This window comes from Pelecanus crispus, chromosome 1, assembly GCF_030463565.1.
Source record: "Pelecanus crispus isolate bPelCri1 chromosome 1, bPelCri1.pri, whole genome shotgun sequence".
In the NCBI taxonomy this organism is placed as follows: domain Eukaryota; kingdom Metazoa; phylum Chordata; class Aves; order Pelecaniformes; family Pelecanidae; genus Pelecanus; species Pelecanus crispus.
This window is the reverse complement of record NC_134643.1, coordinates 225296760-225364788: the sequence shown is the minus strand read 5'-3', so window position 1 is coordinate 225364788 and position 68029 is coordinate 225296760. Positions and strand designations below refer to the sequence as shown.

The 68029-nt window shown below is 59.1% G+C and overlaps 3 protein-coding genes across 3 annotated transcripts; all 3 read right to left on the bottom strand.

The window, feature by feature from the left end:
- Nucleotides 1–2463: 2463 nt before the first annotated feature.
- Nucleotides 2464–10017, bottom strand: RELT (RELT TNF receptor). Its single transcript, XM_075727595.1, is given in 10 exon segments — nt 2464–2625; nt 2627–2687; nt 6097–6285; nt 6361–6442; nt 6521–6601; nt 6778–7011; nt 7290–7375; nt 7465–7637; nt 7714–7803; nt 9973–10017. Coding segments are annotated over 10 exon segments (1203 nt in total).
- Nucleotides 10018–15510: 5493 nt separating this feature from the next.
- Nucleotides 15511–54573, bottom strand: ARHGEF17 (Rho guanine nucleotide exchange factor 17). Its single transcript, XM_075725064.1, has 21 exons — nt 51613–54573; nt 28107–28184; nt 25487–25669; nt 24975–25091; nt 24564–24656; nt 23596–23772; nt 23276–23326; nt 22158–22267; nt 21946–22031; nt 21701–21819; nt 21022–21235; nt 20851–20924; nt 20522–20715; nt 20184–20434; nt 19302–19548; nt 19133–19219; nt 18961–19028; nt 18435–18583; nt 18169–18343; nt 17003–17245; nt 15511–15701 (listed from the first exon to the last, which is right to left on the bottom strand). Exons 1-21 carry the CDS (start codon nt 54571–54573, stop codon nt 15511–15513), a joined length of 5868 nt encoding a protein of 1955 aa, XP_075581179.1.
- A 4338-nt stretch (nt 54574–58911) lies between these two features.
- Nucleotides 58912–59904, bottom strand: P2RY6 (pyrimidinergic receptor P2Y6). The gene has a single exon (XM_009490356.2). The coding sequence runs from the start codon at nt 59902–59904 to the stop codon at nt 58912–58914; it is 993 nt and encodes a 330-aa protein (XP_009488631.1).
- Nucleotides 59905–68029: the final 8125 nt, after the last annotated feature.

Sequence of the window (68029 nt, the reverse complement as noted above, 5' to 3'; positions counted from 1 at the left end):
TCCTGTATTTTATGAATAATAATAACCCAGTCCAGCTTTTTGCAGTTTCAAGATGTAATTACCATGAAGTGTTATTTAAAGGGTTGGGTTTTGATTTTTTTTTTTTTTTAAATGATGGATATTTCAGGGTATCAGGTTTTCCCTCAGCTGCCACGGTCCGCTGAATACGGTCCTTCCCTGAGAGACCCCCCCCCGTTCTTTGCCATCCCCTCCCACTCCTCCTGCATCCCGGCGGATGCATCCCCGCAGGGGATTTGGGATAATGTGGTCCCCGGCCGGAGGGCATGAAATTGGGTGTTGCTTTCTTAGAGGAAGAAAAAAAAAAAAAAACTATTTGTGGGTTTATTTTCGATAGGAAAACCCAACCAGCCAACAATAGCAATAAGAGCTGCTGGATATCCATAAATCCAGGTTTTGGTTTGGTTTTTTTTTTTTTCAATTGTCAATATTTTCAGGCCCTCCGAGCATCCATCATCCCCGAAACGCGGCGACCCTCTGCCCATCTTCCCTTTGCTTCCCCACGGGTGCCGGGCTGTCTGCAGGATCAGGCTCCAGATATTTTCTGTGCTGTGTGCTAGCATTCCCAGAGGGAAAAAAAAGGAAAATAAAGCCTGTTAAGGAGCTTGGGAGGGAGGAGAGCTTGAAAAAGTTGTTTTTCCGGCATGCGGCACCGTGACACTTATAGATTCACTGCTAATCAGGTAAAATAACCTGTTAGGGGGACGTTTGCAAAGCAGGAATAGCAAAATCTGTGGTTCAGTGGCAACAATTCCTGGTTGGAAATGCTCAAGCATGCTGTTTGTAGGGAAAAAATCCTGATGCAACGCAGCCACCTGCAGCCTCGCCACATCTTCCTGCAAGGGATGGAGCTGGGCGAGCTGGGTTTTTCCCGGGGCGAAGGGGGTTCAGGATCAGGGTGCTGGGGGGGGAGCCATCAGGAAGCACAGCGAGGAAGGGAAAATGAGCCAGCGGGGTGCAGGATTGCACCCAAACCCTCCCCTCCCCATAGCACGGAGCAAACCCGTGCTGCACTCCTACCCCTTTTTCTATGGAATTAATTTTTTAATTCATTTCAACCGCCAGGCCAGCTCCTTTTTAAATATTATTGGACCTCTTAAACAAAAATAAATTTAAAAAAAAAAAAAAACAACCCCCAAAAAAGCAAGAAAAAGATTTAAAACCAAGAGTAACCATGTCTTCCAAGTCTAAGTCTCTAAGGTGTGTAGGGAACATGGCCTTGAACTGATGCCCTGGAAAGCCCCGCAGCCTCGGTTTGTCCATCTGAAGTGTAAATTTGGGGTTTGTTTTATTTTTTCTGTTTGTTTTCTGTTCTGGTTTTGGTTCTGAAGATCAGGTTGTGATCTCCCTGACAGATTTCAGCCAAGAGTTTGTAACTGTACGATATTTACTGTAAGATGTAGAACATTCGATAACTATTAAAATGTTTCCAAAAAAAAATAAATAAAAGAGCCCAAGAGGGTTTGGTGGTTGGTTTTTTGGTGCGGTGATGTGGTGAAGTGGTGAACAGGACCAGCCATAAACCCATTTCTAGGTTGGTGGTGGCGCTTGATGGCCTCCAACCCAACCTTGGGTGGGTTGTCCCACTGACCCCAACATGGCCAAGCCAACGTGATCCTATAGAAACAGCTCCTATGGAAGGTGGTGTGTGTGATCTTCGTGGTGAGCAGCACATCACCACCACGTTCTCCTGGGCTGGCTGAGACTTGAGCTAGAGGAGATGTAGATGCAGGAGGCCAGCTCAACTCATGCCCTGGTTGGGTTGTTGGCAAGGCAGGAGTTGTCCCATGATCCACACACTGGCATTACCTTGTGATGTTGAGTGCTGGCACCTGGTGATGGAGGGAAATCAAGAGCTCATGACATTCCTGCAGAGGCTTCAGTTCAACAGACGCAGAAGGTGACCATGAAATGGCATTCTGGCTGCGCGATGTCCTCCCTTGCATGGTGCCTCCAATGGAGCTGTGCTCTGGTGTCATGGCTCCTGGAGATGCTCTCCATCAGGCCACCACACCATAGCTTCCACCACCGGTGTCGCAGCTCCTGGAGATGCTCTCCATCAGGCCACCACGCCATGGCCACCACCACTGGTGTCGCGGCTCCTGGAGATGCTCTCCATCAGGCCACCACGCCATGGCCACCACCACTGGTGTCGCGGCTCCTGGAGATGCTCTCCATCAGGCCACCACGCCATGGCCACCACCACTGGTGTCGCGGCTCCTGGAGATGCTCTCCATCAGGCCACCACGCCATGGCCACCACCACTGGTGTCGCGGCTCCTGGAGATGCTCTCCATCAGGCCACCACGCCATGGCCACCACCACTGGTGTCGCGGCTCCTGGAGATGCTCTCCATCAGGCCACCACGCCATGGCCACCACCACTGGTGTCGCGGCTCCTGGAGATGCTCTCCATCAGGCCACCATGCCGTGGCCACCACCAGGTCTCAGGGACAGGGAATCCTTCTCCCCAGCTGGGCAAGATGTTGGATTTGCCGCGCTGCTGGTGGACACCTTGGTGGCAGGAGCAGAAGCCAAGCTGCCACCTCCAGCACTTCATGGCTCCAAGCAGGACTGGCTTTCACACGGTGCCCAACGTCCTCCGTCCCCCAGCACGGGGTCGTTGTGGGCGTCACCGTCCCCCCGAGGCAGCCCCCAGGCCAGGCGCCAGCTGTGGAGGACAAAGGATGGACCACGGCTCTGGGTGAGGCTGGATCGGGCCCTTGGCACCACCCAAGGTGGCCAGGAGCCACTCAGCGTCACTCCCTGGGCCAACATCCACGGTGGCTGTCACTACCCAGGGACATCCCACGTTGGAGGGGACAACTCCTCCTGCTAAGGGCAGCCGCCCACGTTGTCCCCACCCCCCCAGGTGTCCCCACCTGCCGCAGCTGGGTCCAGGCCCCCTCTAAGGGTGCTGAGGCCCTGCAGGATTTGGCCAAGGGCTCAGCAGGGTCAAGGTGTCCCCAAATGGCTGGGGACAGCCTGGAGTGATGGGAGCTGGAGGGGACCCGCTGGCCGGGGTGGCCCCTGAGGGTGCTGGGTGGCGGGGGGTGCAGTGGCCATCGCTGTCACGAGTTGGGCGGGCTCAGCTGGGCAGAGGTGCGGGCAGGGCAGGCAGCCGCCGGGGCTCAGCACCTGGGCACGGGGCGACCATGCCTGGGGCGCTGGGCACCCATGGGTGCTGCACCCAGCTCTGGGGGTGCGGGGAGTCAGCAGGGCCACGGCAGCGGGGTGCACGGGTGTGTGCACATGTGTGTGTGCACACACGCACATGCCTGCACACTGACAGAGCTCCGTGTGCAAGTGTGGGCGTGTTTGCACACGTGCGTGACTGCATACATGTGCATACATGTACATACGTGCATGCGTGTGCACGCAGCCGTGTTTGCACAGGCATTTACGCACACAGTTGTCCATGTGCATACATGTGTGTGAACGGCTGCACACGTGCACATGTATGTGTGGACGTGTGTGCACACTGACAGAGCTCCACGTGCAAGCAAGGGCGAGTCTCCACGTGTGCGTGACCGCGTACGTGTGTGTGCATGTACACAGGTGCATGCATGTATGCTGTGCGGGCAGAGGTGGCCTTGCATGTGCACTTATGCATGTGTTTGTGCGTATGTTGCATGTGCAGCGGTGTGTGAATAGGTGTCGTGTGTGCGTCTGTGTGTATGCATGCTGACAGAGCACCATGTGCAACTGTGGGTGTGTTGGCATGCGTGTGACTGCATATGCATGTATGTGCACGTGCACACACATATGTCTGCAGAGGTGGGTTTGCATGTGCACATGCACGTGTTCATCCCTGCATATGTTTGCATGTGCAGTGGTGTGTGAACAGATGTCCTGTGCACATCCGTGTGTGTGCGCACGCTTGTAGAGCTCTGTGTGCATGTTTGCATGCGTGTAGGACTGCATATGCATGCATGCATGTACATATGTGTATGCGTGCAAAGGTGGGTTTGCACGTTTATTTATGCATGTGTTTGTGCACACGTGTGCATGTGCAGCAGTATGTGAATGGGTGCATGTGTGCACATCTCTGTGTGCGTGTGCACGTGTGTATGCACACTTACAAAGCTCCAAGTGCAAGTGTGGGGGTGTTTGCATGTGTGTGTGACTGCATACAGGCATGTGCATGTACGTGCAGAGGTGAGTTTGCACATGCACTTATGCACATGTCCGTCTGTGCATATGTGTATGTGCATGTGTGCACACGCATGTGTATGCACACTTACAGAGCTCCATGTGCAAGCATGCATCTGTTTGCGTGTGTGTGACTAAATGTATGTGCATGTGTGCACATGTATGCACGCAGAGGTGGCTTTGCATGTGCGCATGTTCATCCACGTGTGTTTGTATGTGCAGCGGTGTGTGAAGAGGTGTCGTGCACATCCGTGTGCAAGTATGCACACGTACAGAGTTCCATGTGCATGTCTGCACGTGTGTAGGACTGCATACGCATGTGTGCATGTACATATGCGTACGCACCTATGCATGCAGAGGTGGGGTCGCATGATATGCATGTGTTCATCTGTGCATATGCACAGCGGTGTGTGAACAGGTGCACGTTACTGTGTGCATGTGCACATGTGCACACTCACAGAGCTCCACGTGCACGTGTGGGTGCGTTTGCCTGTGTGACTGCATATGTGTGTGCGCATGTGCATAAGTGCATGTGTTTTTGTACGTGTGCAGAGGTGGGCTTGCATGTGCATTTACGCATGTGTTCATGCATATGTGCGTATGCGTGTGCAGCAGGGTGTGAACAAGTGCACACATACACATCTATATGTGTGCGTGCATGTGTATACGCGCTTATAGAGTGCCAGGTGCGTGTTTGCATGCATGTGCATGTACATCCATGCATGTGCACGTACATACATACACATGCACGCACCTGCATATGTGTGCAGAGGTGGGTTTGCATGTGCACGTGTTCATCTGTGCGTGCGCATGTGTTCATCTGTGCGTATGCACGTGCAGCGATGCACGCACATCTATATGTGCGCACACGCGTGTTTGCATGCGTGCACCTCTACATTTCCACACACAGGCACTCGGGGCCGCCAGCATGGCCATGTGCAGCGGTGCCCGTGACAGGGCTGGGGGGAGCGCGTGTGCGAGGGCATGTGTGCCCGTGCAGCTGCCCATGAGTCATGCAGCAGCCCCCCCCCCCAGCCCTAGCCATGTCACCCCGTGCCAGGCTGTGCCAGGAGCCCACAGCACCCTGCGGCGGGTGACACCCGCGCCATCCTGCCTCTGTGCCCGCTCTGAGTGGCTACGGGGGGTAGGTAGGTGCACGCACGGATATAAATGCACGCACACGTATGCATCGGCTTTTGTGCATATATGGGCGGACGACTACACATGTAAATGTACGCAAATGTGTTCTCTAGGGGTGTACGGGCATTTGCATACGTGCTTTTAGCGTGCTATAGGGGTGTACATAGGCGCGGCTGTACGGGAGCGCGCAGACACAGAGGGGACGGGGCTGTATTAACGCGCTGGCTGCTGCAGAACACCCCAGGGGCCACCTGCACCCTGCCTCTGTCACACCCCTTTTTGCACCAGCACCCATCAGCACCCACTCCACAACCCCCTATAGCACCCAAAATGCTGGGGCCGGGGTGGGGGTGGGACTCCCCAAACCCCTTCAGGCTCAATTTTTTTTTTTTTTTTAAGCCTCCCAGCTGCTGGAAGAGGTTTGAGGGGGATGGGCTGCTCTAGCCTCACAAATCACCGACTGCCCTCATTAGGCTTCAGAGTTAACGCTCTCCAGCCTCCTGAAGCTCCTGTTTCTCCCCCCCTCCAGGGGCTCCCCAGCACCCTCCCTCTGCACCCCCTCACCTCGGGGGGGCCATCGGTGCTTTTCAACCACGGGGGCCGCATCCCGTTACCGGCGGGGAGGGGACCGCGGGGGGATTCGCCCCCCACCTCGCTCCTCATCTCGGGGATCCGGGACACCCGAAACCTGTCGGGAGGGGGGTGGAGGGGAGCATCACATCAGCCTCTCCCCACCTTGGAAGGGGGGACGGGGACACACCGGAGGCGAGGGGGGGGTCCCCACTTACCGGCCAACGGAGAGGATGGTCATCTCCCCAGGGCGACCCCCGGGTTTGGGGACCTTGGTGGCACCGAGCGATGGCAGCACCTCGGGCCACTTCTTCTGGCTGCAGCGGGTGCACGGGGCCGGACCCTGCACGGTGTGGAGGTGCTGCTGGTGCCGGCAGGCGGGGGGAAACTGAGGCAGGAGGTGCAGCCTGGGAAGGAGGGGGGAGATGCCATCAGCGTGGGGTTGGTCCCACCACGGGGGGGTCCTTGGTGAAGGGTCTTACTTATTCAGGGGGGTGCAGCCCGGTGGCATCGGCTGTCGGCCGTGATGCTCCTTCAGGAGCTCCTCCAGCGCCGCGGCGTTTTCTATGGGAGACCATGGAGGGTGGGGGGTCATGGGGGTCCCACCGGTGTCACCCCCCCATACCCAGGAACCCCCCCGACCTTTCTTCTCGGTGATCAACCGCACCAGCACGCCGATGGTGTCCTCGTTGGCGTCCTCCAGCTGGTAGACGGAGCTGGGACCTGGAGGCAGAAGTTGGGGACGGGGCTCGGGGACGGGGTATAACCCCCCCCAACCCTCCAAAGGACGAGCGGGATGCCCTGGGACAGCGAGGACCAGAAGCCACGGGGATGGGCTGAGCGAGGCCAGATGGCCGTGGCATCCCCGAAAAGTGCCCCGCGGCACAACCGGGGCTCACCGGTGCCGCCGGGCTGGGGGTCCTTGCTGGCGGTGCAGTGGTAACCCTTCTTCTTCAGCAGGTTGCAGACCAGGATGCCCAACAAGCCCATGGCGCAGAAAACCGGGACGATGGTCAGCACGGCCGCCTGCGCCGCCGCCGCCTCCTCCTCTTCCTCGCCCATCAGCGTCACCCACGTCCCGTTGGTCCCCGTTGGCCGGCCCGCTGTTTCGGGGCTGCGGGCTCGCCGCCGGCCTGGGGGGAGGCAGCAGATCAGCCCCGGAGCGGGGTTTTGTTGGGATGAAATCCTGTTTTCCCGGGAGGCCTGCTGCAGAGGCTTGGCCCCCAGGGAAGCAGAAGTCACTCGTGTCACAAGTGCAGACGTTCTCAGCTGCCACATCCCAGCAGGACATCACCCCCTGTCTCGAGGGGGATGCATCCTGCGGTGTCCCTGGCGCGGACGTTGGCACAAGAGGCACCGGCTCGTTCGGCACCCACAAAAGCGGGGTGACACCTCCAGCCCGGGCACCCACCTGGGCACCCCGGGGTGCTGCGGGGAGCGGCGGTGCAGGGCAGGCACCAGCCCCGGGGCTCCCTCTCCCCTTCCGGGCTGTAAAACCTGCGGGGTGGGAGGGGAGGGTCAGGATAGGGCCCAGGAGCGGCATCCGGGCTGGGGGTTTGTGGCACCCCTCCCCTGGCTGGGCTCACCCCGGCAGGCAGGCTCCGCAGTGGCTGTCGGTCACCGCTGTCCCTGGTGCCAGCAGGATCCTGTTCCTGGCCCGGCAGCGGGTGTGAGCGGAGCAGGATGCGTCCCCCGGTGAGAAGGTGCCGGGGGGACAAGCTCGGCACGTCCCCACTGGAGCCTGCGCTGAGCCGCACGCCTGCATGGAGGGAAAGGGAGGTGAGCGATGGCCGGATCCTGCACCTTCCCTCCAGGGTGGATGCGCTACGGCTTACCCCAGTGGGCTCCTCTCCGGGTGGGCATCCCGATGTCCCGTGCTCCTGGGATCCGCAGCTCCGGGCACCCACGCCGGCTCCGCTCAGCACCTGCGGGAGAAGCGGAGAGCGGTGCTCAGCGCTGGCTGCTCCGGCTCTGCCGCTGCCCCGAGGAGGGGGACAGTGGGGATGCGGCTCCAGTGCAGGCGATGTGGCAGAGGTGAACCCATCAGAAGCGACGTGTTGGATGCAGAACTGTCACATGGACCATGGCAGATGCAAGCCCACCACAAGCAACATGATGGGTGCAAATCCGTTGCATGCACCATGGCGAGATGCAAACCCATCGCCAGCAACACAATGGATGCAAACCCGTTACACGTGCCACGGCGGATGCAAACCCATCGCATGATGGACGCAAGCCCATCGCATGCACCGCAGCCAATGCAAACCTATTGCCAGCAACATGATGGGTGCAAACTCATCGCATGCACCGTGGCAGATGCCATCCTGTCACAAGTGATGCGATGGGCGCAAACCCGTTGCATGCACCACAGCAGATGCCAACCCATCACAAGTAACATGATGGATGCAAACCCGTTGCATGCACCACAGCAGATGCCAACTCATCACAAGTAACATGAGGGATCCAAACCCACTGCATGCATGGTGGTGGATGCCAACGTATCACAAGTGATGCGATGAGTGCAGTCCTATCATGTGCACTGTGGCCAGAGCAAACCCATCATGAGCAACGTGATGGATGCAAACCCATCGTGTGCACTGTGACAGATGCAAACTCACGGCATGCACCATGATGGATGCAAACCCATCATCAGCAACGTGATGGATGCAAACTCACTGCGTGCACCATGATGGATGCAAACCCATCGCCACTGCCATGATGGATGCAAACTCATTGCATGCACCGTGGCAGATGCCATCCTGTCACAAGTGATGTGATGGATGCAAACCCATTGCATGCACCACAGCAGATGCCAACCCATCACAAGTAACATGAGGGATCCAAACCCACTGCATGCATGGTGGCGGATGCCAACGTATCACAAGTGATGCGATGAGCGCAGTCCTATCATGTGCACTGCGGCCAGAGCAAACCCATCATGAGCGACGTGATGGATGCAAACCTATCCTGTGCACTGTGACAGATGCAAACTCACTGTGTGCACCATGATGGATGCAAACCCATCATCAGCAACGTGATGGATGCAAACTCATTGCGTGCACCATGATGGACGCAAACCCATCGCCACTGCCATGATGGATGCAAACTCATTGCATGCACCGTGGCAGATGCCATCCTGTCACAAGTGATGTGATGGGCGCAAACCCGTTGCATGCACCGCAGCAGATGCAAACCCATTGCATGCACCATGGCAGATGTAAACCCATTGCATGCACCACAGCAGATGCCAACCCATCACAAGTAACATGAGGGATCCAAACCCACTGCATGCATGGTGGCAGATGCCAATGTGTCTCAAGTGATGCAATGGATGCAAACCCGTTGCATGCACCATGGCAGATGCCAACACGTCTCAAGTGATGCGATGAGTGCAGTCCTGTCACACGCACTGCAGCCAGTGCAAACCCATCATCGGTGACATGATGGATGCAAACTCACTGCGTGCGCCACGGCGGATGCAATCCCATCGCCACTGCCATGATGGCTGCAAACCCATCGCCTGCACCGTGGCAGAGGCAAACTCACCACCAGCGTCACAACGGGTGCAAACCGATCGCGGGCGCTGCGGCGGGTGCCAAGCTGTCGCAAGCGACGCGATGGGCGCAATCCCATCGCACGCCCCGCGGCCGATGCAAACCCATCGCGACCCTCACTCGGGCCGGGCCGCCCCGAGGCAGCAGCCCTGGGGTACCCGCAGGGCCCATCCCAAGAGCATCGCCTGGACGTGGGACATGGGACAACACGGTGGCCCCAGGCGGGAGCAGCCACATTCCCTGTCAGCCCCTGGCCTGGAAGAAGTTTTGACAAAGGAGAGAAAAGGAGGAGGAAGAAATTTTTTGGGGGGGAAAAACCCCACCCTCGACCCAAATTAAGCATCGCCCCGGGGCTGAGGTGCTGCAAGTTTCTGTACGAGAAAGATTTTGGGGTGCCCTATTGTGGCTACGGGGTGGTGATGGGATGGGTGTGAGCATTGGAGGAGCCGAAAGTGATGCAGAGGGAAGGGATGGGAAGGGATGGGAAGGGATGGGAAGGGATGGGAAGGGATGGGAAGGGATGGACGAGGCCGTACTCACCCCCAGGACGGTGACGAGCCACCAGCGCATCCCGCTCCTCTTCATCGCCGGGGGAGACCTGCCCGAGGGAGAGCACCGGGGTCACCACCCAGGAAAAATCCCAGCGGAGAAGCGATTTGGGGGCCCTATCCCCCACCACGGGGATGCTCCAAGGCATCTGCCTAAATATCCCTGCAGCAGCGATCCTCCACCACCCCCCCAAAAGTTTTATTAGAGGTTTTAGGGGATGCCCGGCATCACCCCTTTCCCTTGCAGATCCCGACTCCATCCCGAATCAGAGAGGGATCAACCATGCAAGGAGCAGGTGAAGGAGCAGATGATGCTAAACACCATTAAATAAAGGTTTTTCCTGCTCCAGAGCAGGAAATCCATATATATCTGCCACAAGGAAATGAAGTCACTAAAAGAAAATAAATATATTTAAATTAAAAAAAAAATCAAGCAAAACAAAAGATGTTTCCCACAGGCTCACCCCCCCTCTTCAGGCTCAGCAATTAATTGTTAAAATTAAAATAAATGCTGGCAGCACAGGGGAAGGGAGGAAAAAATAAATAATAACTCAAACCCGGATCCAGCCTCCGCTGCCCGCATGGAAATTCCCCCGGTCGTCACGGTCCCGTGAGAGCAACGCCGGAGCTTCATTACAGCATTTGCCTGACGAGTTTCTCCTAATTAGTGGCCAGCATCATCGGTCTGAGGTGCAGCTAATTAAACCCGGGCAGGGAGATGCAGGGGGGTGAGCGGGGCAGAGCCGGGGAATTAATTATAGGATGTGCGCTGGGACGCGATGGCACGGCCCAAAACCGAGCAGCCTCCGGGCTCCAGTTCCTCCCAGTAGCTCCCAGTTTGGGAGCACCCTATCAGGGTGCCAGCGGGAAGCCAGCCAGCCCTTCTCCCCTCCTGGGGAGCTGCACCCCTAAACTGAGAGCCACCAAGCTTCACCTTTGCTAGCACCGGCCGTGCCAAGCTGGGACCCCTTGATTTTTTTTTGGGGGGGGGGGGCTGAGCCAGCGGCCACCATCGCCCCAGCCAGCCTGAGCCCCGCCACGTGCCACCTCCCCGCTAAGCGTTGCCCCATGGCGATGGCATCCCGTGGGGACACCTCCCGAATCGCCACCCTGGGACTTGGGATGTGCCCCCCCGGCTCACGTGGGGAGGGGGAAAGTGGTGCAAGCCCCCCGCTCCGGAAGCCAGCACGAATAAAACTCAAGTTGAAGCCTAACGGGAAGCATTTGAAGCCTTCGGGGCGGTGATATTTAAACCTTTAACAGCAGCACCTTAGGGACTCCCAGAGATTTTTGGGTGCTGCTCTGCCGGGGAAGGAGCCACGATGGCCTTGGAAGGGGATGGGACATGTCCCACCGTGGCCGGGGGACCACGAGCCGCGGCCAAGCGATCCCAGGTTGCCGGATCGCGGGTTGCCGGAGCATCCCGGCTCACCAGTTAAATCCACAAATGGATTTTAACCCCACCAGGAAGAGGGCTGGCCCCAGGGAAAGCAGATCCAAGGCCAAGCTTAAGCCAAGGATTAAAGACGTCCCTTAGATGACCAAGCGCTGCCATGGGGACGGAGGATGTGCAAGGACCAGGGGGTGCCAGCTCCTGGCTGTCACCGGAGCTTTCCCTACTCACGGCCACCCCAGGACTCAGCACCCATTTTTGGGGGCAGCTCGGGGACACCCCAAGTGAGGATGCGGGCATAAACCCGCAGCCGGTGATGGTGGGATGCCCTGGCACGGTGGAGAGAAACCCTGAAGCTCCTGGACGAAACTAAACCCAAGATCATCCCCAAGAACCAGAGGAAACCAAAAAATAACCCCACCAGTGCCAGAGCCGGCTGCTTTTTGGGGACACCCCAACCTCCACCAGCTCCGTACCCCACTTGGCCGGTGCATCGATGCAAACACACCGAGGAAAGCGACTTGGTTTCAGTACCCCCCTCCAAATCCCACCGGATCACTCAAGCCTTTTATTCCCGGCCCCCCCTTCGCACAGCCCGTAACCCAAGGCTGCCCGCCGGGATTCCAGCGAGGGCTTCCCCTCCCTGCGGGGGAATGGGGTTTCGGCCGATGGCTCCTGCAGATAAATTGGGAAAAAAAAATGGAGCGACTGTTCGGAAACACTTTGGGGAACGGCTCTCGGAGGCGGCTTGGGGTAGACGGAGCGAAACTCAGCGTTATGGCATCCTCCCTCCCACCCCCGGGCCCCGTCATAGCTGCGGGAACAACCCAAGCGTAGCAAAAAATTCCAATATTAAAGCCAAATGATCCCAGAGGCACGGCTGTCACGCGAAGCCCAAGCAGCGGCAGGCTCCCCCCCCACCATTTCGGGGTGCAGCCCCTCACCGCAGCATCCCGGCTGATGTAGGGATTTGGTTGGGGGCCCTGTGATTTTCCAGCTCCAGGAAAAAAAAAAAAAAAAAAACCAACCCCAAAACACCCCGACACAGCTCCTATCTCTTTTTTTTTTTTTTTCCAGGCAGCTGCTGCTGCTGAGTTTTTCTTAACCTACTTCCCCCCCCCCCCCCCTTTTTATTTTAACCTACATTCGCTCCGCAGCAGCCGGAGCCAGCACCGGGGCCCCCCCACTGCACCCCACTTCAGGCCAAGCTCCCCCCCATGCCCTGCTCAGCGCTAAGGCCAAGGCAATAAACCCCCCCCACCCTTTTTTTATTGCGAACGGGGGGCCTGGCACCCCAAAAAACACCAGCACCCCCCCAAGCGGCAGCAACCCCAAACCCAGCCCCCCCCCCCCCCCCCCCCAGAATAACCCTTTAAGGCGAAGCACCCCCCCCCCCCACTCGGAACGAGCCCCCCCGGGCGGGGGGGGGGCAGCCGGGCCCGGGGTCCCCCTTACCTGCCCCCCAATTCGGGGCCTCCGGGCCCCCCCCGCCCGGGGCCGCCCCGCCGAGCAGCGCCTGCTCCTTTATGAATGAACCCGCCGGCGCGCTCTTCCCGCACGCCCCGCCCCTTTCCTTGACGTCACACCGCGGGGCTCCACCCCCTCGCCGCGCTTCGCCCCGCCCCCGCGCTTCACCGGCTCCCCCCCCCCTCCTCCCGCGGGCAGCGCCCCCTGGCGGGCGCGGCGGCAGCTGCGGGGCCGCTCCCGGGAAGGGGCGCGGGGGGTGGGGGGGCGGGAATTTGGGGGTGCTGGGCTTTATCCCAACCGCGGAGGGGGGAAAAAACGGGAAAAATAAGATGGCGGCGAGGCTTTACCGGCCCCAGCAGGGCTTTTTTTTGTTTAAAAATAAGGATTTTTTTGCCCTGGCGCTCCGCGGGGGCACCCATGGGTGCTGCACCCCGCTTTCCTACCTGCCCTATAGCACACCCTATAGCACACCCTATAGCACACCCCTATAGCACACCCCTATAGCACGCCCCTATAGCACACCCCTGTAGCACACCCCTATAGCACGCCCCATAGCATGCTCCTATAGCACGCCCCTATAGCACACCCCTATAGCACACTCCTATAGCACGCCCCTATAACACGCTCCTATAGCACGCCCCTATAGCACGCCCCTATAGGACACCCCTATAGCACACCCCTATAGCACGCCCCTATAGCACGCCCCTACAGCACGGCCCTATAGCACACCCCTATAGCACGCCCCTACAGCATGCCCCTACAGTACGCCCCTACAGCACACCCCTATAGCACGCCCCTACAGCACCCCCCTACAGCATGCCCCTACAGCACTCCCCTATAGCACGCCCCTATAGCACACCCCTATAGCACACCCCTATAGCCACCCCACCTTGGCCTCGTCCCCTGCCCCAGGGGACATTTTCCCCACGCTGGGGACACGCCAGGCCTCGGCGCTCCCTCCGCACCCCCCCGGGGGCTGGCGGGGTGACGCGGTCCCCAGGACGGTGTCCCCCGTTCCGGCTGTTTGTCCGTCCGTCATCCCTGGGGACGCGCAGGGAATGGCGCACATCCCGGTGCTCCGTGACACCGGGGAGGGATCCCCCACGCCACCACCGACATCCCCCTCGGGGCTATCCGGGAGGGAATAGCTGCACCCCGGGAGTGGAATGGGTTTCTTCCTCCCACCGGGGTCTTCCTCGCAGCCGGCACCCACGTCCCCGGCGATGCCGACGGGTGCTGGGTCCCCGCCGGCCGCGCCCGTCCTCGCCCCGTCCCTGCCGCCCGCGCCATGCGAAGGACGAGACCACGCTGGCTTCGTTCGGACACGGGTGACCTTTAATGACAAAGAGCCCCCAAGCGACCAAAATTCCGCCTCCCTTCCCCAAAATAATCCTCATCGTCCCAATTCGAACGTTCCCCCAGCCCGGACAGACAGACGGATGGGGGAACGGCAGCACTGGGCTGCGTGGGGACCGGGACGCCCCGCTTTACCCCCGCCACTGTGGCTGTCACCTCTCCCACGGGGACAACGGGGTGTCTGGGTGTGCGAGCACCGGCCTCACCTGGATCCCGGGGTGAAATTAGGAAAATTGGAGGGGAAAAAAAGGGCAAATGGCAGGGGGGGGGTGTTGGTCCAGGAAAGTCTCGTTTTGAGGGTCCCAACTGCCGTCACCCCAATTTAGGGGCGGGGGACATCCCTGGTGTCTGCCAGGGGAATGTGAAGAAGATGGAATGCGAAGATGCTTGTTCTCATCCGGAAGACGCTTCCAACGGCGGCGGCTTCATCCAGCTCCCCAGGCTGTGAAATCCCATGGGAATCACAGAGTTTGGGGGGTGGGCATCCCCCAATTTTCCCCCCCTCCCCTCCATCAGCTCCCCCCCCCCCCCCGCCCCAGCATCCCTGCGGGGTCCAGCTCCAGCAGTGGGATCCAGCTCTGCCTCGGGGCGACGAACCGGGAAGGTTTTAATCCCACAATTCCGGAGCGGAGGGACCGGCAGCGATGTGACGATGCGCCTGGCCCTCCCCCAACCCCCCCCCCCTTCCCAAAAATAAATAAGGATGTTTATATATATATAATATATATATATTTAAAACAAACGAACAAACAAACAGAGCTATCTGGGTGCTGGCGATGGAGCGAGCGGGTTAGCGGGAGGCCCGGGGCGGGGGGGACACCGCGGGTGCATTGTCCCTGGGGTGGTCCCACGGCGTGGCCGGGGGTCCCAGGGGAAGGGGGGGTGACAGCACTGTGACCCCCCCTGCCCCGAAGCAGGCACACACAAAACCGGAGAGCAAGGCAAGGTTCCTGGCTGGACGGCATCCTCCGGCCGGTCCCCAGGGATGCTCGTTAACGCCTTCCTCCTTCGTTAGCGCCTTCCCAAGCGAATGCATCCCCCTCCCCATCTTCTCCGCGCCCCAAAAGCGGGGTGTCCCCTGTCCCCCCACCTCCCCCAGTCCGGTGCGGTGGCCGAGGGGACGGCGGGGGGACCGGGGCTCATCCCCCCCAACCCCGAGCACACAGAGAGCAGCCGGGTTGGAGATGAGAGGCGCTGGGGTGGGGGGTGGTGGGGACGGGGGTCAGGACCAACCCCCCCCCCCCCCATTCTGTATATTGGGGGGCCAGCTCCCCCCCTTCCTCGCCGGGATGGCCCCAGGGGGGCCGCGGCCGTTCACGCTCTCCAGAGGAGGAGGTGGTTGGTGCTGTCATCCCGGCCCACCGTCTCGCTGCTGCTGGTCAGGCGGAAATCTTCGTAGCCGTCCCCGCCGCTGATCACCAGCATCTTGGGTTTGGAGAGGGTGAGGGCGGGGGCGCGGGGGCGCGACGGGTCTCGTTTCTCTGCCTCACTCGGCTTCTCGGCCCCTGCCAAGCGTGGAACCCCAACGTGGTGTCAGATGGACCCCCGTGGCTCCCCCGTTCCCCACCAGCATCCCACCGGTGTCATGCCACCAGCGTCATCCCAGCATCCTCCCACCAGCATCCCGCCACCAGCATCCCACCAGCATCGCCCCAGCATCTTCCCACCAGCACCATCCCATCAGCATGATCCCGCCAGCACCATCCCATGAGCATGATCCCACCAGCATGATCCCACCAGCATCATCCCACCAGCACGATCCCACCAGCATCATCCCACCAGCATGATCCCACCAGCATCATCCCACCAGCGTCATCCCACCAGCGTCATCCCACCAGCATCATCCCACCAGCATCATCCCACCAGCGTCATCCCACCAGCATGATCCCAGCATCCTCCCACCAGCATCGTCCCACCAGCACCATCCCACCAGCATCATCCCACCAGCATCATCCCAACATCATCCCACCAGCATCATCCCAGCATCATCCCACCAGCATCATCCCAACATCATCCCACCAGCATCATCCCACCAGCATCATCACAGCATCCTCCCACCAGCATCATCCCACCAGCACCATCCCACCAGCATCATCCCAGCATCCTCCCACCAGCATCATCCCAGCATCATCCCACTAGCATCATCCCAACATCATCCCACCAGCATGATCCCACCAGCACCATCATCCCAGCATCCTCCCACCAGCATCACCCCGCCAGCACCATCCCACCAGGACCATCCCACCAGCATCATCCCACCAGCATCCCAACATCATCCCACCAGCACCATCCCACCAGCATCCTCCAAACATCACCACCACTTTCCCAGGTGCCACATCTTGGCCCCCAAAAACTCCTCCCATCCCCAAGTAGCCCCTCCCACCCCAAATTAGCCCCTCCCTCCGATAGTAACCCCTCCCACCCAAATTACCACCTCCCCCCCATACATCGCCACCTTCTCCCCATTGCATCCAGACCTCAGAGCTGGGCTGGGTGAGATGAGTGGAAAAGCTTTCCGGTGGCTTTTCCCCATCGGAATTAGGGTCTCCCAGGGAAATTTGGGGTCACTCGAGTGATCCCTCAAGCCCCAGGGGGGCAGTTTAGCACCCAATATCCCTCCCTCCCCCCCCCCAATTTTTCTCCTTGGATTTTAACAAGGCAAGGATGGAGAGGGGACTCTGATGACTACGTTTCAAGGCTATTCCCAGTTATCCGCCGGTTGGGAGAGCATTCCCAGCTCCATAAAAACCATCCACTCGCCCTGGAGCAGGTCAGGATTGGCACCCCTCCAAGTCATCCCACCTACCCGTCTCCCTCGGCAATGGGAAGAGGACGTCGAAGCCGTCGGGCAGCTCAATGGCAGTGAGGAAGCGGACGTGGCCGGTGTGACCCTGGGAGAGCCCCACCAACGCCGGCGCCGCCTTGGCCGAGACGGCGAGGGTCAGCACCACGCCGGCGCTGGTCCCAATCCACAGCAAGTCCTTGCACACCAGGAGAGCCGTGATCCGCAGGCAGGCTGCCTTGTGCTGACGGATAATGGCATCCGAGCCTGTCGAGCAACCCAGCCATCAGCGTCCCTCCCTGCTTGGCATGGGGCTGTGAACCCTGCCGACGCCACCGGCCTCCGTCCCCAGGGGCGGCCGGGGGATGTGGGATACGGGGAAGGGACCCCACAACCCCCCTAGCTGGTATAAGGCACCCTTGGGTGCTGCCAGATTGGGCTGCCTGATTTCCCCGTGGGATTATGCAGTTACCCAGGGGCTGCCCTATTCCCACATGGGATTACGAAGCCGTCCAGAGGATTCCCTGTTACCCCGTGGGATTATGCAGATGCCCAGGGGCTTCCCTATTTCCACGTGGGGTTATGAAGCCACCCAGGGGCTGCCCAGTTTCTACGTGGGATTACACACGTGCCCAGGGGCTGCTCTATTCCTGCATGGAATTATGAAGCCACCCAAGGCTTGCCCTATTTCCCTATGGGATTATGCAGATGCCCAGGGGCTGCCCTATTCCTGCGTGGGATTCCGCCACCACCCAGGAGCTGCCCTATTTCCACATGGGATTATGCAGCTGCCCAAGGGCTACCCGATTTCTGCATGGGATCACGCGCACGCCCAGGGGCTGCCCTATTCCTGCGCGAGATTACGAAGCCACCCACGGGATTCGCTATTTCCCTGTGGGATTAGGCTGATGCCCAGGGGATGCCCTGTTTCTGCATGGGATTATCCATCCGCCCAGGGGCTGCCCTATTTCCCTGTGGGATTATGCAGCTGCCTAACACCGAGGACGAACCCCGTGAGCGTGACAAGTCGGGTCTCCTTCCCTGAAGCTGGTTGGGATGTGGGAAATACTAAAATTTCCCAGCGCTGGATGCTGCAGGGCATCGCATTTTCAAGGCAGATGATGGGCACATGCACCCACCGGAGAATGCGATGGGCACCCACCGGAAGACCTGTCACCAGTGGGACTTACCGGCGAGCATCTTGTGCACCGGGGGAGTGATATCTGCTTCGGCCAACTGCTCGTAGCTGGTGGCGTGGTAAAGCCGGACCTGGGCGCTGCTCTGCAGCGCGACCCACACGCCGGTCCCTGCGCTCACCATGCAGGTGACGCTGCGCCCACCGTCCTGTCCCACCTGGAGCGTGTGCTGAGGGTGACAGAGCCACAGCGATGCCATTGATGATGCCACCGATGCCCACCACCGTCCCCCCCCGACCTCCCACCATCGCCCGCGGTACCTCTTGCGCCAACGTGGTGGTGTTGAGGACGATGACCCGGTTTTGGCAGCCGCACCAGAGCTTCCCCGCCACCGCCACCATCTTGGTGATGGGGCTCCCTGGTGAGCCCAGGGACAGGGACTTGGAGTTTTGGGGGTCCCAGAAGCGGCCTGTGAGGGTGGTGAGGGGGGGGTGTTGTTAAAGTATCCCCAGAAAACCCCCCATCTTGACCCAGCCGATGGGATGCGGTGGCCGGAGATGCCCATCTCCAGGTCCCCCGTTGGAGGGGACATGAGCTGATGTCCCCAGGGGATGCCAGCAGCAGGGAGGGACCAGGAAGAGGATGCACGCCTCCACCTGGCTCTGATTTTGGGATCTTCGGCATCTCTTGAGGTACATCCCTTCCCTTCCCACAGCGGCAGGGAAGCTGCTGGCACCCCAAGCATCCCTCCCTGGGGGGGCTGCCCAAGCACCCACCCAACAGCCGCTGCTTTGGGGCTGCGTTTAATCCCCCCAGTGCCCTTTGATGGCCCCCATCCAGCCTCACCTGCCTCCCGCTGGTACGCAACAAGCTCCCCATTGGCCAACGACACGAAAACCTGGTTATCCAGGTACCTGTGAGGAGAAAAACCCTTGGCAAACCAGTCGCAGAGCCCCACTCAGCCACCCCAAACCACCTCACTGTGGACAGCCCAGAGCCAAAAATCTTCCCTGCTTACAAGATGCACATGACGGCAGCAGCGTGTTGCATCTTCATGCTGTTCTTCCTGTTACGGATGTTGTCCGAGGACTGGTACACATGGATGCTGCGGGAGGAGAGCAAAGCTTGAGGTTCACCCGGCATCAGGGTCCACCCCACGTGTGTGTCCCCCCATTCTGGGGACATACCAGCCATCCTCAGTGCCCAACCACATGGAGCTCTGATGAGCTTCAGGGTCAAGGCTGAGGAGGTCCTCAAGGCTGCCCCGGGTGAAGGAGCCGCGGCTGGAGCGGCGCAGGGCTCGCCCATCTGTGGGGCTCTCGCCACGCCGGTTTTGGCCGTAGGTGCCGGTGATGGGCATGAAGCCAGGTTCTTGCTCTTCCTCTGAGCTCGTTGTCTCCGCCGTTGCCTCCTTGCAGCTTGGGATCTCTTCATCTGCAGAGGATGATGATGAGGAGGAAGCAATAGGTCAGACCAGGACCACCCAACACCCATCAAAGTGATGGGGAAGAGACCATGGGTCCCCTTGTGGTGTCAAGCCTGGAGGACGATGTAGGGATCCTGAGCCCCGAACCCACCAGGTTTTACCTAAAGCCACCAGCCCCATCCCAGCACCACAGGGCTGGGCTGATGCCCCCCAACATCTCTTTTCCTAGGATTTCCTTGGCTCAAAAGCTCCAGCTGTGTAATTCCCTGAGGAACGCAAGGCAGAGTGGCCAAAATGATGGAGCCGCCCATCATTTTAGTAGGGCCTGTAGCAATAGGCCGAGGAGTAATGGCTTTAAACTAAAAGACTGTAGATTCAGAGTCAATATAAGGAAGAAATGTTTTACACCGAGGGTGGTGAGACACTGGCACTGGTTGCCCAGAGAGGTGGGAGATGCCCCATCCCTGGAAACATTCAAGGTCAGGTTGGACGAGGCTTTGAGCAACCTATCCAGTGGAAGATGTCCCTGCCCATGGCAGGGGGTTGGACTGGATGACATTTAAAGGTCCTTTCCAACCCAATGCATTCTATGATTCTATGATTTCGGGGCAAAAGAAGTGTTTTTTGCTAAGCAGGGACTCACTGCCGAAGCTGGAGGAGATGGTGGAGTGGCTGGCTTGGCTCTGCAGCGTCCCCGAGGGACTGGGCGAGGACTCATCATCTGTGTCATCGCTATCGAAGGGCACCAGCTCCCTGTTGCCGCCGTCGACCGGCTCCGAGAGCTCCAGCGACGAACCCGAGATGGATATGTGCAGGCACGGCTGCGGCCCCGCATCCTCCGGCTGCGCCGGCATCGGCTCCGAGGAGGGGCTGCCCACCGGCTCGGCACGCTCCCTGCCGCGACGAGGGGAGGGGGGAAAGAAGCAGCTCCAGCATCGCCCCGTGCCCGCCGGCTCCGCGGTGCCGGTGGGAATGTCCTACCTATACGCCCGCTTGAGACCGGGCACGGAGGCGATGCAGAGGATCCTGGCGGAGCAGACAGCGATGCATGCCTCCACCGTGGGCTCCTTACGGATGCTGAGCAAACAAACCTGCCCCACGTAACCATCACTGTTGCAAACCCAAACCTCGTGGGAGCTTTCTGGGCTGCCGTGGCTGGGAGAAGCACAAGAAAACTGCAAGGAAGCAAAAGATGGGATGATTTGGGTCATTTGGGAATGACACAGGAGCTCTTGGCATCCAGTGGCAAGCCCACCAGGATGGAGAGGACCGCAGCTCCCATGGGATGCTTGAACCCAGCCCCCAAGTACCTGCATCCCGCTCCGCGTCTTCATGATGGGGATGGCCTTGAGGAACTCCGGGTCCAGGCAGTTTTTGCTGGAAGCTGGGAAAATCAAATTGGAGGATGAAGAAGTGATGGAGAAAAGGGGAAATGATGCCAAGCCCACCACTGTGTCCATCTCCCCAGTCCCTGGGGTTACCCAGCTTCTTCTTGGCATCCTCAAAGGCTTGCTCAAAGCCGAGCCGGGCATCAGGGTTGGGGAACTCAAAGATGAAAGACTCGGTGCCGTCAGCTTTGGTGGTGCTGAGCTCCACTTTGTTGGGGGGGAAGGCCATGCTGAAGGACAGGGATTGCTTCTCTGCCAGCTCCCGGTGGATGGCGGCCATCAGGTCCTTGATCACGTCATCCAGGCTCTGGGGACGGGGACAATGCTTCAGCTCTCAGGGATGGGCCACCACCAGCCACATGCCTGACGATGCCCCCATCCACCCCCTGGCATCCTTCAGAGGCTGCCCCAACCCCACTGTGGCTTTGGGGCTGGTGACATCTGGGCCCTCAGAGGACACTCATGGTCACCAGCACTTCCACAGGCTCTCCTCCCCACCAAGGACATCCCAGTTGGTCCCTTGGGGAAGGTGTCTGGCCGGGGGACAGCACCAGGGCCACCATGTGACACTGACCCTGTGCATCCCCAAGCATCCTTCAGAAGCTGCCCCAACCCTCCTGGTGGCGTTAGGGCTGGTGGCATCTGGGTCCTTTGAGGACACTCATGGCCACCAGTCCTTCCACAGGTTCTCCCTCTCACTGAGGACATCCCATGTGGTCCCACCGGGAATGTGTCCAGCCAGGGGACAGCACCAGGGCCACCATCTCCATACCTGGTGGGGGAAGCTGAGGGTCTCCGACAGCTTGCTGACTTGCCCCAAAGTGCTGAGGTCTTCATCCAGGCGGCAGATGCTTTTCTGGATGCTCTCCCGGTTGGTGGCTTGCGAGGCACCTGTGTGGGGACACGCACATGGCGTTAACATCTTCCTCCCTGGCACCGCGCAGGGGAACCTTCTCCCTTCCAGCCAGGGGTGAGCAATGAGTTTTGGGGTGGGATGGGACACTCCAGCAGACAGACCTTTGACGATGTCCACGTCCTCCAGCGGCAGCTTCCAGAGCAGCTTGTACTTGCTGGCGGTGTCGATCACGCTGGCTGCCGTGTACCTGGGAGGTTGGGGGGGATGGCTGAGCTGCACCCATGTCCCCAGCACCCTAAAGACAGCTCAGCCGGTGGGGACAGCCCTAACGCTGTGGGTTAATCATGGTGGATGCCCCCCAGGTGGTACTCACAGGCTCATGGAGCTGCGGCGGAGGGAGCCTGACTTGCGCTTCAACGTTGTGCACACCAGCAGGTCCGTGAAGAGGAAGAAGGAGCGGTCCTTCTTCCCACCCACTGCCTTCTGCAGAGCGGTGGGAGACACCAAGGGGTTAACATCTGGCCCCCCCGCTGCCAGCGCTGGGACCGGTCCCTGCCTCAGTTTCCCCACATGCTGCCATGGCACAGGGAGGCTGCAGGGTGGGACAGGTCCCACACCACCATCTGCATGGGGACTGGCTGTGTCCTCATGATGGTGAAAGGGGACATGCGTGCAACGGCTGTGCGGGCAATGCCACAGGATCTCACTCGTGGGGAAGCACCGGGGCCATGGGACACACCAGGCATGGGCTCACCAGGAACCTCACCGTCTCCACCTCCAGTCTCTCTATCCACCCCTGGCCTGGGGCTGCTGCAGGCTCTCCCTGCCTCCTGCCTGCTCCCAAACCCATCTTATCTTCACACACACTTGAGGAATTTTATATTGTCCCCATCCATCTGTCATCGAGCCATCTGTCCATCCTTCCATCCATCCATCCATCCATCCACCCATTCATCCATACATCCTTCCATCCTTCCATCCACCTTCCATCTGTCCTTTCCATCTGTCCATCCATCCATCCTTTGTCCACCCATCCATCCATCTGTCCAACCTTCCATCCATCCATCCTTCCATTCTTCCATCCATCCTTCCATCCATCTGTCCATCCTTCTAGAATCATAGAGTATCTTGAGTTGGAAGGGACCCATAAGGATCATGGAGTCCAACTCCCTGCTCCTTGCAGAACTCCCTAACACTAAACCATATGACTAAGAGCGTCGTCCAGACACTCCTTGAACTCTGACAGGCTTGGTGCTGTGACCATTACCCTGGTGAGTCTGTTCCAGTGACCGACCACCCTCTCAGTGAAGAACCTTTTCCTAATGTCCAATCTGAACTTCCTCTGATGCAGCTTCCATCCATCCATCCATCCACCTATAGCCTCCCATGGGCACACAGGCACCCCATGACCCACAATCATAGCCTCCCACTGCCCCATCCAGTGTGTGGTCCCATGGCCCTGATGGTGACGAGGCACCACCCTGCTCTTACCACTTCCACGACCATCTCCTGGCGCAGGAACCTGCGGAGCGGGGCCTGGAGCTGTGGGGACAAGGAGGCTCATGAGCGGGAAGCCCCAGGGGGGGACCCTCATGGGCTTCATCCCTGCCCCTGCGGCCCCCCGGCTCAGAACTGGCACCCCAGCCCCTTCCCAAAACTCCCAGGAGCCCACCAAGGCCAAGTGATGATGGGGAAAGCAGGACCTGGAGGAGAAAACAAGTGGCCCAGCCTGGGGTGACCCAGAAAGAGCAGAAATGGTTGCATTTTGGGGAGAAGGAAAGACTGACCCCGTGTAAGACCCCCATACGTACGTCCTCCATGCCTTCAATGTGGGACTCAATCTCCTGCACAATCCGGGCGTTCCTCTCCACCTCCTCTGCGCTCTTCATGCCTTTGTTGATCCTCTCAGCCACTTGCTTGATGTTGCGCTGGGCGTCGATGAGGAAAGGGTGGTCGGGGTGGTCCTCTGGTGTGTGCTTCAGCAGGTCCTGCCATGGGGCCACAGCCAAGATGTCACCATGGGCAAAGCCTGGGCATCGGCCATGCCCTGACGCCCCCAAACAAAAGGCCCTACTGTGCTGCTCTGGCTGCTGGGGATGGAAACCAGCCCCATGCAGTAAAGGTTTTGCAAAGAGCTTTGGCCACCACCAGCCTGGTCTTTACAACCTCTAAAGAGGCCACCAGCTCCTGAGAGCACATCATCACCTTGCTCGGATGCCCAAAATTCATCGCCAGAAGTGTTCAAGGTGAAGCTGGATGAGGCTTTGAGCAATGTGATCTAGTGGAAGATGTCTCTGCCCATGGCAGGGGGGCTGGACTAGATGACCTTTAAAGGTCCCTTCCAACGCAAACCCTTCTGTGATTCTATGAAAGCACATCCCCACCAGCCTGAGCACCAGGGAGAGTGACACTGGCACAGGGAAACTGAGGCACAGAGGGGATGGCAGTGCGACTGGTCCCAAAATGGTGCTGCAACGTCCAACCTCCCAACAGAAAGGTAAAGGGGAAGGGGACTGCACACCCATAGGGAGATGCTGGGGGCGGACAGCGGGGTGACAGTGCTCAGGGTGACCATCCCCAGGAGGGCAGAGCTGCGCGCATACCTGGGGACACCAACTTTGTGTCAAGGGATGGGAAAAGGGTCCAGGAAAGACATGAAACCCCTAAAAGCTCCCGTTACGTGGAGGTGAGGAGGAGCCATGGTCTCACCCGCTCCTGGCACGGCATAGACGCCCTCCTGCCTGCACCCAGCTGCCTGCACCCAGCTGCCTGCACCCACCTTCACCAGCAGCTCGTATCGTGGGATCCTCTGCACCGGCTTGATCATCAGGTCAGACAGAGCCTGCTTCTCCTTGTTCTCACGCATGCTTTGCTGCAAAACACCGTTGGGGGACAAGGACGGGCCCATTAGGTGGGACACAGCAGGGACTCGGCGTGCCACCAGCCCAGGACCTGGAGCAACACCTGTTTGGGGTCAGGTTTGACTCCTTTTTACACCATCCGGAGTGACTCCGGTTCATCCCAACCTGGTCTCTTTGCTATAAAACCAAGAAAAAGATGGGGGGAAAACTCCCAGTCTGACCACAAATTACCAGTTTACTCCCATTAACCCCCATCCTGCCCCACCAGCAGCCTCACAGGTGGCTCTGGACCTTGGCCAACATCTGTGGGGAGAGAAACCAGGACCCACCTCCAGGAACTTTATGAATGCCGGCCGGGCTTCCTTGGCGATTCTGACAGCATCCTTGGCATTGAGGAAGTTATCGATGTAGGCAGAGTAGATGTTCACCAGCACGTCCTTGGAGAACTGGGAGGGGAAAAGAGGGGGGAAAAAGGGGATAGGTCCAGCATGGACCTCCCAGGCAAGCTTGGAAGAAGCTTCCCCAAGGGTTAATCCTGGCTCTGGGCTGCCGCGGGGAGGGCTCACCGGACGCCTGCCCCCCTCGATTTTTCAGCCCTGACATTTCTGCTCCCGAGGCAGAAACGCTGAGCTGCAGACCCAGCCGGTCGCCGCAACACCCCACCGTTACGCTAAGCAGACGGCAGGCCTGGAGATCGTCTCCTGTTCTCCATCCCAGGCGTGTTTGGCCCGTCCTTTAATCACTCCCCTGCCTCCTGCTCCGAAACTTCTCCTGCTGGGGCCGTGCCCAAGAGTGGGCACGCCTGGGTTCCCCGGGGGAAATCCACCTCACGAGGACCTACCGACTGCACAAGGAGGTCGCCCACTTTCTGCTTCTCGTGCCAGTTCTGCACGCAGTCGTGGATCTGCTCCAGGAACTGCTCGTGGTGCTCCAGCAGCTCGGGGATCTGGTCGAAGATCTCATCCACCAGCGATGGGTCACACAACAGCGAATTCTCCGGTTGCTTCAGTGGCTTCATGTAACCCTGCGGGGAAGCAAAGGCATCGGGGTCCACATAGATTTCTTTTCCCACCCCTCAGTAATTTTTCAACCCCTGTAAATATGGGGATTGGTGGCATCCTGCAGCAGGGGGTTCCCCCAGTGAACGTTGGCTTGTGGGGCTCATCAGAGGGACCTGACAGTGCTGGGTCCCAGCAGGTTTTGCACCCCAGCCCCTCTGGGTCCCATCCCACCCAGTGCATCCCCACAGCAGAGTGGGGAGTGGGGTAGGTCTGCATGAGGAACCCCCAAAGCATGGCATCCTCTGTCCCCCAGCCACAGCCTTGAGAGGCTCCAAACTGTCGCTGTCATGACCCTTGGTCACCTCCATCTGCTACAGAGCCTGACCCAGCTAGAGAATCAAGGCAGCATGACCCTGGGATCCAAAAGCCAGTGGGTTCCCAGTGGGATTTAGGGTGTTTGGGACCAGGAGAGGCTGGAGTGAGTGGGGTGGAGGCACCGGGTCAAGCCCTGAACCACCTCACCATCAGCATCTCTTGGGCAATGGCCAACGAGCGATGCTCAGGGTCAGTAGGAAAAGTGGGACAAGAGCAGGTCCTCTGCAAGGCTGGGTGGGCAGCTCTGCTATGAAACCCCTTTTCTCCACCTGTGGGGCAGAGCTGCAGAGGGGAACAGTGCCCCCGGGAGCGGGACAGCTGGATTTGCAAGGGATGCAGGATGAGGAAGGTCTTCTCAGGCCTTGCCTCCTCCTCAGCCTGTCCAGTACAGGGTGCTGGTGTCCTTCAGGATGTTGGGAAGACCATGGAGCTGAGCAGTGAGGATAGGACCCACCTCGAGCTGATTTGGACATCTCCATCCAAGCTGGCGAGGGAGGAGTCATCCCCCAAGGATGAGGTTCCTCAGGCTGACGGTGGGTATCTCGTGAAAACCCAAGTTAGAAAGGCCAAATCCTTCCCGAGGCTCATAACCTGCCTCACCTGTCCTACTGTGGCCAAAATTTCCAGCGGGAGCTGGGCTGGGCTGTGTCATTTATCTCACCCATTATGAAGTTGGGGGAACGAGGACCAGATGGGGAAGAAAAGCATGGAGACAGCCCCTGCCTGGGCACACGAGGAGCACAGGCAGGGCTTGCCCATGCACCATCTGGCTTGGCTGGAAGATGATGCTCCAAGCTGGTCCCTGTCCCTGGTAGCCACTGTGCTACATGCCACCAGGCTACATCATGGATCCAAGCACCTTGTCCCAACTAAGACAGGGAGTTGGGGGTGTCTGGACCCCTGTGACCACCCCCCAGGAAGGTCAGGTCCCCCTGGTTGCACCATGCCTGGACATGTTCCACAGGCAAGAGCTCAGGCATTAATGCCCTGTGGCTCCCATCTGAGTCCAACCAGTCTCTCCAGTGGGGAACCGGTGAGCCCCAGCACGGCTGTTCTCTCTCCAACCAGCCTCCTGTCCCACCTCAGAGGAGGACACAGCCCATGGGACAACCTCTGTCCATGCCAAGACCAGCAGGGACACCACCCGACCCCAAACCCTGTACAACTTCCCCCAAAAGAAGTTTCACAGTGAGGAACCTCTCACCCCTCCAAGCCAACCTCTGCACTAGGAGCAGCCTCGAAGGGTCCTTCCCTCCTGCAGCAACATCTGACAGGGCACATCTGGGTCCACCATGGGGGCATCCTCGCAGGGGATTTATGGGGAAAGCTGGGTGTTGGGATGATGGGTGCCCCACGCCCTCGTGGATATGCCCAGCAGCTGTCCTACAGGCACTGCTTCGTATCGAGCAGAGCAGAGCTCTGATTTTTTGGTGTTTCCACCTGCAGCGGTGTGGTTGGACAACCCACACCTACGCCAGCGTGACCTAGTCTCCAGGGCATTGACCGCCATTAACCTTCTGCAACACCTTCATTAACATCTGAAATGTGGGGTGGACCCTCCAGCCAGGCTGCTCCAAGAGAGCTCCAGGAACCAGCTCAGTAAAAAAAGGACTGAGAAAAACCCTTGGCCCATGGCTGCAGGTGATGACGCTGAGCAGAAAATGGGGGGACATGGGAACGGGGGCTGTAAGGGGTCTCCCATCATGGGATGGCCATCAGCAACAGCGCAGGAGATGGGGTGCAACATGAGGAAGAGCTTTTAGGGGGCAAGCACTGAAAGGGGCTTGGGGACACGATACCCACCAGGTGACAACCCACCAGGAACATTACCGGCTTGATCTGGGGGACAGAGGTGACCCCCATACCCCATTCTTGACACTATTGCCACGCTGCTCCCACCTCCAGCCCTGCTGTCCCCAACATCCCCACTGCCACCCATCCCCAATCCATCCCCGCGCCCCATCAGTGCTGGTAGAGCACCCATGGCTGGGGGTCTGACTTGGGGTCCTGGGGACGGTGACAAGCAAGGGATGGTCACACTGTGACGAGGTTTGGGGTGCCATGTCCCCAGCCGTGCCACGTTACCTGCATCAAGGTGCGCAAGGACTCCACGTAGGACTGCTCCGTGTCCAGCAGTGTCATGATGACGTGTTTCCTCATGTCCTGCCCGGGTGGAAAGAAAGATGAGTTTTGGGGTGACACGATGGAGGGGAGCTACGTGGCGGGTGTCAGTGCCGGTGCAGGGGCTCAGCGGGGAGGCTGAACGCCGGAGGAGCCCGGCTGGCGTCCAGCTCCCCTCCGCTCCCTCTCCACCCCGATGGAGGAATCCGGGAGGATTAGGAAGTACATGACACCGAGCGCACAGAGACGCCTGGTTTCCTCCGCGGCCGCGTCAGGAGCCCGCCCTGGATCTCACAGCCCTACATGGGTTGGTCCCGGCGCCCTCCGTCTCTCCGGCGGCTCCGCTCGGAGCAGTCCCGTAGGAATTCGCCTCCCGCCCGGCACCCTGGGCACCCCAGCGCTGGGCTGTGGCCTGCAGGAGGGGGATTAATGGGGTGGTGGGGGGCATGGGGAGGTGGTGGTGTGGGACGGTCTGCCAGTTTTGGGAAGCAGATGGGTCGGGGTCTTCTCAGTTGTGGGGCTCAGAGACCCCTCTCATGTGCAGCACCTGGGGGGACGCCCCTGCAGCCCAGCCTGCGTGCGAGATGCTCCAGAGCCCAGGGTGTGAGACACCCCAAAAGTTTTGGGTGCAGAGATGCTCCAAAGGCTCTGAGTGCAGAGACACCCCAAAAGTTTTGGGTGCGAGATCGTCCAAGGGCCCTGGGTGCTGAGACATCCCAAAAGTTTTGGGTGTGAGATGCTCCAAGGGCCCTGGGTGCAGTGACACCTCAAAAGGTTTGGGTGTGAAGGTACTACAAAGGTGCTGGGTAGAGTGATACCCCAAATATTCTGGGTGCAGAGATGCTCCAAGGGCCCTGGGTGCAGAGACACCCAAAAAGTTTTGGGTGCAGAGATGCTCCAGAGACTCTGGGGGCAGAGATACCCCAAAAGTTTTGTGTGTGGATATGCTCTAGAGACCCTAGGTGTGAGATACCCCACAAGTTTTGGGCGTAGAAATGCTCCAAGGACCCGGGGTTCAGAGATACCCCAAAAGTTTTGTGTGTGGCGGTGCTCCAGAGACACTGGGTGCAGAGATACCCCAAAAGTTTTTGGTGCAGAGATGCTCCAAGTGCCCTGGGTGCACAGATATCCCAAAAGTTTTGGCTGTGGAGATGCTCCAAAGACCTTGGGTGTGAAACACCCCAAATGTTTTGGGTGCAGGGACTCTGCTGGCCCTAGGAAAGGAGATGCTCCAAGATGCTGGGTATGGAGACACTACAATGGTCCTGTTCATGGAGACCAACCAAGGCCCTGGGTGCAGAGACGCCCCAAGCTTTGCGTGCGCGGACAGCCCAAAGTCCCTGGGTGCTTGGACACCTCAAAGGCCCTGGGTGCAGAGACACCCCAAGCTGTGGGTGTGAGGCACCCCAAAGTCCCTAGAGGCTTGGACACCCCCAAGGCCATGGGTATAGAGATGCCCCAAAGGCCCTGGGTGTGGAGATGCTCCAATGAACCTGGGCGCAGAGACACTCCAACTGTCCCATTAATGGAGACACCCCAATGGCCATGGGTGCAGGGACACCCTGGATGCTGTAGGTGCACAGATACCCCAAAGCCCCTGTGGACAAGGACCCTCCAAAGGTCCTGGGTGCTCGGACACCCAACAGCCCTGGGTGCAGAGATGTCCCACCTGGCCAGCACAGCATGTTGGGACCAGGTTCCCCTGACCTGCTGCCACTATGGGGGTTCCTGGAGCCACCAAACCCCAACATGACCCATCTCCTCGTGGGATGAGCCTCTGTGCCCCAGCGACGCGGGGCTGCGTTCCCCCCTGCTGCTCCCGGCAGGGACACGAGTGCCACAAAGCCGCTCTGCAACCACAGAAGGAAGCCTTAACCCAACCATCTTCACCACAGATGGAAGCCACCATCTCCCCGGTGGTCCCCAGGGAGCAATGGGAAGGGATCCTGGCCAAATCCTGCTCGGTGCTCGAGAACAGAGCCGTGCCTCAGTTTCCCCACTCACCCACCCACCAAGCTGCTATCAGCCTCTTCAGCCAAGCAAGGAGGAAACTGTCTAGAGCCAAATATGATGGTGACGGGTCAAAGCCCCCCCAGGAAACCTGCCCTCGCAAAACATGTTGATGCCGGGGGTCCTCCGGGATGCTGCCTGAGAACTCCTCTCTTCGTTACAGCCTGAAGCTTATTAACACTCTCACTGCTGGATTAATTTGTTATAATTACGAGCTGAAGGGCACCCACCGGAGGATGGGCTTTAGGGGTACAGAGCGCCTGATCCCCTCCGCCCTGCCTCAGTTTCCCCAACCCTCACAGAGCCTGTAGTTTCCCACCTCAATATGATGCTCCCGGCATTCTTCCAAGTTGTCCCAGCTTGGGACCGAAGCCAAGGGCCGGATCCGTGAGCTGAACAGGCTCAGCACCGCATGCTGTGCTGGCGGCGGTGGGGAGATGCAGGATGAGGCCCAGCCTTTGGCAAGGGGATTTTTTTCCACCGTTACAGCAGCGGCATTATCCCGGCGGGGGGGGAAATTCCCGCTGGGATGAGCAGGAGCTGGGGGTAATGCACCATCCTGGCAGGGTGAAGCAGTATCCAGGCGTGGGCAGGATGCGCCCCGCTGCATCCCTTACCCCAGCAAAGCCTCTCCCCCGCAGGGCTGATGTTGCTTCGGTCTCCATCTGCTTTCCTTGGGGACCCCCCTGCCGCACCCCGTCCGCATCCTGCCTCCCCTGAGGTGCTCAGCACCCTCGGGATCAGCCCCCGCCACGATGGCAATTGGGGCATTTCCCCACCAGCCAATGCCTCCGCGGTGCAAATCAGCATTATGGGGTGGGGTGCTGGCAGCAATGGCTCCAGCGCCCCCCCCCCCCGCCATCACCCTCTCCGGGTGGGAGCATCATCCCCTCCCCGCGAGCCGGAGAACCCTGGGGGCGGCGGGCTGAGGCTGAGGATGAGGATGGAGGCGCCGTTGCCACGGCAATCGCGGTCCAGACCCTGCAGGTGCTGGGTTCTGCTGGGCGCACACGTGTCCAAACATGACGCATCCATGCACCCCCTCCATATATCCCCCCACACCTCACCAGACACCCCCCCCTCTCTATTCCCAGGACCCCCCCCCCCCATCCCTGCATCCCTTTTCGCATCACCTCAGTACCACCGCGACTGCCGCAACCCTTCTCCGGCAGCTCCTCGGCCGCCCCGCCGAGCCCAGAGGCGGCGAAGGCCGCGTCGATGCCGTCCCCGATGTCTCGCATGTCCTCCAGCGCGATGGTGAACTGCGCCAGAGTCCTCACCATCTGCAGCATGCGGGTCCCGGGGGTCGGTCCGTCCCACGCGGCCCAAGGAATAAAAAAAATTTTTTATATATATATATATATATATGTACCCCCTGGTCCCCCCTTTAAAATAGCCGGAACGCTGCGCTGGGATGCAGCGAGGAGGGAAATAAAATAGAGGAGCTATTTATATCGAAAGGGTTTTGTGTGTGTGTAGATAGATATATATATATATAAAAAAAAAAAAAAGCCCTCCCGCAGAGCAGCTGCAGGGTGCGTGCGGCGGGCGTGCGCCTGCGTCCGTGGCGGCACGCGGGTCCCCGGCCCCGGGTGCTACCGAGGCACGGGCAGGCGAGAGCAATCGGAGACGGAGGCAGAGCCGTGCCCACACACGCGCACGGATGCGGGCAGGGCCGGATCCTGCTGGGGGGATGCTGCTGGAGAGGCTTTGCCCGAGGAGGATGCTGTATGGCGGGGGGGGTGCGATGCTTTTTGGGGCGTGTGATTTTTTTTTGGGGGGGGGGTGGGTGCACAGATGATGCTGAGTTGGGGTGCTCAGCATCCTTGGGGGCTCCGTCCCCATCAGTTGGGGGGGTCCCTGAGTACTGTGTCCCCCTCCCCAACTTTGCAGATGGGGAAACTGAGGCATGAAGCAAGCCTTCCCCCCCCCCGGCCACCATCATCACCTCAGCACCCACATCCCTGCTTGCCGGGTGATGCACCCTGCCCGGATCCGTTTCTAACACTCCCCTCCTGCTTCGTTAATTAAATCTAATTAGCCGCTCACCCCGTTTCCACAGCAACGGCGTGCAGCAGGGCTGCGTCCTCCCATTGCAGCCAGTAAATTTCCTCTTGGCAATGAGGATGATGAGCACCCTCCCCAGGGGGCATGGCAGAGAACGGGGGCCACGGCAGAGAATGGGGTGCGTGGCAGAGAACGGCCAACTCAGTGCATATGAGACGGGAGGTGCAGCAGCCTTAAATACACCCCCCTCACCGGGATCAGGGGGGAGGGACCCACAGCACCCGGCGTGGGCACAATGGGTGCCTGCACAGCACCCGGTACAGTTCATTGCATTAGGGGTAATGAGGCTGTTTGCAAAGCAGCAGCTCCTGCAACTCCTTCTGCAGCACCACGGGCGTCCCAGACCCATTTCTGTTGCAATCCCAGACCCACTTGGGTTGCAATCCCAGACCCGCTTGGGTTGCAATCCCAGACCCACTTGGGTTGCAATCCCAAATCCATTTGGGTTGCAATCCCAGACCCACTTGGGTTGCAATCCCAGAGCCATTTGGGTTGCAATCCCAGAGCCATTTGGGTTGCAATCCCAGACCCGCTTGGGTTGCAATCCCAGATCCACTTGGGTTGCAATCCCAGACCCGCTTGGGTTGCAATCCCAGATCCACTTGGGTTGCAATCCCCGATCCATTTGGGTTGCAATCCCAGACCCACTTGGGTTGCAATCCCCGATCCATTTGGGTTGCAGTCCCAGACCCGCTTGGGTTGCAATCCCAGATCCATTTGGGTTGCAATCCCAGATCCATTTGGGTTGCAATCCCAGACCCACTTGGGTTGCAATCCCAGATCCATTTGGGTTGCAATCCCAGACCCACTTGGGTTGCAATCCCAGATCCATTTGGGTTGCAATCTTGGTCCCATCTGGGTTGCAGTCCTGAACTCTTCAGGCATCCAATCCCAGACCCATTTCTGTTGTAATCCCAAACCCACTTAGGTTGCAAACCCGGTCCTACATGGGCTGCAACCTTGGGCCCACCTGCGTTGCAATCCCAGACCCATCGGGGTGGCGATCCCTGGCCCATCAGGGTTGCAATTCTGGGTCCATCTGGGCTGCAATCCTGGGCCATTCTGGGTTCTAATCCCAGACCCATTTGGGCTGCAATCCCAAACCCCTCTCAGCTGCAATCCTGGGCCCATCTGCACTGCAATCCTGGGCTCTTCTGGGATCTAATGCCAGACCCTTTTCTGTTGTTATCCATGTTTTATTTGGGTTGCAATCCCAGACCCATTTCTGTTGCAGTCCCAGACCACCTGGTTTCCAACCCCAGACCCATTTGGGCTGTAACCCCCAATTTGAGCTGCAACCCCAAGCTCATCTGTGTTGCAACCCCCCAGACCCATTTCTGTTGCAGTCCTGGGCCTATCAAGGTTGCAACTCCGGACCCATTTGGGATGCAACTTTGGACCCATTTGGGTTGCAACTTCGGACCCATTTGGGTTGCAACCCAGGGCCCATCCGCGTTGCAATCCCAGACCCATCTGGGTTGCAATTCTGGGTCCACCTGCATCGCAATCCCAGGCTCACCTGCGCTGCAATCCCAAACCCATCTGGTTGCAACCTTGGCCCCCGCTGGGTTGCAGTTCTGGACCCATTTGGGCTGCAACCCCAGAGCCATCTGGGTTGCAATCCCAGACCCATTTGGTTTGCAATCCCGGGCTCATCTGGGTTTGCAATCCCTGATCCACCTGGCTTGCAATCCCAAACCTGTTCCTCTTGCAATCCCAAACCCATTCATTCCTCTTGCAATCCCAAACCCGTTCATTCCTCTTGCAATCCTAAACCCATTCCTCTTGCAATCCCAAACCCGTTCCTCTTGCAATCCTAAACCCGTTCATTCCTCTTGCAATCCCAAACCCATTCCTCGTGCAATCCCAAACCCGTTCCTTGTGCAATCCCAAACCCATTCATTCCTCCTGCAATCCCAAACCCGTTCCTCGTGCAATCCCTGCCTCATTTAAACGGCAGCCCCAGCCCCAGCTGGCCTGCGACGCCGTGACGCTGTGATGCTGCGACAGCGACCCGGCCGCTCCGCCTGCAGCAACACCCTCGAGCCCTCCCACGGGATCGCTTGTCTCCAGGGCGAGCGGGAGGATCCCTCCATCTGCAGGAGTTCCTTCCCACATCCCCGCTCCCCAAACACCTCCCTTGAGTCGATCCCTTCTTTTAACGCTGCAAGTAGATTCTCCAGTGTCTACTATTAAGGTTGAGCTTCGGGTTGATGGGTTTAAAAACCTCCCTCAAACCCACCCAGCCTCTTCGGATGTTATCAGGGAGGAAAGATGGATGGAGAAGGGTTAAATCCATCGCTGCCCAGACCAGGGAAGGAGCCAGGCTGGATCCCACTGTGCATCGAGGGGCCCAACGGAGGTTATCGCGCTGTCACCCAGGAAAGAAAAAGCCGGAGCGATGCCGGCCATCCCCGCGGGCCGCCGAGCCCGGACCCCCCTGCGCGCGGCCCGCAGCCCACAGGAAATTCCTGGGAGTGTTTGGCCACTCCAACAGCGCTGCCTATTTTTAGGGCCGTCTAAAATATGAGCCGGTTATTTTTAGCAGCGCGGCTCTTTGTAAACACCTTTAGATTTCCTTTCGGACAATCCTTTTTTTTTTTTTTTTTTTTTTTTTTTTTGCAACCTGGGTGTTTCCTCCCCAAAAAACCCCAAACCCTCCCGGGAAAAGCATCCTGATCTCTTGGAATGGAACCAAGGGGTTTATCCCCTACCCCAAAGGCTTGTGCCAGCGTCACGAGGATGCTCCTGAAAACCCAAAGATGGAGCAGATCCGGCACTGGGGATTTGGGGGGCAATTCAGCAGCACCCCAAATCCAGGATGGGGGGCTCAGAGTGGGGGCTTTCCCCCAGTTTTTCCCTCCAGCATTGGAAATACAACCCCTCTTAGCCTTCCACCAAAGGGCAGGACCTCTCCTAGGCAGCTCTATTTTATTTTTTAATAAAAAATCCGGGTGCAAATCCATCATTTTGCTTTTCCCCACCCAAGTGTAGCAATGCAGGAGGAGCTTGAGCATCCCCAGGGATTTTAAAACACCTTAAAATATTAAAAAAAGGACTGGCAAATCACGTCCCACCTCCACCCTCTGCAAATAGAGAGGTATCAATGGAGGAAAGTCCTAAAAACTTAATTTTTTAAAGGAAAATGGGGTTCTAGGAGAAAGGGAGTGCAGGGGTGTACATCCATGAGGAATCCCGGCCATCAGGGCAACCTCTGGCCCTTGAGCCCAGGCTGAGACCGTGCACACATCGGTGCATGCAATGATGCCGCTTGCAGCCACTCCGAGGACTCCTCCCTCTCCCCCTGAAATCCTGCTGCCGGTGGGAACTGAGTCGCTGAAGCCGGGGACGCGCGGGCGGGTGTCACGTGCGCTGTCACCACCCAGCTGGGATGTTAAAATCACATCCCATGGGAGAGAGGATCTCTGTATCCCCGCAGACTCCGTTTCACCCCAAAATTCCCTTCCCAGAGCCACAACACGCAGCGTTTCTCCAAGGTCAGCGGTGTAATGAGTTGTGCCAGGGCTCAGCCATACCCTGGGTAAGCTGTAGCGGGGATTTTGATCCTGAGAGCTCGTTTTGGGGCAAAAAAATACAGCTTTAGGAAAAATCTGGGGCATTTCGGACCATTTTGGGAGTGGGATTTGCCGCTCAGGGCCTTCCCAGCTCATCCTTCCCACAGCTGCCGAAGGAGGAACTAGCCCTGCTTCGAGCAAAGTTATTCCCACCCCTCCAAAATGTGCCAAAATTTTAAGAATAAATACAAGTTGGTTTCCCCCCCCCTTACAGCTTTTCCCTGCTGCCGGCTTCCGATGCTCCGCAATGCTGGGGGCAGGGGGGAGGATTCTCTGGGGTCTTATAGTAGGGTTGTGCTAGGAGCAGCCTGACTCTTGAGGCCCCCCCACATTCCCAGTTTGGAAGAAACTGGGGGGAACTGGGATTTCTGCATCTTTTCTTTCCCTGGATGCTTCTTCCCAGGGGAGATCCCACTAGAGGGAGCTGGGACATAGTGGGAGCCACTGCCCCATGGGGACAGTCCCCTGCCCCAGGGAGCCTGCAGTGCACGGCGAACGCCTGAGCTTAACAATTTTAACGCACCCTTGGCTTTATTTCTACCAAAACCCTGGAAAAAAAAGGCTCCGAAACAAAACCAGACCCACTTCCATCCATCCCAATGCGATGAGCAAACACCTCCGCAGCAAACGGCATCATCCCGACACATAAAACTTGCTCGCGCAGCCGGAAAAGCCCCTGGCTGGCACTGTCATCCAAAATAGGATGATGCTATTACATCCGATCCCCTATTTCCTCAATCGCTCAGTTTCTGGCATGAAAATCGCTTGGAAAAAATCACATTCTCTCCTCTTGGGATGTTTCTGAGCAGGAGGTTTGATTGGGTTTTGTAGGGTTTTCAAGACAAACCCACCCAACCTTCGCCTCGGGATGCTCAGCCATACATCCCACACAGCTCTGTGCCACATGGGTGGAGGGACGGCAGCCACCAGACAGGGGAAGACCTCGCTTTGCTGGGTACCAGCCACTGCCAGCCCTGGGCACCAGCCCCTGGCATCCTTGGGTACCAACCACCTCCATCCCTGGGCATCAGTAACTCCCATCCCTGGTACTGGTCCTCCCCATCCCTGGGTACCAGCCACCCCATCCCTGGGCATGTCACTCTATCCCTGGGTACCAGGCACCCCATCCACGGTATCAGCCACCACCACCCCTGGGTACCATAGAACAGAATCACAGAATCATCGAATCGTTTAGGTTGGAAAAGACCTTTAAGATCATCCAGTCCAACCAGTAAATTAACATTACCAAGGCCACCACTAAACCAATTAAGGGGAGAGCAATAATTAAGTTCATGTTTCCTGCCTTGGGGGCTGGATTATTTTTAATGAAAGTAAAACTGGAATAGAACCACTAAGGTTGGAGAGGATCTCCTAGACCATCAGGCCAACCATCAACCCAACATCACCATGCCCACTAAACCATCTCCCAAAGTGCCACATCTACCCGTTTTTTGAACACCACCAGGGATGGGGACTCCACCACCTCTCTGGGCAGCCTGGTCCAATGCTTGACCACTCTTTCCGTGAAGAAATTTTTCCTAATATCCAATCTAAAGCTCCCCTGGTGCAGCTTGAGCCCATTTCCTCTCGTCCTATCGCTAACTACTTGGGAGAAGAGACCAACACCCCCCTCCCTGCCCCCTCCTTTCAGGCAGTTGTAGAGAGCAATAAGGTCTCCCCTCAGCCTCCTCTTCTCCAGGCTGAACACCCCCAGCTCCCTCAGCCGCTCCCCATCAGTCCTGTGCTCCAGAACCTTCCCCAGCTCCGTTGCCCTTTCTGGCCACACTCCAGCATCCCAATGTCCTTCTTGTAGTCAGGGGCCCAAAACTGAACACAGTATTTGAGGTGCAGCAATCACCTCTATCCCCAGTACCAGTCACTTCCATCCCTGGGCACCAGTCTCCTCCACCCCTGAGCACGGGTCACCACATCCCTGGGTACCAGTCACTGCTATCCTCGGGTACAAGCCACCTCCATCCCTGGGTACCAGTCTCCCCATCGCTGGTACCAACCACCTCCATCCCTGGGTACCAGTCACCTCCTTTCCGGGGCACGCCACCCCATCCCTGGGTACCAGTCACCTCCTTTCCGGGGCATGCCACCCCATCCCTGGGTACCAGTCACCTCCTTTCCAGGGCGTGCCACCCCATCCCAGGGCAGCAATCACCTCCATCCTTGGTATCAACCACCACCATCCCTGGGTACCAGTCACCTCCATCCCTGGGCACCAGTCACCTCCATTCCTGCGCACCAGTCACCTCCGCTTCTGCATACCAGCCACATCCATTCCTGGCACCAGTCACTGCCATCTCCACCCCTGCTACCAGCCACCTCCATCCCTGGGTACCAGTCAACCCATCCCGGAGTGCCAGTCGTCTCCACTGCTGATACCAGCCACCACCATCCCTGGGTACCGGTCACCTCCATCCCTGGCATCAGCCGCCACCATCCCTGGGCACCAGTCACCCATCCCTGGGCACCAGTCACCCATCCTCGGGTACCAACCATCACCATCCCTGAGTACCCATCACCTCCTTCCCAGGGCATGTCACCCCATCCCTGGGTACCAGTCACCTCCATCCCTGGTACCAGTCTCCTCATACCTGAATACCAGTCACCCGATCCCTGGCTACCAACCCCCTCCATCCCTGGGACCACCAGGCCCCGTGTCCTGGGGAAACGACCCTCCACATCCCACGGGAACATGAGGACCTGTGCCGCAGAAGAGGGGCCGTGCCCGAGCCAGGCCAACGCCATACAGCATCACGTCCGGGGCTGCATCCCCTCCCCGCCCAGCTGCTCGCTCTTCTCCCACGGGTAAGAAAAGTCCGAGCCACTTTCCGAAGCGTAACTTCTTGAAAGGAAATAAGAGCATAAATCAGCAGCTCTGATTCAGCTCCGCTTCGGTTACTAATAATACTCCCGTGTTTATTCGCAGCCCTGGGGCTGGGGATGTTTGCTTTTCCCTTGGTCGTGGTTTTTCCCAGGCTCCCAGCTCGCAGAGGAGCCTTGATTTGTTCAGGGATGCTCCCATGGAGAAACCCAGCGGCACAACCGCCTCCAGGACGGGGAGGAAGAGGAGGAGGAGGAGGAGGAGGAGGAGGAGAAAGAGGAGAAAGAGGAGGAGGGCGGCTTCAGCCCCAAACGGATGCGCCGAGAATTCAGTTGTTTTCCCTTCTTTGACTTCTCGGCTGCGGTGATTCATCCCAGGAGGACACGGCCTGGCTGTAATTCTGCTTTTTAAGTGTGAGAAAAAAACAGGAATAAAAAATAAAGGAGTCGGAGTGATTTTTTCAGGGCAGGGTGGAAGGATGCTGGGCATCCCCGTGCCGTCCCGGTGAGTGGCCGGTGGGACGGGGAGAGGGGAGACAGCTGGAGGCTCATTTCCCGAAGCAACAAAAATTCACCCTCTAAACGTGTCACGGGGATTCTCCCCTGGGATTTTCACTTGGAATCAGGGTTTGTGTCACCGGTGCCAGGGTGTGAAGCGTTGCCCCCCACCAAATACAATGCTCAGGGTCATGCTGGCGCATCTCAGGGCATCCTCCCTCCACCGCCGGCAGCACCCCATGGGTGCCCCCCTCCCCGTGCCCCCCTCCGGCCCAATCCGCGATGCTCACCCCAATTTACCGCCCTCCCCCCGGCTACCATCCATCCCCCGGCGCATTTGCAGAGCCCTTGCAAAACTCATGTCGCCGCAGCCCAGGGCGCGGCGGGGGGCTTGCCGGCCCCCCATTTGCAGCCAGCCTTTGCCGAGCCCTTGCCGAGCCCTAGAGCAGCTTTCACCAAATATGGAAGGTTTTTTTTGCCTCCGGTTTTCGGCACGCAGGCCGCGGCCCAAGAGCACAGCTTTCCAGATGCTGAGGTCAGCCACGCTCTTCTCCCCTCCTCCTCCTCCTCCTCCTCCTCCTCCTCCTCCTCTGCCACCTCCCGGCGCGCTTGGCCCCGCACCCACCGGGCGAGGGGTTTACGCTGCCCCCCGACTCGCCAGCATCCCTGGATCCCCCACCGGCATCCTCCGCCGCTGGCACAAGCTGCACCCCGCGTCCCGCAGCACCCCAAAACAACAGTTATTGGGACTTTGGAGGCAGAGGGAGGAGAAGGGTGCCCGATGCTTGCACCCCTTGGCACTGCTGCTGGGTGCCAGCCTGGCACATGTGGTCAAGAGGTGTCCTGGGTGCCTGATGGCATGGGGCGCGGGTCCTGGCAAGGGGGGTGCAAGCAAACTGGGGGTGCCAGCCTGGCACCCAGGGGGTGATGGGCACCAGGAGGTGATTGCGACCCAGGAGCTGATGGAGGCCAGGGGCCAATGGGCATCTAAGAGCCAAAGGGCACCCGAGAGCCAAAGGGCACCCAGGAGCCGATAGGCACCAGGAGCCAATGGGTGTCAGGAGCTGATGGGCACCCAACAGCCGATGGGCACCAAGAGCCGATGGGTGCCAGATGATGGGCACCCAGCAGCCATTGGGGATCAGGAGCTGATGGGCACCTGCGAGCCAAAGGGCATCCAGGAGCTGAGGGGCACCCAGGAGCCAATGGGCACCCAGGAGCCAATGGGCACCAGGAGCCAATGGGCACCCGAGAGCCAAAAGGCATCCAGGAGCCACTGGGCACCCAAGAGCTGACGGGCACCAGGAGCATATGGGCACCAGAAGCTGATGGGCATTCAGACCTCCATGTGGACCGAGAATTCTGGGGGCACCAGAAGCCCAGAGCCAAAGGGCACCTGAGGGTCGATGGACGCTCAGAAGCTGATGGATGCTCAGGAGCTACGCTGGAGTCCATGGGCACCCAGGAGCTGACGGGCACCAGGACCTGGCAACACCAAGGATCTTATGGGCACCCAAGAGCTGTTGGGCACCCAGGAGCCAACAGACACCCAGGAGTCTGTGGGCACCCAGAAGCCAATAGGCATCGCATGGGCACTGAGGAGCTGATGGATGCCCAGGATCCAGTAGGTACCAGGAGTCCATGGGCACCCATGAATCAACAAGCACAAAGGAGCTGATGGACACTCAGGAGCCAGTGGACACCCAGGAGCCAACAGACACCCAGGAGCTTATGGGCATCCAGAGTCCATGGGCACCCAAGAACTGATGGATGGCCAGCATCCAACAGGTACCAGGAGTCCATGGACACCCACAAATCCACACACAAATGGGAGCTGACAGACACCCAGGAGCTGATGGGGACCCAGGAGTCCAGGGGCACCCAGAAGCCAACGGGCACCCAGAATGCATGGGGATGCAGGAGTTGATGGATTCCCAGGATCCAACAGGTACCAGGAGCCCACAGGCACCCACGAATCCACAAGCAACCACAAGATGACAGGCACCCACGAGCTGATGGGCACCCAGGATCCAACAGGTACCAGGTGTCCATGAGCACCCACAAATCCACAAGCATCCAGGAGCTGACGGACACCCAGGAGCTGATGGACACCCAGGAGCTGATGGGCACCCAGGAGCCAACAAGTACCAAGAGTCCATGGGCACCCACAAATCCACAAGCATCCAAGAGCTGACGGACACCCAGGAGCTGATCGACACCCAGGAGCTGATGGGCACCCAGGAGTCCATGAGCACCCAGGACCTGATGGGCACCCAGGAGCCAACAAGTCCCAAGAGTCCATGGGCACCCACAAATCCACAAGCATCCAGGAGCTGACGGACACCCAGGAGCTGACGGTCATACAGGAGCCGGGAGCCCCAAACAGCCCATGCTGTGCCCCTGCCCCAGCCTTTCTCATGCCCCCCCCCACCTGGATCCATGCCTTTGGCAGCAGCCTGGGTGCAACCAGCAGGACAAGACCCCCTTTGTGCACACGCCAGCCACCATCCCCAGTGTCACCCATGCCCCACGGACAGCCAACCCTGCAGTACCCACCCCACGCTCGGCGGATCCCCTCGCCCAGCACGGCTGCAGGGAGCTGGGGAGGGGGGGGACCACAGACCTCACCAGGAACGCCCACATCTCACGTCACATCACTGCGAGGCGAGAGGTGACGCCTTCCCTGTCGTGTCATTGTCACGGCAGCACCCCGGGGGTGGGGGGTGGTTGCAAATAAAGGGCATTTTGGCATCTACTGACCTGCACCGGGTTCGGATGACCAAGGGACGAGTCCCCTCTCCGCTTACTGAGGCTCTGAGCCATCTATATCCCATCTCATCGGGGTTTTGGGCAACCAAAGGAAAAAAAAAAGACCAAAACTGATCCCCTACAGCTAGCGACGGCGTTTCTGCTGAGGGGTCAGGATGAAACCCTTCCGAAAAAAAAAAAGCAAGAAGAAAGATGCCAAATCAGGGCAGGCCGACGAGTCTGCTGCTACTCCAGCTAAAAAAAGCAGGAAACCATATCCCGGGCTTGGAGATGCCAATCTTCCCATGCAAACAACTCCCTTCTTGTTTTTTTTGGAGAGTACCGGCAGGCTCAGGAACGGGCGGTCACAAATAGCAACTCCACGGCACCGCCAAGGAAACCTTCTCCAGCCCCAGGAACCACGTGGGGATGCTGATGTCCCCACATCAGGATGGTGGTTCCTCCGGAGGAGACCTGGTGGTGGCCATCCCTGCATCAGGATGGTGGCTGCTTCAGAGGGGACCTAGTGGTGGCCATCCCCCTGTCGGAATGGTGGCTCCTCCGGAGGGGACCTGGCGGTAGCCATCCCCCCATCGTGATGGTCACTCCTCTGGAGGAGAGCTGGTGGTGGCCATCCCCACATTGGGACAGTGGCTTCTCCGGAGGGGACCTGGTGGTAGCTGTTCCCACGTTCGGATGGTGTCCCCTCTGGAGGGGACCTGGTGGTGGACACCACCACAGATGTCCTTTCCCCAGCACATCCATGCAGAGATGTCCTAGTCGGGTTTGTTGGTGTCTTGGATGTCACCGGTGGGGTGGAAGGTGGTGGTGGCCATTCCCTGGTTCCCAAAAAGGGACATGCCCAGGGGCTCTGGGACATCACAGGACATGGGGGTCACAGAAGCCCAACGTGTTCCTGCCGTCAACCCTTCTACCCCTCAAATTAAAGGGATTCATATATATATTTATATAAAATCTATATAAGGCACAGGGGGACATGCAGCCTGGGGACAAGTCCCATCTGCAACAGGAACGGTGGTCACGGAGCAACTGGTACCAGCACGGGCAGGGACTGAGCAGACTGGGTCCAGCTCCCCGTCCCCCGGAAGCCCAGCAGCTCTGACAGGAGTTTGCATGAAGAACGAGTTACTGGAATATTTTTACCCAGATGCTGATTTTCGTTCTCCCTCCCATTGGCCGGGCCGCAGTTCCCAAAGACCCAAAAGCAAACACGCTATTTTTAGAGAAGAGTTCATTTACTGGAGCCATTCCCTTTGAAATTCCTCACCCATCCTCTCCATGGAAACTGAGGGAGCCCGGAGAAACAGCCCCACCGGGACCAACCATCAGAGCTTTAAAAAGACCCATGTTGAGGGAGAGGGGGTGGAAGTGGCTGATTTTTTCTTCTCCAGACACATCCTGGCCTGGAAACACCATGGTGGAAATCACAATGTATTTGGTTTAGTGGGTTCTGTCTGTGCAAGCTGGTCTTGATGCCCTCAGGAGATGTCCTGGAAGATGGACCATGCCTGCTCTGAAAATTATGCCTGTATGGCTAGTGGGGCCTGTTGTTTTGGATGGGTGGTGGGGATGGGTGGTGGAGATAGGTGGAGGGGGATGGCTGGATGGCTGGATGGGTGGATGGAAATGGGAGGAGATGGGTGGAGATGGATGGCTGGAGATGGATGGCTGGAGATGGGTGGAGATGGGTGGATGGAGATGGCTGGAGATGGGTGGGTGAATGGATGGATGGGTGGATGGAGATGGGTAGATAGAGATATATATATGGATGGTGATGGGTGGATGGTGATGGATAAATGGATGGTGATGGGTGGATGGAGATGGATGAATGGATGGATGGATGGATGGATGGGAGGAAGGGAGTGGGAGCCCTGGGAGAAGGGGAAGAAACTCTGTAGGGACCAAACCCCCGTGCTGCCCTGCTGCATCTTCCCTTCGTGTGACGGCACCACCTTCTCCATCCTGAATGTAGAACAAGTCCCTGCTGCAGCTCCAAAGCTGCAGGAACCGCCCCATCAGGACCTGCCTGCACCAGATGGGTGACGGAGCTCAGCAACGAAATCACCGCAAGCAGAGACCTCAGCACATCCCCTCTCTGGTCCCTCCCATCACAGAGGGATCGGCACCTGCGGGAAACCTCCCACTTCGGAAATAACCCTGGGGAAGGATCTAAATCCCATAACCCTTGCAAGGATGGACTAATGCCGCAGAAACAAGACCCGGGAAGCTTTGAGCCTCCATCCCAGCCGAGTTTGGCAGAAGGGTACCAACGATGCACGTGCACATCTCGGAGATGCCGACCTGCTGCTTCCCCTGCAAGAGCAGATCGGAGATTGAGGCCACCTCCTCCAAGCAGAAGCTTCAGAGGCGTGCGGTTTTGCATGGAAAAGCCCAGGCACAAAGCCCCGTGCATGCATGCAGGCAGGGTGCAGGCAGGCTGCCCAGAAATGCGGAGCGCCCTGTGCAATGCACACACGGTGATGGTGCAGCCCTGCACCATCCCTCTGCATCGCTGTGGGTGTGCACCAGGAGCACCGATGGCTCTGTGCACCCCCGCACACGGGAGCACCCGGGATCTATCCCTGCACCCTTGCACATGCACCCCAGCACCTGGGATCTCCCCATGCAAGTGGCACTGCTGATCTCCCCGTGCACCCTTGCACGTGCAAACAGCACCAGGGATCTCCCTGTGCACCCCTGTGCGTGTGCAGACCAGCACCCTGAATCTCCCTACGCACCCTTGCACATGCATACTGCCACAACTGATCTCCCTGTGCATCCTTGCACCCTTATGCACCCTTGCAGCAGCACCAGGGACCTCCCAGCGCACCCCTACATGTGCACCCCTGTAACAAGGACCCCCTCATGCACACCTGCACGTACATCCCAGCACCCTTGTGCACCCTTGTGTGTGCAGACCAGCGCCACAATCTCCCCAAGCAACTCCGCACATGCACGCCAGCATCAGGGATCTCCCTCTGGACCCCTGCATGTGCACCCCTGCACCAGGGACATCCTCGTGCACCCCTGCACGTGCACCCCTGCACCAGGGACATCCTCGTGCACCTCTGCACGTGCACCCCTGCACCAGGGACATCCTCGTGCGCCTCTGCACGTGCACCCCTGCATCAGGGACCTCCTCGTGTGCCTCTGCACGTGCACCCCTGCATCAGGGACCTCCTCGTGCACCCCTGCACGTGCACCCCTGCATCAGGGACATCCTCGTGCACCTCTGCACGTGCACCCCTGCACCAGGGACATCCTCGTGCACCTCTGCACGTGCACCCCTGCACCAGGGACATCCTCGTGCACCTCTGCACGTGCACCCCTGCATCAGGGACATCCTCGTGCACCTCTGCACGTGCACCCCTGCATCAGGGACCTCCTCGTGCACCCCTGCACGTGCACTCCTGCATCAGGGTCCTCCCCATGCACCCCTGCTCAGGCACCCCTGCAAGCAGGGACCTCTCCGTACACCCTCGGCATGTGCACCCCTGCCTCAACGACCTCCCCATACACCCCTGCACATGCACCCCCACAGCAGGGATCTCCCCGTGTACCCCTGCATGTGCACCCCTGCACCAAGGACCTTCCCATGCATCCCAGCACTGCAGACCTCCCCGTGCATGGATGCACATGGACAGCAGCACCAGGGACCTCTCCATGCACCCCTGCATGGGCACCCCTGCACCAGGCACCTCCTTGGGCACCCCTGCATGTGCACCCCTGCAACCAGGGACCTCTCCATGCACCCCTGCATGTGCACCCCTAGACCAGGGACCTCCCTGAGCACCCCTGCATGTGCACCCCTGCACCAGGCACCTCCCCGTGCACCCCTGCATGTGCACCCCAGTACCAGGCACCTCTCCGTGCACCCCTGCATGTGCACCCCTGCAACCAGGGAACTCCCTGAGCACCCCTGCATTGGCACTCCAGCACCAGGCACCTCTCCGTGCACCCCTGCATGGGCACCCCTGGACCAGGGACCTCTCCATGCACCCCTACATGGGCACCCAGCACCAGGCACCTTCTTGGGCACCCTTGCATGTGCACCCCTGGACCAGGGACCTCTCCATGCACCCCTACATGGGCACCCAGCACCAGGCACCTCCTTGGGCACCCTTGCATGTGCACCCCTGGACCAGGCACCTCTCCGTGCACCCCTGCATGTGCACCCCTGCAACCAGGGAACTCCCTGAGCACCCCTGCATTGGCACTCCAGCACCAGGCACCTCTCCGTGCACCCCTGCATGGGCACCCCTGGACCAGGGACCTCTCCATGCACCCCTACATGGGCACCCAGCACCAGGCACCTTCTTGGGCACCCTTGCATGTGCACCCCTGGACCAGGGACCTCTCCATGCACCCCTACATGGGCACCCAGCACCAGGCACCTCCTTGGGCACCCTTGCATGTGCACCCCTGGACCAGGGACCTCCCCGAGCACCCCTGCACGTGCAGCACCTGCGCAGGGTCTCTCCGCAGGCTGGAAGCAGAGCTCGTGCTGAGCGCATCCCAGCCTCCCACCCTCGCTGCAGCCCCGGCGTCCTGCCAAGAGCCTGACCTTTGGGCCAGGTGGCCACGGGCCAAGGCCAGCCCCCGGCACCAAGCTCAGCCCAGCACTAACCCTCTCGCTCCGGGGCCGGATCCTGCCCCACGGCCATCACAGGGCACCCCCCACCCACGGGGTGCCAGTCTGGGGTGTTGGGGCTCAAAGGATGGGTAGCCCAGCTGGTCCATCCCCCTCTCTTGGAGTTTGCTGCCTAATTAATTAGAGGCTTTTAATTGAAGTGGGGACAGGCACTGGGGACAAGAGACAAGGAGCAAGGTGGGGTGGCTCTGGGTGACCCCAGACATGTCCTCTGTGTCACCCAAGGGTGTTCAAAACGCTGGCAGCATGGAAGAGAAGGGGCAAAACCAGGCGGAGTTAAGGGGATTTTGCAACCAGATAAGGAAAGAGGAAAAAATGGGCAGAGTTAAGGGGATTTTGGTACTGGGGAAGGGAAGGGGCAAAGACGGGAAGATTTAAGGAGATTTTGGCAGCGGGGAAAGGAAGAGGCAAAAATGGGGCAAAAATGGGCCGAGTTAAGGGGATTTTGGCACTGGGGAAGGAAAGAGGCAAAAATGGGCAGAGTTAAGGGGATTTGGGCTGGTTCATCCCCCGGGCCATGTTGCTTGGCCCCGTGCTGATGGTCCCGCCGATAGGCAGCATCACCTGTGGGTCCCCCCGATGCCAGCTGACAACTTCTCACTCCATCCCACCTCTTACCTCCCTCTGAAGGGCAGCGGGGGCTGCCTGCGTGCCTCAGTTTCCCCCCACCCCAACATTTCGCTGAGCACGACGGAGCCAGGGGCGCAAAAGCCGGGCAAACCACTGGCGCAGGCACTGGGAGAGGAAAGCCAAGATTTACCTGTCCCCATCCTCCCCCCCACAACAGCTTTAATTATAGATTTCCAGTAATGCTGAAAAATGAGAAAACTCCCAGCTGTGGCCCAAAACCTGGTTTCTACGGAGATTTACGGAAAGGGAACGGAGGGATAAATAGGTCCAAAGATGCCAAACTTTGGCCAAGGAATATGTGGCCGGTGCACGGATCCGTCCGTCGAGCTCTCCCCAAAGTGAGGATGAGCTTCTGGAGGATGAGCTATGCTGGGGCGAGCTTGGAGGGAGGATGCCCAGGAGGGATGGGGAGGTTTTACACAAGCGTCACTGGGAATGTGACCCTGATATTTCCCTCTGGGGATCCCCCTCCATCCCCGATGACTTTTTCGGGGTGCGGATGCCCCACTTGGGGAGCAGCAGGTGGGGAAGGCAGCGGCCGGGGTGCTGGGGGCTGTGTTCCCACGACTCCTCCGCTCCCGCGAGGTGCTATATTTAAATCAGTATTTTCCTGTTTAAGCCGAACCGCTGCTAAATCAACAAACAGAGCATGGCAGCGAACATACCTAATTTTCCATCCCGTGCTGGATTCGGCCACAGGGAAAAGAAAGATGCGAGGGGTTGCCAGCCTGGCATCCCGCTCATACCTTCAATGAGCAGCAAATGGACCCCAAATCCACCTCAAATGCACCCTAAATGCACCCCAAATGCACCCCAAATGCACCCTTGCTCGGTGCCAGGCTGCTGCACCCGCATGTGCATGGGTGTTCACGTGTGTGCTGCCCATCCCAGCGGCTCATGGGATGCTGGAGGCAGAAAAACTTCTCTGTCTTGATTTTTTGGTTTGTTTTTTTTTTTTCCCCTTGCTTTCTTGAAAGCATCCTTTCTTCCCGCGGCCCCCGCGCCATGCGCCAGAGCGGGATGTCCTGCTAACGGCTCTTGGGGAATTAAAAGCCTCGCGCCCGGCATCAGACCCAGGGTGAAAGAGCTCTTCTGCACCCAGGACGGCTTGGCCGGCTCCAGCCCCATGGAGGATCGCTGGAAAGAGCCCAGGACAAACAGTCCTGCTGCCAAGGGACAACAGCACGTTACCTCTCCCAACGGGGACACACCAGGCGGCCGAACCCAGCACACAGCCGGCACAGCAGCGCTCACCTCCGCCAAAGTCACCCCCAAACCAGGGGGGCTGGGAAAATATCTTGGGGGAACGATGCTGCAGGGGTGCTGGACCCCAGAATATCTTGGAGGAACAATGCTGCAGGGATGCTGGACCCCAGGAGAATATCTTGGGGGAATGATGCTGCAGGGGTGCTGGACTTTTTTTTAGGAAAAATTTCTTCATGGAAAGGGTGGTCAAGCATTGGAACAGGCTGCCCAGAGAGGTGGGGGAGTCACCATCCCTGGAAGTGTTCAAAAAACGGGCAGATGTGGCACTTTGGGACATGGTTTAGTCTAGTCTACCCTTGATTGGTTTAGTGTGGCCTTGGTAATGTTAGGTTACTGGTTGGACTGGATGATCTTAAAGGTCTTTTCCAACATAAACGATTTGATGATTCTATGATTCTATGACTCCAGGGGAATATTTTGGGGGAGCATTGCTGCACACTTGCCAGACCCCATTATTAACCCTCTCCCAGCATCATCTGCTGGAGATGGACACCAGGACGGACGGACCACCACCGTGACGCTGGACAGATGCTCCAACGCCCCAAAATCCCCAATCAGCGATCACCGCTTCTCCTAGCAGACGACCGACCTCACGACGCCGGCCCTCTCCATTGAGTTAGAGAGGGGAAAAAAAAAAACCCAACTTATTTCTTCGCCGTCGGTCAGGGAGCATGTAAATCTCCGCTCCCAGCCAGCCGTCCCAGTGCCAAGTTATATCCGGTCCTCAATGCTCTCGCCTATAATTAAAGCAACTCCCTTGCAAGGCTCGTTCCCCCTCCGCCTCCCCCCAGCCCTGGCTGGTGCCATCTGAAATAAAACATCCCAGCTCCGCTATATAATAAATCAAAAAGAGAAATAAAAATCCTGGTTTCAGTTATGTTATGGCTGCAGCACAAAGAAATTCAAAGGCAGGAGAGAGATTTGAAGATACAGCTGCGGTGTTGCCCTTAAAAGGGAAAATTCGCACCCTCTTTGCTGAGGACGGCGGGTTCAAGCAAGGTGAGGAGCAGCATCCCCGGGGTCCGGCCCCGCGGGGTGGCCCGTGTCCTCAAGGTGATGCTCGGCCAAATTGGGCTCCCAGTTGCCAGAGCCCAGTGCTGGAATTGGTAAAAATCCACCCAAAATGATCCCAAAGTGACCAGGGTTGGGGGGTATATCAGGGAGCGGGGTCAGCAGAGCATCCCTGATACGGGGGCCATCATGGGGCGGGCACTGCAGGGAGCTTCCCGAATAAGAAATATCTCTTTATAAATTATTAATATAAACCATATATTACATAAACTTACAATATGAATAATTTAGTAAGAGATATTTCTTTATAAAGAAATGCTGCCGAGTGCATTGCCTCGCCTCGGGGACCTGTCGCCAGCCGCAGCCCCGGGAGGTTCCTCGTTACCCCGCTTAATTATTACGCTTGATGCTGCAAAAGCACTTTTCACCCTGAGATCGGAGAGGACAAGCGCCTCGCTCTAAACTGATACATGGGGCAAAAATGCTGCAAAATTCACCCAAAATTATTCCCAAGGATGTTTTGCACGGGAGCCAAGAGCTCCCTGCTCTCAGCACCAATGGCTGTTGTCCGGCAATGGGGACAACAGCCGGAGAAGGAGCTGGATGGGGGGCAGAGCCCCCCAGAAGAATATCCTGGCAGGATGATGCTGCAGGGATGCTGGACCCCAGGAGAATATCCTGGGGGGATGATGCTGCAGGGATGCTGGATCCCACAAGAATATCTTGGAGCAATGATGCGGCAGGGATGCTGGATCCCAGGAAAATATCCTGGGGGGATGATGCTGCAGGGATGCTGGATCCCACAAGAATATCTTGGAGCAATGATGCGGCAGGGATGCTGGTTCCCACAAGAGTATCTTGGAGTAACAATGCTGCAGGGATGCTGGATCCCACAAGAATGTCTTGGAGTAATGATGCTGCAGGGATGCTGGGCCCCAAGATAATATCTTCAGGAAATAACACTGTAGGGATGCTGGACCCCAGGAGAATATCGTGGGGGAAGATGCTGCAGGGATGCCCGACCCCAAGAGAATATCCTGGCGGAATGATGTCCCAGGGATCTGGATTTTGGGTGCGTGCAAAGAAAAACACCCCTGCTCCACGTGGCTCTGCCCCGGCCAGCAAGGGTTACACCACCAGGCTCAGCCCCGGGGACTTCACGCTTGGCTGCCAGCGGCTGTTGGAAGGGAACGGTCCAGCCTGTCCTCTTAAATCGGCATCGAAGGAGGGTGAGAGAGCCCTGCCAGCTCCATTCCCGCAAGCTCTCGGCTCATCCCCCGCGGGAATGGGTATTTCTGGGCTTCGCCTGGAGCTATTAAAAGCCCCGTGGGTGCCAGTGCTGCCATGCCGCAGGAGGAGGTAGTGCTTCCAAGCGCTTCCCGGCACAAACACCCGGAGCGATGGGAACCCAAGTCCATCTTCAAACAGCAGCCGAGGGACCAGCAAGGCCAAAAACCCACCCCAGGAAAGACCCCAAAGCACGCGGCCGCGCTTCGGGGCGGGCAAACCGCCTTTGCATCCCCCAAGCAGCATTAATTCTTCCGCAGACAGGATAAAACTTTGCCCATTGATAAAATATTCAGTGCATGCACAAGAATATTTTTCCCCCTTTTTCCCACGCTGCCAGCAAGGCAAAGCCCATGGTCCCAGGTGGAGGGACGGCGAATTTTTGGGGGGGAAAATGCCAATTTGCTTGATAAGGGGTATGACATAGGGAATCCCAAGGAAAAGGACCATTTAAGCCCCCCCAGCCAAGGAAAAGGCAATTTTTGGTTCAGCATCTTGGGGCCGGCCAAGAGCACACCCGTTTACTGGGAGTTTATACAGCATCACCGGGAGATGCTATATATAAATATAGCATGTAATATATCTATTTATAAAACTACCTTCCACCAAAATTTGGTGCTATTTAACCTGAAAACTGCTTCTTCCCACCCAAAAATCGCCTTTTTATTGAGGGGGTCACTCCCACAAACAAGAGCTCATCCCCTTGGCACAGCCAGAAAGGGCTGGGAAGGCTCTTGGCCATCGGGCAGCGCACCCGTGGACGGGAATTTGTCCCCACCAAAGGACACAGGAGGGACCCCCAAAGCCACCAACGCTTTGGAGGGGTCACGTACCCCGTGAAACGAAGGTGTTTTTAGGATGGATGGGCACTTACCACCTGCGGCTTGGTCCTGGGGCCATGTTCGTCAGGCGGCCGCGGGCACCGGGGCAGCCGGGGCGGTGGGGCAGCAGGCGGAGAGCGGGGTCCATCCCCGGGACCGGGGGACACGTCACCTGAGTTGAGGGACAGCATGTACCGCTTGGTGACATCCTCCAGCGAGGGAGGTTGGAGGGTTGGGAAGGATTTGCCAGGTGAGCGGCCGGCAGCCGGTGTGGGGAGGTGGCTGTGGTGGCTGGAGGGGACAAGCGGCTCGGGGACGGTGATGGGGACGAAGGTGGCGGGCTCGCTGGTGTGACGGACGTGCTTGGTGGCCACGCGGCTCTTGGCGAGGACGGCGGGCACCGGCGGCGGTTGGTTTTCCTGGTGAGCCGCGCGGTTGGAGCGCTTCTTGGAGCTGCGCCGAGCGATGCGAGGGGACAACACATCAGCCAACTTGGGGTCAAAGCCATAGCCACGGCTGGTGGCCGGTGCTGCTGGTTGTGCCGAGAGGATGGGCTCGCTGCTGGATGGTGGGATGCTGGGCTCCAGCTCACTGATGGCCTCACCGGGACCTTCGAAGGCACCGGCCGACAGCTCACCGCGGCGGCTGGGGTCGCTCAACGACTTCTTCTTGATGGTCTTGCCATTGCCCTTCTCGTCGATGAGCTTAGCCATGGCACCGGGCTGGCTGACAATGGTTCGGATGAGGCTGCTGTAGTCCCGCGGCCCATCACTGCCAAGTGACAGGTCGCTGCCTGCGCTGCCTGCGCTGCCTGCGATGGCGGCGGGTTGGGGGATGCCTGACTTGGTGCTCAGCGAGCCCAGGAAGTTGCTGTCGACGGAGAAATTCTTTGCATCCTCTGCCACCGAGCATCTCCGGTGGGGCATGGGGTCGCTCAGGGAGCGGTAGGGCTCGGTGCCACACTCGCTGCCACCCTCCATGCCGTTGGCACCCGCCGAGGGGAACTTACGTCGGCGCCGCAAGCTGCCAGGGGTGCTCGGTGTCTCGGATTTGCCAGCTGGAAGGTCTTCAACCGCCACTGCCGGGTGAGGGGGCAGTGGCATTTCGGTGTCACCGGCTGCTGGCCCGGCATTGGGCAGCGTCCAGGCGTCCACGGCTTCATGCAGGTCTTGGAAGGGCATCCCCACGGGCTCCGGCTCTGTGACGATGCCCTCGTCCGTCACGCTCGACTCGTGACCCGACAGCTCCTCCATGGATTTCCTGCGAGCAAGGTTCTCCTCCGACTCCACTTCCTTCAAACACCGCGTGCTCTCCACCCGTCCCCGAAGGGTTGCGTCCGTCGTCCCTGTCGCTGCCACCACCTCGGTGCCCTCCACACCTCCGCTGTCCTTCTGCTCGGCCATGAAGCCGTAGTCCTGCTGGGAACCCATCCTGCTGATCTTCTCAAAGACCTGCCTCGCCTCCTGGATGTACTGGTCCTGGATGACCATGGGGAGAGCATCCTCGTCCCCCCGCTGTCCCCCATCCGAAGCCACCCGGTCCTGGCTGTTAGCGGTGGCCAGGAGGAGCTCGGAGGAGCTCTGCTTCATGGTGCTCTGTAGGAAAAGCCGCCGTGTCCCCGATTTTTCGGAGCAGGTGAAGGACTTGGCACGACGCAAAGTGGCCGTCAGGTCCTTGAGCGTTGGCCGCTCGCCCGGCGCCCAGAGGTTGGGGGGCTGAGCGGCACCGCGGCTGCCCAGGGAGGGGTTGGCAATGCCGGAGCAGCCGTCAGAGCCCGCGTCAACACCAATCCTCACCCCTTTCTTCTTCACCTTCAGCTCCGAGAGGTCTGATTTGAGGAAGCTGAGGAGCGTCAGGGTCTCAGTGGCGATGTCAGGGTTGGACAAGGACTTGCGGTGCTTGGCCTGCTCCCCTTCCAGCCCCGGCTGGTGCAGGCTCTCGCTCCCAAAGTCCGGTTTCGCCTTGGCCGTGCCCTGCGGCAGCTTGGGACGGACGCGGACCGCCGGCTGTCCCCATGCCAGGCCGTCGCTCGTCCCGAAACTGGGTGATCGATAGACGCCGTAACCCGCCTGCAGAGTCCGTCCTTGGTTGGGCCAACAGATCCCAAACTGTTCCTCTTCCTTCAGCGTCTCCGTGCTGGAATACCGACTGCTGCTCCGCGACCCACCGGGGCTGCCGAAAGGCAGGATGTTCACCTTGGAGACGCGGGCCACCACGGGCAACGGATGACGGGCGACCACCCTCCCGCAGCCTTCGGCCTCGGCATCGCCGCCATCCGCCGGGCTCTCCCAACCACCGCTCTCCTCCTTCTTCTTCTTCCGGGCGGCGCGGTGACGGTGGGCACCGGTTTGCCCTTCGCCTTCGCTGCCCGACGAAGCGCGGGGAGACCGGGATGCCGCTGCTTCATCCTCCCCATTGGAGCGGGGCGATGGGGAGGAGGAGGGTGGTTGCGGTCGAGGCGAGTTATGCCAGGAATGCGGGCCGGGCTCCGGCGGAGCTCCGCGGGGAGAACGGAGAGCCGGGTGCGGGACGCGGCTGCGGGGCGGAGGCGGCGGGGGAGCTCCCCGACCGCTCCCGCTCCCAGCCCCGCTCCCGTTCCCCATCCCGCTCCCATTCCCGCTCCCATTCCCGGTTCCCCCCGTAGGTTGCCGGCAGCTTTCCCCGAAGAGTTTCCGCATCGCCGGGACGCTGGGCCAACGCGGCGGCTCCGCGTTTAACCCCGGGCCCGGCGGCGACGACGACGGCGGCGGTGGCGGCGGTGGAGCCGGGGAGGGTGGCTGAGCCCCGGCATGAACCGGGCCCGGCGGCTCCGGCTCGGTAAAACGAAGCGAAAGCTGCCGTACCGAAGGGGCCAGGCTGCCAAAAGCCCGGCCCGGTTGTTGCTCCGCGATCGACGCTGAAACTTTCCTACCCGGGAAGAAGAAGGAGGAGGAGGAAGAGGAGGAAGGCGGGGAGGAGGCGGGCAGGAGCCACCGACCCGCCGCTACCCCCCGGCCGCTGCCCCCCTCCGCCATTGTCTGCCCCCCCCCGCCGCCGCCGCCGCCTCCGCCCGCCCCCCGGCCCCGCCGCCGCCGCGCCCCGGCCCCGGCCCCGCCGCAGGCACCGCCCGGCCCCGCTCCTCCTCCGGGCTGCCAGCGGGCTTCATCCCTCCCGCTTTGTTTTCTCTCTCCCTTTTTTTTTTTTTTTTTTTTTTGGGCTTTTCCTCCTCCCTCACCCCCCTGCTTTTTTATTTGTTGCATTCAAATAAACTTTCCTCCCCGGAGGCGTGGTTTCCTCCCGCAGAGGGGGATGGTTGGAGATTTTGCCCTTTTTTTAATTTGTCTTCTTTTTTATTTTTTGGGTTTTTTTTTTTGGGGGGGTGGGGGGAGAGGAAGGAAGCTGCAGAGCTGCCCTCCCACTCGCTGGCCAAGCAGGAGCACCCCGCATCCCCCCCGCACCCTTCATCACCCGCAACCTTCATCCCCCCCCCCCCGTAACCTTCATTCCCCCTCCATAACCTTCATCACCCTGCAAGCTTCATCCCCCCATCACCTTCATCCCCCCATCACCTTCATCCCCCCCCGCATCCTTCATCCCCCCCGTAACCTTCATCCCCCCGCACCCTTCATCACCCGCAACCTTCATCCCCCCCGTAACCTTCATCCCCCCGCACCCTTCATCACCCGCAACCTTCATCCCCCCTGTAACCTTCATCACCCCGCAGTCTTCATCCCCTCCATAACCTTCATCACCCCGCAGCCTTCATCCCCTCCATAACCTTCATCATCCTGCAAGCTTCATCCCCCAATCACCTTCATCCCCCCATCACCTTCATCCCCCCTTGGCATCCTTCATCACCCTGCAACCTTCAACCCCCCCCAGCACCCTTCATCCCCTCCATATCCTTCATCCCCTCTGCATCCTTCACTCCCCCCACATCCTTCATTCCCCCCCAGCACTCTTCATCCCCTTGTATCCTTCATCCCCCCCGTATCCTTCACCCCCCCCCCGCATCCTTCATCCCCCCCCAGCACCCTTCATCCCCCCGCATCCTTCATCCCCCCTCTGCATCCTTCACCCCCCCCCAGCACCCTTCATCTCCTCCATCCTTCACCCCCCCACCCCCTCACCCCCTCCCCTGCATCCTTCATCACCCCCTGCATTCTTCACCCCCTCCCGCATCCTTCATCCCCTTCCCTCCATCTCCTCCCAGCATTTTTTTTTTTCCAGGGGAAAACAGGCTAAGTCAGCAAAAATTTGGGTGCCAGCAAGAGATCCTTCCCTTTGCTGCGGGTTTCTCCGGCCCCTGCTTTGCAGCTCATCTTGGGGAAGGCAGAACACCTTGTTCCCAACTTGCAAAGAGCTCCGGCGACACACGGCCCCGCCAACAGACTTTCTCATGGTTTTTTAGCATCGCTTGTCAGCGCTTGCTATTTGCAGCTCATAACCCCCTTTCCCCCAAGACAACGCGTTTTATTTTCAGGGATGTGAAAAAAAGAAGGTGGCTGCAGGGTGGTTGATGGGCGAGCTGGGGCCTTTGGCAGCGTGGATGGGGCTGGAGAGGTGTCCTGGACACGTAAATGACATTGCTGTCTCTGTCCCAGGGGGACAAAAATACCTGGCGGTGATCAAAATATATCCAACCCCCCGCCGTAAATGCATTTTTCAGGACCTAAAAAGTGCCTCCGGCGAGGCTGTGAGACACACCGCCCCGGCAGGTATTCCTTCCCCGGCTCTCCCTTCCCTCCCTCCGCCCTCGTCCCCTGGTTCCCCCAGGGCTGGGTGTCTCCTGGCCGTAAGGAGGATGTCCCCGTGACGTCCTGGCAGTCACCTGGCATTCAGGATGGGATTTTGGGAAATGCTACACATTTCATCACCTCTCGGTGCTGTAGGAGCTGCTCCTCAGGCTGCTGGGGTCGAGCATCTTGCAAGCGAAGGAGATGTTTGGAAGCACCCACCCCATCTGTAAGGCGCTGTGTTGTGCCCATCGCCCTGGCTTCTAGGCCTGCTGCCACCAAGGGAACTGCTGACAGGACCCCAAGGCCAGGCAGGACATGGTCAGACCCAAAGTGCAAAAATTAGTGAACTCCACATGCCTCCTACCCTTAAAACCCCCCAAAATCATGATCCCACCATCAGGGACCTCATCAGGGTGTCCTGGGGTTGCTGGATGTCACTGCCCGAGCCCACACTGTCCCTCAGCCACCACCGGCCTTTTTGGGACCTGCTTATTTTTTTCCCCTCAAAGCTGTATTGCGGTTCACATCTGGCCGGCCACCTCGTCCCATGGGTGCTATCCAGGCACAGGGTGGTGGGACGGAGCAGGGCTCCTCCATGCCTCCCTGGAGCCGGGTGGGCACCCACAGACCCGGCTGAATTTCTCCAAATCTGAATATTTTGCGCCCTCTCCTGGGTCCGGATGGCGTGGCCTGCCATCTCCCACCCTGTCACCCTTCCTTTTATCTGGGAAGAGTTGGGGACACCAGGCTGGGATTGTCCCACCGGCCACCACTCTTGCTGCTGCCGGCATTTAGCAGGACCCCAAAAAAATACATTGGAGGAGATTTCGGCATGGATGAGCTCCAGCTAAGGGAAACCCCTGGGGCTGGTTCTGCCTCCTCCATCACTTTCTGTGCTCCAACCCAAAGCTGTTGGTACCATGCATGGTCCCCCCCACCAGGACATGGCCACCACTCCTGCAAAACCAGGCGGCTTGAGCTAATGCCATCACAGGATCCCTCTCCATTCCAGCCCACCACGACGCTGAGATCTTTGACCATCATCCAAGAGCTGACGACCACCCAGGGCACCCTCCTCATCCTCACGACAGCAAGGAGCCATGTTGGACCACCAGCCCTGGATGCTGGCGAGGTCCTTGGGTGGCCGGGTACCCGCGGAAGATGCCGTGCGCTTGCAGGGAGCAAGTGGGGATGAAATCGCACGCTTGGCCAGGTGCAGGAGGAATGCTCATTTCTGGAAATTTGAAGCAAATTGCTTAAATCAACTTAGATGTGATTATTATGCACAGACAACCTGAGAGAAATGCAGCGAAACAGTTATCCCTATATATATATATAAAAGTATGTATACTATATATACATATTTACGCAGTATAGATACATAAAGTGTATTCAGGGCAGAGAATCTGCCTTGTAGCCTGTGCTGGGCTGCAAACCTTCCCCTCCTTGGATGTATTCTACGTACGTTGTTACATAGTGGGTGTATATATGTGTACGTAACCATCTGAAAAAGGCAGGAGATGTTTATTCTATACATCCTACATGTTAAAGGAGACTCACAGATCCGTTAGTGGTAGATCCACCCTGCGCCATGTAAGCAAATCCCTCCTTGCCAGGAGGAAGCAGCATCCCGCTGGAGGCTGCGGGGAGCAAAGCTCAAGCCCCAGCGTGGGGGTGGTGGCAAGGCCAAGCCAACGGTGGGACGTGCGGTGACATCCTGAGGACACCGAGTAGCTCGGTGGCATGGGTTTCCTGACTCCTGGCATTGTGTCCAGGCACGCCAGCTCTGATTTTGGTGGATCCTCATTAGGAGGTGACAGCAGGACTCCGAGGATGCCAAGATGGGCCAGATTTGGGGTGCTGGGCTAAGCAGGGATCTGGACACAGATGATGCTGAAGGTCCCCAGGCAGGTGACAACACTGCTGGCTTGTGTCTAACCCGGCCCATGGTCATCACTTGGGTGGAAAATCCAGCATGGGTGCCCCAGTTGCCCTTATGTCCCCCTTCCCAGCTCCCAGTCTGGCCAGGGATGCTCTTCCACCATTTTGCAGCACTGGTGGTACCAGTGGGCCCAAGTCTCTTACCGATCTGGCCCCATTCTAGGGACTAGGGGATAGGATTCCCCAGTATTACCCCCAAAAATGTCCATGACACTGATCTTGAGCTGGAGAAATACACAGCCCCCTGCTCCCCGGATAGGTACGAGCTGAGCCAAACCCTCCCCATCCTTTCTGTGGCCCCATCAGGGAAGCTTTAAATGAGAAGGGGGAGAAATCACCCCCCAGCTGCTCTCCCTGAGCCAGGGACTGTGTCCTCCGTGGTCCCACTCTGTTCTCCGTGGTCCCACCGGTGGTTTTTATTGCATCGGTGGCTTGGCCACTGAGGGAACATGGCACTAAGCTGCTCAACCCAAGCAGCTGAGCCAGAGAGAGGACACCAGGTCTGTGCCGTGATGGGATTAATACTGTGCCGCTGCAGGCTGGAGATGGAATGAAAGTGCTGAAAGCTCGGGAGATGCCATCCTCCTGTCCTCCAGCATGTCCCCAGCTGAAGCCATCTCCATTCTGTGGAGCTTAAAGCCAAAATTGCTCCATGCCCGGTCCCGGTGATACCGAGGTGGCCCTCATCCTCACCTAGGAGCCGTAGGTAATGCAATGGTCATGCCGCCACTTGGAGCTCATCTTGTCGAGGAGGTAACGGGTGCTCTCACGAAACTTGCGTTTGGTGAAGTAGAAGAGGATGGGGTCGAGGACACTGTTCATGCTGGCAAAGGGACGCGTGCACTTGTAGGCAATAGCAAACGCCTGCAGAACCGGGCAGGGCAGATTGGGTGAGGAACGGACGATCAGGTAGATGGTCTTGGTGAGGTGGAAGGGGAAGAAGCTGATGGAGAAGACGATGACCACAATGATGATCATACGCACGGCTTTGTCCTTCCTCTTGTGCACTGCCAAGCCGATCAGCTCGTCCTTCTGGCACAGGATCCTGGCCATGCTGCAGTAGCAGGCAAGGATGGCCACGAAGGGCAGCAGGAAGCCGGTGATGGTGAGGGTGATGCCATAGGGGAAGTAGGCAGCGGAGTGATCCGGTGGGCTCAGGTCGTAGCAGACAGTGCGGTTCCTTTGGGTGCCAGTGGAAGCGAAGATGAAGGTGGGCAGGCACTGGGCAATGACGATGAACCACACTGCAGCACACACCAGCCATGTCAGCTTCTTCCCCTTCTTCTTGTGCCATGAGGCCAAGGGGTGGCAGATGCCCAGGTACCGCTGGATGCTGATGCAGGTGAGGAAGAAGATGCTGCCGTGTAGGTTGGTGTAGAACTGGAAGCGGATGAATTTGCAGGTGAAGTCCCCAAAAGGCCAATAGTCCTTCTGGGTGTAGTTGTAGATTAGAAGCGGGAGGGAGCAGACGTAGAGCAGGTCGGCCGTGGCCAGGTTCAGCATGTAGATCATGGTGCGGCTGAGCGCCTTACGGGCCACCCAGATCTGCCCAATGACCACAGCGTTCAAGGGCAACCCCATCATGAACACCACCGAGTAGACCAGAGGCAGCAGGACCTGCTTGAACTCCTCGTGGAAGGTGCACGCGTTCCTCCCAGTCTCCATGGGGGCTGTCAAGTTGGCCATGGTGGTGGTTCCCCCGGTCAATGTCCTCTCTGCTCGTGTGGCCCCTCAGCAGTGCCTGTGAATGACAAACGGGACAGTTGGTGACTTGGCCACGAGGTGTCACATCCACCCTAGCAAGATGAACCTGGATGAGTGTGTGTGACCCCATAGCCTCATCTTGTGTCAGGGCAACCCCCTGTATCCATACAGGCTGGGGGATGAAGGGATGGAGAGCAGCCCTGCGGAGAAGGACTTGGGGGTGCTGGGGGATGAAAAGCTGGACATGAGCCGGCAATGTGCGCTCACAGCCCAGAAAGCCAACCCCATCCTGGGCTGCATCCCCAGCAGCGTGGCCAGCAGGTCGAGGGAGGGGATTCTGCCCCTCTGCTCCGCTCTGGGCAGACCCCACCTGCAGCCCTGCGTCCAGCTCTGGGGCCATCAGCACAAGGAGGACACGGAGCTGTTGGAGCGGGTCCAGAGGAGGCCACCAAAATGATCCGAGGGCTGGAGCCCCTCTGCTCCGAGGCCAGGCTGGGGGAGTTGGGGTTGTTCAGCCTGGAGAGGAGAAGGCTGCGGGGAGACCTTGGTGCGGCCTTGCAGTGCTGAAAGGGGGCCTACAGGAAGGATGGGGAGAATCTTTTTAACGAGGCCTGTTGTGACAGGACAAGGAGTAATGGTTTTAAACTAAAGAAGAATAGATTCAGACTGGATAAAAGGAAGAAATTTTTTACAGTGAGGGTGGTGAGGCACTGGCACAGGTTGCCCAGAGAGGCAGTGGAGGCCCCATCCCTGGCAACATCCCAGGCCAGGTTGGACGGGGCTCTGAGCACCCTGCTCTGGTTGAGGATGTCCCTGCCCATGGGAGGGGGGTTGGACTGGATGGCCTTTAAGGGTCCCTTCCAACTCAAAGCATTCTGTGATCCTATGATTCTAAACCATGGTGATGGATTTAGGGGTCCATCAAGGAGGTGAAGGTGGAGAGAGCGGGACCACGTGGGGTGGTAGCACATGGGGCACCATGGTGGCCGCGATCTCAGCTCCTCTTCCCCCGACGCTTACGCCCCGCAGCAAGGTTTGCACAAGGCCAAACCACCCTCATCCCAGTGCCAGAGAGGAAATTGCGGCAGGGCATGCTGTTAGCCGCCGGCACGGCTTCCCGCTCCTCTGCAGGGGGTGCCAAAGCCCTACAGCCAGTCACCCCAGCGGGCTGTGTCCCCTGAGTTTCGGGAGATGCCACCTGCACCGAGCCCAGCGAGATGTTTGGTGGTTACTTTCATCCGTAGAGTGTGCCTGGTGACGCTCTGGTCCCAGAGGTTTTTGGTTTTGTGGGCTGAGAGAGCCCGTCCACGTGGCCTCTGGGCTTCTCTGAGCTGGAAAAGAGGCCACCTGCTTTTCTCAGAGGCTGAGGCTAGTGTGAAAAATGTGATCCTACAGCACAAAAAGACCCCTGACCCCAGCCACGTCACTTGACCGAATCCCTCGCCACACCACCCATGGGTGCTACGCGCTCCTGGGTTGCAGCAGCTCAGAGGCGTGAGCGGAGCCGCTTCTCCTTCCTCCTCGTCCTTCCTCCATCGCCTGCAGACCTGTCTGCAACCCGGCCGGCAGCGCGGGGCCGGCACCCACTTTCCCTTGTGTGCCCCGGCAGCAGCCCTGATGCCTGGCAGGGACAAGCTTGCGTGGAAATGGGGCGGTCGGTGTCCCCGTACAGGCTGGGAAGGGAAACTGAGGCAGGGAGGGGGGTGGCCAAGCTCCGGCCAGGTGCATGGGACCAGAGGGGGACACATGAGTCCAGGGGCCACCCCATTAGCTCGTACCAGCCTGGTGGCCCCATTTTGGGTCTCTGGGGGTTTACCAGCCGCAGAGCACAGCCTGGCCATGGGGTCAGGCTTGGTGATAGTGTTGGGGATACACGCAAGGCTCCCCCATTTTTGGGGGTGTTCCAGGCTTGCAGATCAGTTCACCCCCTGCCCTCTCTGCTGTTGCATAACCTGGCACCCAGCTGAGCCCCCCTGCACCCCCCCCCTCACCCCACTGTGCCCCATTGCACCCACTGTCACCCAGCTCCAGGCAGTCCCAGCACCTACCTCTGCCACCTCCAAGCTAAGAAGTGCCCCAGGGCTGCAAACTGCCCTATCCCCTGGGACCCCCCCAAACCTCCCCCGGGACCCCAGGCTGGAGCAGCACCCATCCCAGCCCTCACCCTGGGCGCTCACAGGAGCCTCTACCATGCCACGTGCGCTCGCAGGAACACCACTGCGACACTGGGGATGAGGTGGCCGGTGAGAGGGGTGGGGGGGTCCTGGGGGACCTGGGTGCCTGTCTTACCTGCTGGGGTGCCACAGGGTGCCAGGGGGTGGCAAGGGGTGCCACAGGGTGCTGCGACCCGCTGCTCTGCCTGGTGCCTGGGGACATCTGCAGCCCCAGGGTGCTGCACTCACCCCACTGAGCAGCTCTTCCCCTTTCCACCCAACGGCAGCACCCCAGGGCCCAATGCGGAATAGAAACCTGAGTGGCAGGCTGGGCACTGCGCTGCGTGGCACGGCACTGCATGGCATGGCACGGCATGGCATGGCAGGGCGGGCACTGCATGGCACGGCATGGCACTATATGCCACTGCATGGCATGGCACGGCACCACGGGCACCGCATGGCACGGCACGGCATGGTGGACACTGCACTGCACTGCATGGCACAGCACTGCATGGAACTGCATGGCACTGCACAGCAGAGCAGGCACTGCATGGCATTGCACGGCACTGCACAGCAGAGCAGGCACTGCATGGCATGGCATGGCACTACATGGAACTGCATGGCATGGCACGGCACCATGGGCACTGCATGGCATGGCACAGCAGGGTGGGCACTGCACTGCATGGCATGGCACAGCACTGCATGGCACTGCATGGCAGAGCAGGTGCTGCATGGCATGGCATGGCACGGCACGGTGGGCACTGCATGGCATTGCATGGCACTACATGGAACTGCATGGCATGGCACGGCACCGTGGGCACTGCATGGCATGGCACGGCAGGGTGGGCACTCACTGCATGGCACGGCACTGCACAGCAGAGCAGGCACTGCATGGCATGGCACGGCATGGCGGGTACAGCATGGCACTGCACGGGACGGCGGGTACGGCATAGCACGGCACGGCACTACATGGCACTGCACGGCATGGCATGGCACCATGGGCACCGCATGGCATGGAACAGCAGGGTGGGCACTGCACTGCATGGCACGGCACGGCACGGCAGAGCGGGCACTGCATGGCACTGCATGGCTCTGCATGGCATGGCACGGCACGGCACTACATGGCATGGCACGGCACAGCCAGCACCAGCACCTCCATTATGGCTCTGCACTGCGCACGTACATCCCCATGCCCTACACAAATACCTGGGCCCCCCCATACATGTGTCTGCACCTCCCTATGCACACACACGGGCACACGTGTGCATGCCCCTGTGTACACGCCCTACATGCATGCACAGACACGCAACCCCCCCATGCACCCCTACTGCACCCCCAAAAGAGCTGTACCTGGACATCAAGGGACAGCCAGAGCTGCCAAATGCCACCAGGGCAGGGGACACGGCCGAGACCTGGCACAGGGATGCCAGGATACGACTGGCTGAGGCCACCAGCCGTGTCACCAGGCTCATGATTTTTTGGGTCTTTTCCCCCATTTTGGGGTCTTTTCCCCTATTTTGGGAGTCTTTTCCCCCGTTTTCGGCACCTTCCAAGGTTGGGCATCTGGGGCAGATGCTGGGGACAGGGAGGGCACCGTGGGGATGGTGGCACTGACGTTGCTCCTGTTGCCCCGTCCCCTCTCACCGCAGCCACGCAAGGGAAACTGAGGCACAGGCACTGGGTTTGAAGTGGACTGTTGTGGCTCACGCCCCATTTTTGCAGCGTTCCTCCCCAAAACACCCCTCGGAGGGGTGTTCGCAGGAAGGGTGCTAAGGGACGTGCCCAAGGCTACGCAGGCCATTGGTGGTGGAGGGCGTCCGCAGAGCTGCGCCAAAAATACAACGGGCAGCCAAAAACCGAGGGACCCTCCTCCCCAAAAAGGCAAATGAGCAAAAAAACCTCTTTGCAAGAGGGAAACAGGGCCCTGAACCCCAGTGCTGCCAGGCTAGGAGGGATAGGAAAGCTGGAGGAGAGGAGGAAAAATCCCTCCCGATCCCAGGAAAAACCCAGCTGCAGGATGTGCGGAGCAAAACCTCTCTATTAGACACTGGAGAATCCCTACCCCAACTGCACCCACTGCCTGCAAGCGCCCGCAACCCCACAATCGCAGCGTGCCGCCGCCCATAAATCACCGCTATTTCCAGTTAATAAAACCACACCAAAGCCCCCGGCCTCATCCTGCGCCCATGGCACACCCCTCAGTCATGAACTGGCCTGGGGGATGATCCAAAAAAAAAAAAAACAAACCCTTTTTTCACCCCCCAAAAAAACCATCACAGGAATCCCTGCTAGCCCTTTGGGGTGACGGGGTGGGTGCTCCTCCACGGTCAGCCTCCCCTAAAAGCAGACATCCGTGGGATTATGGAGATCCGGTCCCGGTGCCCTGACACCACGGTGATGGGCACCAGGTGAAATCCAGTGCGAAATGAGACTCGCAGGAGGAAAAAAAAGGGGTGCCCGTGGTGTTGGGGTGCTCCGTAGGATGGGGTCACCCTTATCCAGAGCATTTAAGGTGCTTGAGAAGGAGGAACGGGCTTAAGAAAGAGAAGTGGGGCTGCTCTGCAAGATGGGGAAGGGGTTAAAAATAATCGCCGGCTCCGCTCACCAGCGGCCGCAAGCTTCCCCCAGCATGTGCCGGCGCGGCTGTGCTCCCTTTGCCCCTTTGCTTTCAAACCGTCTCGTGCAAGCCCTCCTCCGGTGAAATTAGCTTTAATTAACCCCCCTGATATTAATACGAAGGGGGTTTCTGCAAGCTTGCTACAGTGGGAAGATATTTCGGCTGCTGCTGACCTCCTGGAAACCCTTTCTCCTTGGTTTGTCTTGCCCTGGGAGGAGACCACGGTGGGGACATCTTGGCAGCTTGATGACAGGGCTGGGAAGTGAAAGCTCCAGCTCAGCAGATTTCGAAGAGGATGAAGGGTGGGGGTGCTCCCGCCTTGCGTGTCGCGTGGCCGAAGCCGCAACATCCCTGTCCCCAAAAATCTCCTGCCTGGTCCCAAAACATCTTTGAGTGAAAGCCCTTGGAGGTGTCCCACCTGCCCTGGGGTGGCTGGGGACCAAGGCTTGGGTGTTTTAAGGGAAATCTCCGTTTATTGAAGCCTGAAGGTGTAACGGTCTGGCCAAATTGGGCCGGAGCGGCATTTTCGGGTGCTTAACGTGGACCCGTGGGGACAGGGCGCAGGGACGGTCCTGCCGGCGATGCCAGGTGGCTCTGCCACCAACATGCTCCGTCCTCGGGTGACTCCCTTCGCCTCCCTGTGCTTTGGTGCCTCATCTCTAAAATAAACCAACATCTCAGGGATGCTCTGAGCCACCCGGGGAAGTGTTTTCCTGCTGGAAATGGGAGATGTTGGGGACGGGGAAGGCGCAATGAGTTGGCCTGGTCTCAGCTGGCAGCGCTGAGGCTGTAGCTGGGCTTGTAGAAACCCATACATATATACATACGTGTATATACATACAAACATACAGGCACGTATACAGCCATGCGTTCACCCACATGTACGCACACACGCATAAACACATCTATACAAGCATATGCACCTCTCCATATAAATACACCTCTGTACCTATATATAAAAACATATATATGGCTCCACGCACACATGTATACACACACATTTATACACACACGTATGCACACACATTTCTGCATATGCATGTATACACACACATATGTTTCTCTACATGTATATATGGAAATACGTGTCTCCATTCACACACATTTAGAAACTTCTATACTTACATACACAAATACACGTCACCGAGCGCATGGGCTCACACACATGTATATACGCAGCTCTATCCATGCATATACAAATATATTTATGCTTCTCTACCCAGGTCTATGCACACATGCTCATAGATACAAATATATTTATACCTCTATGTAGCTATGGACAAATGCATATAGATATATATAAGAAGGCAGAGGCCAGGCTCCTGGCACCCGCAGCAGAGATGCCGGGGAAGACCAGCTCCCTCGAGCAGATCTGAGGACATTCCGCGTGCGTGGAATCACGGGCTGATCCCTACGGATGCCCTGGGAGATGCAGGCGCACTCCAGGTGCACCCCAGGTTGTGGGAGCAGAGGGACCGGGGCAAACCCACCCCGCTGAGCTTCGCGCCAGCCTGGCCGTGGGGATCCCGGTGTGATTTTAAGCCCCGTGCCGTGGTACAAGCTGCTAAACCTCCCTAAAAGCAAAGTCCAGCAACTACCGTTTGGGGTGGCTTTGGGACCACCCCAAAGCCCAATCGAAGCACCGGTGCTCTCCGCATCTGACCCAGTGCTCTCCGGATCTGATCCCGTCCTCTCCAGTTCTGCCTTATCCTGCCCAGTTCGATCTGATCTGTTCGGGTCCAATCCTGCCCGGTTCAGTCTCACTCGCTTGGGTCCGATCCTGTCCAGTCCGGCCCCGTCCTGCCCGGTGTGGTCTGTCCCACTCGGGTCCCATCCTGACCCGGTTTGGTCTGACACACTGGGGCCCGATCCTGCCTGGTCTGGCTGTGTCCTGCCCAGTTCGATCTGACCCACTGGGGTCCCATCCTGCCCAGTTCCCTCTGATGCGCTCGGGTCCCATCCTGCCTGGTTTGGTCTGACCCTCTTGGGTCCCATCCTGACCCGGTTTGGTCTGACACGCTGGGGCCCGATCCTGCCCAGTCTGGCCCCATCCTACCCAGTCTGGTCCAACCCTTTTGGGTCTGATCCTGCCCGGTGCAGTCCGTCCCACTCAGGTCCCATCCTGCCCGGTTCCCCCTGACCTTCTTAGGTCCCATCCCGCCCGGTCCAGCCCCCATCCTGCCCGGTTCCCCCTGACCTTCTTAGGTCCCATCCCGCCCGGTCCAGCCCCCATCCTGCCCAGTTCCCCCGACCCACTCGGGTCCCATCCTGCCCGGTCCAGCCCCCATCCTGCCCAGTTCCCCCGACCAACTCGGGTCCCATCCTGCCCGGTCCAGCCCCCATCCTGCCCCGTTCCCCCTACCCACTCGGGTCCCATCCTGCCCGGTCCAGCCCCCATCCTGCCCCGTTCCCCCGACCCACTCGGGTCCCATCCTGCCCGGTCCAGCCCCCATCCTGCCCCGTTCCCCCTACCCACTCGGGTCCCATCCTGCCCGGTCCAGCCCCCATCCTGCCCCGTTCCCCCGACCCACTCGGGTCCCATCCTGCTCGGTCCAGCCCCCATCCTGCCCCGTTCCCCCGACCCACTCGGGTCCCATCCTGCCCGGTCCAGCCCCCATCCTGCCCCGTTCCCCCTGACCCTCTTGGGTCCCATCCTGCTCGGTCCAGCCCCCATCCCGCCCGGTCCCCCCTGACCCTCTCGGGTCCCATCCTGCCCGGTCCAGCCCCCATCCTGCCCCGTTCCCCCTGACCCTCTTGGGTCCCATGCTGCTCGGTCCAGCCCCCATCCTGCCCGGTCCCCCCTGACCCTCTCGGGTCCCATCCTGCCCGGTCCCCCCTGACCCTCTCGGGTCCCATCCTGCCCGGTTCGGCTGCTCCCGGCCCCCCGCTCCGCGGCACTTACCGGCAGCCGGGATGCGCCGGGGCTGCAGCGGCTCTCGGAGCCCGGGGCCGCCCCGCTGCCGCCCGCCGCCGGCCCCGCTCCGCCCCGCTCCGCCCCGCTCCGCCCCGCTCCGGCCCCGGCACCTGCGGACGGCCCCGGGGGGGCTGGAGCGGGGTGCCAGCCAGATTGGGGAGCAAACAGCTGGATTGGGGAGAGAAACAGCTGGATTGGGGGGCCGACAGCTGCCGTGCAAAACATCTGGCTTAGCCTTAGGGTCAGGGGCAAACATCTGGCTTGAATGGGGTGGTAGGGGGGCTTCCAACAATCCCAAAAGTGGGATTTACAGGGTGGGATGCTCATGTACCGGCCAACAGCTGGATTATCCTGGCTGGAAGGTGCCGGAGCCCTCGGTGAGCGGCGGGGGGTTGGGGACAGGGTCTCCCTGCGGCACCGGGT

Coding starts and splice junctions, on each gene's coding strand:
- P2RY6 (XM_009490356.2), bottom strand. CDS start 59,904: ATGGCCAACTTGACAGCCCCCATGGAGACTGGGAGGAACGCGTGCACC.
- ARHGEF17 (XM_075725064.1), bottom strand. CDS start 54,573: ATGGCGGAGGGGGGCAGCGGCCGGGGGGTAGCGGCGGGTCGGTGGCTC. Junction 23,773..24,563: donor GATACGAGCTGCTGGTGAAG/GTGGGTGCAGGC, acceptor GCCCCATGGCAG/GACCTGCTGAAGCACACACC. Junction 18,344..18,434: donor CCACCACGTTGGCGCAAGAG/GTACCGCGGGCG, acceptor TGTCACCCTCAG/CACACGCTCCAGGTGGGACA.